The sequence below is a fragment of the Nannospalax galili genome, unplaced genomic scaffold (assembly GCF_000622305.1).
Source record: "Nannospalax galili isolate Female #2095 unplaced genomic scaffold, S.galili_v1.0 scaffold323, whole genome shotgun sequence".
NCBI classification, from domain to species: domain Eukaryota; kingdom Metazoa; phylum Chordata; class Mammalia; order Rodentia; family Spalacidae; genus Nannospalax; species Nannospalax galili.
The window spans coordinates 1,862,244-1,924,818 of record NW_008350329.1 but is presented as its reverse complement, the minus strand read 5'-3'; the positions used below and the strand labels follow the sequence as shown (position 1 = coordinate 1,924,818).

The 62,575-nt window shown below is 42.9% G+C and overlaps 1 protein-coding gene across 1 annotated transcript; it reads left to right on the top strand.

Annotated features, from left to right (window-relative positions):
• Positions 1 to 8,929: 8,929 nt before the first annotated feature.
• Positions 8,930 to 47,089, top strand: LOC103745623 (sulfotransferase 1C1). Its single transcript, XM_008847576.2, has 8 exons — positions 8,930 to 8,973; positions 33,161 to 33,356; positions 35,509 to 35,637; positions 40,157 to 40,254; positions 44,102 to 44,228; positions 45,056 to 45,150; positions 46,341 to 46,521; positions 46,714 to 47,089. Exons 2-8 carry the CDS (start codon positions 33,185 to 33,187, stop codon positions 46,824 to 46,826), a joined length of 915 nt encoding a protein of 304 aa, XP_008845798.1. The 5' UTR covers positions 8,930 to 8,973; positions 33,161 to 33,184; the 3' UTR covers positions 46,827 to 47,089.
• The last annotated feature ends 15,486 nt before the right edge of the window (positions 47,090 to 62,575 follow it).

Here is a 62,575-nt window from a genome sequence, read left to right as displayed (position 1 = left end):
CCATTCTTGTGATTTCTTAAATTTTTCATAATCTTTGCTTGAGTGGTCTAGTTCGTCCACTTTATCTTCCAGTCTTGATACTCTGTTTCCATTTTGTTCATCCTATTGGTGAGGCTTTCTCCTGTCGTTTCTAGTTGGCTTACTGAGTGTTTTGCTTCCTTCTTCATTTCAGCCTGAGTAGTCTTCAATATTTCTAACTCTTTTCTGAATTAATTCGGAAGTTTATTCACTGAATTCTTTTATCATGTCTATAATTGTTCTTTTGAGTTCCGTGTCCTGCATTATCTCTAGGCTGTTCTCGTTGTACTCCTCTAGAGGACTATTGATATTTGGTGGGGATATGTTATTTTGGTTTTTCACGTTATTATTTTTTCTCTGTGATTTTGACATGTGAATTTCTTTTGTAGTTTCGGATTCATGTGTGAGACTCAAGCTTTCAAGTTTAGGTCTGTTTCTTTTTGTGAACTTTATGTGTCTTTGTGGTTTACTTTTTGGGCATGAAAGGCTGGTTCCTCTAAGCTTCCAGTTCTCTCTTTTCATTTTATATTGGAGTGGACAGATTGCTTTTATCTTCAGGAGTTCCCACAGAGGCCCAAGTCAAATGAAGATCAGATACTCTCTGGCTTTCTCCTAAGGTCTGGATCCCTCCAGGATAGATTTTTGGCCTCAGGAATTTGGGGGTTGGACTGGCCTGGGAGCCAGGCCCAGGAACGATGCTGGTCTAGGGTAGCTGGTGGCTGTGCCACCCAGAAATCCAAAGGAAGATGGGTGTGGGAGGCAGCCCCAAGGGCCCCTGGCAACTGCACTGAGGAGCTAGGTTTGTCTTGATGCAAAGGACCAGGAAGAGGAAAGGTCAGCCCAGGCATCCAGGAAAGAGGCTGGTGGGTTGTGCAGGGAGGCAGAGGGAGGTGAGGGCAAGGCCAGGCCCAGAGCACCCCTAGGGACCCAAGAAGGAACTGAGTTTCTCTGGATGCACAGTATCAGGAAGAAGCAGTGATGGTTCCCCAGGTGTCTGGGGCGCCAAGACAAGGAATGGGACAGGACCCAGGCTAGGAGGAGAGACCGTGGGGAGATGGGAGGGTGAGTCTCAATTAATTAAAAAAAAAATAGAACCGCCCTTACATCCTGGTTGCAATACCAGATGTTTGTTATAGCACAGATCTGAGTCCCAGGGGCACCTGCTGAAGTTTCCAGGTTCTTGTGTCCCAAGACAAAGAATTGTACCAGGGAAACATGGTTAGAAATAGAAAAAGAAGTGTAGTCTTGGCTGGCCTTGAAATAGTCATAATTATGCTGCCAGCATGCACTGTATCACATATAACCTATATGAAAGTCAAAAGATGAAATACTAGGGGTAGAAATGTTCAGGAATTTTGAGGATAGGGAAATGATAGTAGGGCAAGGGTTAACCAAAAAAAAATCCAAGGTCCAGAGTCTCTCCTGGGATTCAAGGCAATCTCTTAACTGTAACACTGCAAAGCAAAACCAATATAACACACCAGACCAGGTCTCAGTAGCTCTCTCTAAAACTCCCTCACTCTTGCATCTTTCATGCCTCCAAAGCCAGTACCATGTGGAATACACTGCCAAGTTTGGCTGCCAGCTTGGGATGGAAACTCACCCCCTTGGATCACATTTGTAGCAGCTTTTTTATGTTGTTGAATCCTAGAAGCAAGAAAATCCTTAAGCCTTTCCCTTTCACAAATTTGAAGATCAGCTGGGTGAGGTCTTGCCCTTAGGACACCCTTCCTATTGTCCCACTACAAAGCAGGAAGCCTCTCCTTAATGACACTAGTCTTTAACAATTACAGCCTTTTTCCAGTACGTGTCTTGGGGGCAACATTAAGCTTCATGTTGCTCTTTTCATCTCTAAGCTGTGCATTTTTCATTTCTTTCTGACCCATTTCCTCCTTTTTTAATGTAGACCTGAATAAGAGTAATCAGTAATAATCATTCCACAGACTCAGTGCTATATTGTCTTGAACTTTCCTCCAAAGAAATTCATCCATTACTTTTTAATTCAACATCCTGTAAATTCTCAGGGTCTGGGCAGAAAACAAGTATATTTTTGGGTTTCAAGGGGTTTATGCAGTTGCACTTCTCTGACTCTACCACCTTCAGCACACATAACTTGTCTCCTAGGTTCAGCCCAGCTTCACTCCACACCTGCTGTTGTCCTTGATTGTCAGTCCATGATCCTCACATATCTAATATGCTGGGGGTCTCCACTGCAACTGAGGTTATACCTTCACCAATGGCCTCTCCTGGGTCCTACAGGGACTTCACACTCTGCCACATGGTGCCAAGCCTCAGGTTCTCCCTATGACTCCTTCAATCCTGCATCTTTCACTCTGCCATATCCAGTAACATGGAAGACTCTTACACATTACCACATAATTAGAAGAAGCATTTCATTACAACAGCATTGACATATTCAATAACAATTTCCAGAACAAAGACACATCTTTCAAAGTTGGCTGTAAAGTTTTAGGTTCACCAGTTGAATTAATAGAGTTATACAATATTGTACTCAGTATAAACCCTATAAGACATAAAATTGAATGAGGTTTTAACCTTTAAAAAAGATCTCCATTTCATTTTAAAATATACTGTTTCATACAGAAAAGCTCTTTTTTTTTTTTTTTTTTTTGGTGTTTTTGAGACAAGGTCTCCCTGTAACCCCAGCTGGCTTGGAACTCACAATGTAGAGCAGGCTGGCCTCAACCTCACAGAGATCCACCTGCCTCTGCCTCCCGAGTCCTGGGATTAAAGGCATGTGCCACCATGCCCAGCTTGAAAAGCTCATTTTTAATGCAACTAACTCTTAGATATTTGCACATGCACCTCTAATCTCTATGTATCTGATTATTACCAGTCACAGTCAGTTACTTTCTGAGATCCTTGGTACCTGAGCATGGATATAAAGTCATCAAGTAGATGTCAATGATAATGTTTTTCATATATACTAATTAAAATGAAGCAAATTTTTATGCTTCTTCCTCAAATATAGCTCATTTTTTATTTATTGATTTTTTTGTATTTCATACAGAACATCCCAAACAATCTTATTCATCTTTATACCTGCATCCCAAATGGCACCCTCCCATAGCCTCCCCACTCCAAAGGCCTATTTTTCTAAAACCATATGGCTACCTACTACTATTGAAGCTCTGTAAAAATATATACATATACATGTACATATATAAACAGAGTTTAATTGGAGGTACCTTTTAATGGGTATGCAATCTCCCAAATAGGCACCTCATTCTAGCATATAAAATCCCCAGTAGCAGGAATTGGTTACCTTTCTTGGAGTTGTTATACAATGGGGTCCTAAAAAAAAATTATTACAGGCTATCACCATTGCTCTTGGTTGCCCATCAGAACTTGATGGTAAGACCCTATTGCTGAAGACAACACATACTTAAGTTTTATGAAACAGGGAGAAATCAAGTTGGTACTAACATAAAATCTTCATCTCTATTGGCTAGCTTTCATAGTGCTGGAAGTTACTATGCATACTATCATCATTACCTAGATGTGAACCCCACAAGCTATCATAATGTCCAGCCTGGCAAGACATGCTCACTGGTGCAACAGTAGCATGAACACTATGGGACTAACCAACCAACTCATGATTGTATTTAGGGCCCTCTTCATGAGCTTGAACCCATACCTGAAACCACTATCAGGGCCAAGAACCTGTGGTTAGTTAGAACATAGGCCCTTGGGGAGAACCTATTATTAATTTCTATTAAATGTTCATTATATTAAAATGACTCCTAATGACTTATTACTAAACCTATAGATTTGTTCACCTCTCAACTCTCAGCAGAGAAGGTGCTTCTTCTTTCAGTAGAAGACAATTAACACAGAGACACACAACTCATCAGTATGCAGAGAATACAAGATTACTCAGCCCTAAATGGAACATCTATGTCACACCTTCTCCCCACAAGACTCAGGGATCACTGCAGAAGAGAGGATGGAAAGATTATAAGAGAGGTGGTGAACAACTACAAGGTAACAGTGTTTTTCAGAAAGCAGGGTGGTTGTACATATGGATTCAGCATGCACAAGACCTGCTCAAGCTCAAGCCAGATAAAATTCTAACATGGACAAGAAGAGGTAAAGATTGTCTCATCCCTAGCTGAGGACCTATTGGCATTTGATAGCTGCTGGGAAAAGAAGTTTCAGTCGTCTTAAGGGGTGACACTCCAGGGCAAGTTCCACACCCAAGAATATTTGAGTAACACAGATTGGATTCAATGGTGGGGGGCGGGAATAACACAAAGTTTAGTGAGTAGGGAGATGGGGCGGATGTGGGAAGAATTGGAGGAAGAGGAGAATATGATTGAAATACATTGTATGAAGTTCTCAAAGAATTAATAAAAATATTTCTTTAAAAAACATGTCTGAGGCTTGAGAGATGGCTCGGTAGTTAAGTGCACTGGATGCTCTTGCAGAGGACCCAGGTTCAATTCCCAGCACCCACATGGCAGCTAACAACCATCTGTAACTCTAGTTCCAGGGGATCTGATGCCCTCTTCTGATGTCTGTGGGCACTGCACAACATGGGTGCACTCACATACAGGCAGGTAATACACTTATACACATAAAATAAAAATAAAATATTTTAAATAAAATTTTAAAAATTAAAAACAGGTCTGTTCAAGGTGCCATAAGAAAAATCAAGACTGTGCAGCATAAACAGAAATGTGTTTTCTCACAGTTCTGAATGCTAGAAGTCCAAGATTAAGGTGTTAGCAAGGCTGATTTCTCCTTCACTCTCCTGGTAGATGCTTCCTCCCTGTGTCCACCTGATACATTGGATTAGAACTCACTCTAAAGACTTAACTTATCTCTTAAAGGCCCTACTTCCAAATATAGTCATGTTCCAAGGCGCAAGGTGTTAGGACTTGAACATATAAGTCAAGTCCCAGCAGACCACATTTTCATCATAACAGATCTTAGCTGATTGCAAACTGGAGGATGGTCCAGGCAAAGGAAAACAGCATGTTGGCAAAACTGAACCTGAAGCCACACATTCTCTTGATCTTTGGCAGACATGTCTGAGTTTCCTGCTCAGTATGCTAGGTGAGGTTGAGCGCTGAGAGTAAAACACCTTCACACCACCCCCAACAATAGACATTGCCCATTTCTCTACCTGATCCAGAATGTTAGTGCTTGTCTCAAGCCCTAACTGTAAAATTCCTAGTTTTCATCGTAAGTGTCCAACTGCCCACAGCCAATTGGTTTGAGTCCAAGTCTGGCATTCTGGATCAAGGTACTTTTGCAACATGATCTCACACTCCAGATCCCATGGATCTCTTCTCTCAAACACTGCCCTGTGACACTCCAAAACTATCACAGTTAATGGGCACTGGTAAGACTCAGCTCCTCACCTCAAGAGCTTCAGTCTTCATAGAAAACTCAATTATTAAGTTAGTCAGTAGTCAAGTATCCAATTTCCTAGGGATGGGGCTAGATCTCAAAATGTTTACTTTTTCTCTGGGTAGTTTTTGGACCAGTTTGCTATTTGTTTATTTCCCAATACACACTACAATTATTGTCATACCCCTTTCTGAGAGATTCATTTTACTCAACTGCATTTTCCCTCTTCATTCCATAGAGGAGGGAGTCCATGAGAGGTTCCACCTAAGCCTCTCCCCCCTGCCCATGCATCAGTTCACAGGCTCCAAACCTGCTCTACCTCTTTATGAACTGGTAAACATTTCCTTAATCCTCTTGTGATTGCACACGATTGAGCTTATCTCTACAAATAATGAAATCCTGTAAACCCCCAGGTAACTGAGCAGGAAGCCTGGCTTTCTCTGGAAACATACTTATTGTGAGAGAAACAAGTAATGCCTACAGGTGTGCCAGAAGTAAGCCAATCCATCCCAACAGGTGTTTCTACTGAGAAAGAGTCAACAGGCAAGGCAGCTGTGATTTAGGATTCATTCTTTCCCATAGGCAATGCAATCTGTAATAATGTTAAATAATATTTGCCAGTGTACATGTTCCCAGAGAAATTGCCAAAACAGTAAATGCAGAGTATGTCTCTAAAGTGAATGCCTTCTAGTGTTACTGTGAGGTTGAATAAATGCCAGTAATAATTTGACTGCAAAGAGTTTGAGCTGGTTTCACCATTGCATTTGTCCCTGTGTGTGATTCTGTGTCAGCAGCCAGTGTGCTGTGCACAGCAGAAATCAAACCCTTATTTTAAGCATAGGATCTAAACTTTTCTAAGGGAACTTCTTGATTCAGAATAAAACCCAAACTCTCTCCAAGTTCCAAAGTCTCCCTGACCTGCCTTTCTGAACTTATCCTGAAGCACCAGCCCCTTATGATCACACAGGTTCAGGCCTCCTATGGGTCCAGCAGTAGGTCAAGCACCAGGTTTTAGAACGTGAAGCTCCCTCTCCCTTTGCAACATCTTTCACCAGCCTGGCACCTTAAGGCTGAACTTCACCAGCCTCAGAGTCTCAACTGCCTTTACGTCAAGCACCAGGTTTTAGAACGTGAAGCTCCCTCTCCCTTTGCAACATCTTACACCAGCCTGGCATCTTAAGTCTGAACTTCACCAGCCTCAGAGTCTCAACTGCCTTTATCATCACACCTCTCTCCGTGGGTATCCATCACTAACTCTCCCTATTTTCTTTACCCAGCACAGCACTTTTATTGCTGCCTGTGTCTTTAGGCTTCTCATCATGAAATTCACAAGCTGTGACTAGCACATAGAAAGTACTCTCTTCTGGGAAGGACTTTGCTAAAGATTTTTAAATTACAGGAAGATGGTAAAGCATCAGAAATTGGGCTCAATATAGACCAGCTTTTAGTGAGAATTGGAGGTCCTTGTTTGGCTAATTTCATTGGGAACCACAAGAGTTCCTCAAAAGGCAATTACCATAAAATCAGCAAAATCAACATAGAAAACCTTAAAAATGTATTTTTTTAATTTGATGCAATTTAAACTGAAAGTACAAACATAAAGTAGTATTCAGATAAAAGTAGCTATAGCTTTATGAAATAAAAACAGATGGTGGCTTTAGCAAATGTTCATGTAACTACTGTCCTAGTTACTGTCTATTGCTATAATAAGCACTGTGACCAGAACACAGGTCACAGTTCATCACTGAGGGAAGTCAGGACAAGAACTGAAGGCAAGAATCTGGAGACAGGAGCTGAAGCACAGACAATGGAAGAATACTGCTTACTGGCTTGCTCCTCTGACCTATGCTCAGCCTGCTCTCTTATACAACCAAGGACCACCTGCCCAGGGGTGGCACTACCCATAGTGGGTTGGGTCCTCCCACATCACTCAACAGTCAAGAAACCACTCACAGACATGGCCACAGGCTAATCCAATGGAGGAATTTCCTCAATTGAGGTTCCCTCTACCCAAGTGTGTCAAGTTGATAACTGAAGCTGTTCAGCACAACTACACTGGGTGTTTCCAAGGACAGTGATTACAATTTCTAAGTAACTGCATCTAAGGAAGAACTTCATGGGGTATAAGTATGTATCCCATTAAGATGATTGTTGTGCCTCTTGTCCTCTTAATATGTCTTTGGGTGTATCATGATTTCTGAAGTTGCAGCTGTTTGAGAGGTGTTTTTCCATCCAGCTGATTGACAGCCTTCTTTGGATTATCTCAATGGAAGGGGGCAATAGTGTATCTGTAATTTTATAAAATTGGGGGTAATTTATAATGTCTCAAAGCAAAAACACAACTCTTACCTCAAAGGAGATAAGAGATAGCTTATTCTAGATTCAAATATGAATGACTATGGCCCAGGAACACAAATTTGAGTTTCCCAAAATTTCATGTTCCAATGTGGTAACAGTTTGATGAAGTTGTTATAGTAACAAAACAAAGAAAGTCATAAATCAAGGTACTTTTTAAAAACATTGGTGAAAACCTCATGTAGGCAGGTTACAGCAAAGTGGGGAAATCTCTGTTATATACCTCAGATGCTATCTGAGGGCATTCTTAGCATTTTGGTTGGTGAGAGCTAGGTGTTTTGCTAAGTTAACATATTCCAAAAAGTTTTATCTGTTCATCACAGGATGTTAGGTCAGACACAGAAGTGGGCAAGGGAGCTTATTAGGGGACTAAAAGTAGCCCAAGATAAGCCATAATTAGGCTCTGGTCCTGTAATGTTCCAACCTCTCCACAAATGTTAAAGTTTTAAATAGTTAATAAGCATTGCAGACTGTTCAGAGACAGGTACAGCTTCTTTCCAGTAACTTCAGTTCACAAATGGCATGTCTCCTCTCAGTCACAAGTACAGATCAAATACCATTCTTTTGACAAAAAAAATTTCAGTGCAGATCAAAAGAATTAAAGAAAAATGAAATAAATCCTTAAGGGGTTGGAGAGATGAATCAGCAATTAAAAACAGTTGGTACTCTTCCAGAGGACTAGAATTCAATTGCCATCATCTATGTTGGACGGATCACAACTACCTGAAACTCCAGCTCCAGGGAATCTCATGTCCGCCTCTAATCTCTGCAATCATCTACACATATGCACATGCACACACACATAAATAAAAATAATTTTTTTTAATTTACAAAATAGCTATGCTTTGCCAGGAGGAAATCGCCTCCAAGCCTGCTGATGTCTGATTAGCTGCCTAACAAAGGAGCAGAAAGCTTTGACTCCAATACACGTGGGCATTCATACATGACCAGGCATACGCTGTTCCTTCCTTTACCTCCTTTGATTGCTCCACATTAGTGGCTGTGTAACCTGATCCATGGCCCGCCCTAAGCAGGTTCCTATATCTAGGGAAGAAAGAACAGGATTAGTGCAGAAACTCCCTGCAGACCTCCTCTACAGGTGGTGTGCATCAGGCAGCAGAACTGGAGAGCTAGTCTGGAGGAAGAGTCTAGAAACAGCAAAGTCATCAAGATCAGCAAGCAAAGCTAAGGTCAAGGTGTTGAAAGCCCTTCCCCTGGACTCCTGTGAGTATCACCAACTATCTCTTTGAATTATCCAGCAAGGGTAGAAACAGACAGTAAAGTCAGAAAGAGGGAAAGAAGTGGTCACGGTTACTAGCACAAAAGAAATATTTCTCCAAAGAAAAAGGGGAAAAACTGTTTTGCCTCTAGTCACAAATTTCTCATACTCTCTTTCTCTTGGGCCTCTGTCTCTATTAGATTCAAGGGTATTTACTGAAGGATTAATAGAAATCCCCCTGAGCAAGAACTCCCAGGTACTTCTCTCACTGCAGAAAGGAAGGTTAAATGTGTCTTCCCTAAAACAGGGCCAGGATCTCTGCAGCAGAGGACACAGACTAGGTCCTTTATCATTCTCTGAAAGGTCACCATTGTGCCAGCTTTCACTCCTTGATCATAGGAAGATGTTTTGAAAAGAACCAAAGTATGACCAGACCAACAGTTGGGAAGCCCAGGCAAGCTGACTGGAGAGTCCAGGCCAGGTAAAGGGCAAGGACTGAGCCTCGGCCTCATGTCCCTTCCTCCCCTGTGTAAAAGATTACTTCCTCCTCATTCCAACTCAGAAAGGACTCGGGATCTGAACACTTGGATCTGACAGCCTGGGTTCAGAGGCGAGTCTTGCATAACTGTTTCCCAAGGGTGAGGGCATGCACACAGGGGACCCTCGGTATTCTGAAGCCTTGACCAATTGTCATGATGTTCCGAGGGCAGTACCTGGACCTCAGATTAACCAGGCTCTGGGCACCCCAAAACCTTCACCCTTCACCTCAAAGACAGGTTGACTTACAGAAAGTCCCCCTCGGGTGTTCAAGGCATCAGGGCATGAAGTTGACTCATGGAAACAGGACCTTGTTGCTTGACATGATTGAGTTCATGGGCCTTCTGTGACCTCCTGGCACCCTCTGGACTCTACTGAGGTAGGAACCTCAGATCTGAGCACTGCCCTTCATTGGGCTACGATAGTGAGGATAAAAGGAACGGCCCTTGAACATCCTTGAGATCAACCTGCAGGGCCGCTACAAATACACTTCTACATTCACCTCCCCGGCTTGAAGCTTTACAGAAGAATATGAGATTAGTGAATCTATGAATTAAGAAGCGAGCCACATCTATGACCTCATAGGACACATCACATGCCACCACACAGGTGACTTAGACCCACCCATCTGCAGGGATTCCTTAGCAAGACCTGTGTCATACGTGCCTCCACAGCCTCAGCTGTGGTACAAGTAGATCCAGAGGGTGGGGATGTCTGGAATTTCCATGGAAGTCCAGGATAAAACCCTCACCCTCCCAGGGTATGGGAAAGCTGAGTGTATACCAGTGTCATTTTCCTGTGGGGAATCCACAGGCTGGGCTGTATCTGTAGTAATGATAGATGCAGTTAGGCAGGGATAGGTAGAAAGCAAGCTGAAACTCAGAAAAAAGAAAATATCTTGTTATGTAATGGGTGGACTCCTGAGGTCACTTAACAACAGTAACAGAAATCAGACCCCACTATGTGACATCATTGCACTAGCCATGATAGTGTCAAGCTCTAAGACATGGTTCCAGGCATCAAAAGGCTGAACTAGTTTGGAGAGTTCCACAGCAAAGTTTACTTATGCATCACTGTTTTTCTAAGTCACTGAAATTATTTCTGCTAAACTTAATGTGCTTACATTCAACTGAATAAAGGGCTTTTACTTTAGCCAAAAATAAAAGATTAAGGGACTTTAAGTTCTGAAAACAAAGCAGACGAGGCTCCTTGAAATATCCTCTGACAGCAAACACTAAGAAACTGGATATGTATAGCACACCTCCTGTTAACTGGGGAACTGAGAATGAACGCAAAGGACATTCCAGAGTTCCCAGAAAGGGAGATTCAACTGCCAACACAGAAGTGCTGAGCAGCTGCCGCACAGGGGGCTTGGGTGAAGTGTCAGCTGGGCTTTTAATGTCTACGAAAGTCAGTACAGGAGAGACTACACTCTTGCAGGAAAGGGAGCTGGAAATGAGTGACCTAGTTGAAACATGAATTCTTCAAAGAGCTCTGAAGAACATGGTCCCTTCAGGGGAGAGGTGGAAAGTTTCATTGTATCATCTTCAACTGTAGATGAACAAGTATCTCCTCTGCAATGATAAGCAAGGGCCTGTGCAAGACGGCAAGCCACATGGCTCATCTGACCCAGCAACCTCAAAGGCAGAGTGAATATAAAAGCAAATTGCAAATTAGTAATACCCCTCAGCCACTAAGGTCTTGAGCCTCCCTGAAGAACTGAGCCCTGAACGAAGCTGTAGAATTGGCTCCTGCAGAAAGTGAGCTTAGTATCCAAAATCAAAGCCCCATTCTTCAAGAATTAGCAGAAAAACAAACGGCATAGTAAGACATCCTTTTAGCCTGGGTAGTGAGGCTGGAGAGATGACTAATATAGTCAAGAGCACTCACTGCCCTAGCATCCAACCTGGGTTCAGTTTCCAGCACCCACATGTTGGCTAATACCCTCCTTAACTCCAGCTTCAGGCAATCCAATGCCCTCTCTGGCCTCTGAGGACACTAGGTATGCAGGTGGTGCAGTTACATACATGTAGGCAAAACATGCACACACATAAAATAAAAATAAATAAAATCTTTAAAAAAAGAAAAGGCCTGAGTAGTGGTAAATGCCTATCATCTCAGCACTTGAGAGGCTAAGACAGAGGAATTACAATTTTGGGAATTAAAAAAGCAGTTTAGGCTATACAATGAGTTCAGTCTGACTGGTTAAATGACTTGACACTATCTCAAAACAAAATAATACCAAAAACAAAAGAAAACCTCCTAGAACTTTAGGTAATAGAGTATAGACTGTATCATCACTGATATTTAAAAGTATAAACTGGTCATGACCAGAAACAATCATGAAGTGTATAGAAGAGAAGATGTCCTGTATAAGACAGCTACAGAAGCATGTATTTCTTAAGTTATATGACATGGTTTTAAACCATTTCCTTTGAATCATTGTGGAACTAGCAAGGCTCTAAGGGAAATCAAGGCAGATGAAAAGGAAAAACAAGGTCCCTGGAATTGGGAGGTGGTTCTAATGTGGGGGTACTGGGGCCACAAGACAAAAACCCAGGACCACAGAAAATGGAGAGTCTGATAGTAGAGCAAACCCAGCAAGAGTGGTCTGGATGGGGCAGATCAAGCCCCCTGTAATGATGCAGGATGGTAAGGGAGGAAGAAACGTCTCCCTGCAAGTTTAAAATGGCAAGCTGCCTGTCACACACAGGGAGCTCATGTTCCCATCATACAGTCCATGTGATAGAAAAACAAGACTTTTCTTCTAGTCATATATTTCTTTAGAAAAAAATTTTAAAACCTATGAAAATTTGAAAAAAATTGTACAGAAAATGCAGACCTCTTCTAGGTTCACCAACTGACATTTCACCATGTTGCCCTGCCCCATTTTTCACCCCTCTCCATTTTTGTGCACATGTATGTATTCGTGAATATGTACACGTGCATGTACATGCATGTACACTATCCTAAACCATCAGAATGTGCTGACAATGAGAAAATACTGGGGTGTCTTTGGGAGCAATTCAGTCTTTCCCAGGGAGTAAGGATTCTGGGACTTCAATGGCCCAAAGTCATCCCAAGTCAGTGGCTTTTGGGTTCTTTTCTCTTGAATTCAAAGAATGAAATTCATGGACCACAGAGGATGGGTTTTAAGAAGTATTTTATTATAGGGAGCTTAAGAGAAAGAAGAAAAGGCAGAGCTCCACACAATAGGAGGGGTCCCTGGGAGTGGGATACCTTTGAACTGATAGGCTGGGGCTCTTCAAAGGACTTATGGCAGAAACTGGGTGAAGTATGGGCAGAGGGATGAGCTAGTCAGTCCAGATGGCCCAGCCAGGTGTCCAGATGCCTCCTCTCAGCTTCTGACACACAGACTCGGGTAGCCTTTAGGCAGAGGTGCTCTAGAAGACAAAGAAACGGTAGCCAGAACTCTCTTCTGGCATTCCTGGCTTCCAGCAAGGACGTTCTTGGAACTGATGCTTTGGGGTCCCTGCTCTACTTGACCAGTTTCTGTCTCCTGTTCTCACCAATGTGGTTGACACAGCAGCAGTAAAAGGCCCAATTAAGGAAAACTTCGGGTCAAGAGAATAGAATGAGGCCTGGGTAGAAACCTAGCTTTTCCGTTAGGGCATGTCAGTCACCTAGCCAAGGGACCACCCCTAGTAAGCCAGTTTCACCTTAAGGCATGCCTTAGAGATAGGAGGAAAAATTAGCCCTTTAATGAAACACTGCACTTTTCCTTCCCAGAATTCCTGCCCACTATACAGTCCCTAGTACACAGTCCCTACAAGCCACCATGAGGTTCCCTTGGGTCTGCCCACTTGCCCACCCAGAAAGATGTAACTCTTTCCTCCTCCTCCTCCTCCTCCTGCCCACTTGCCCACCCAGAAAGATGTAACTCTCTCCTCCTCCTCCCCCTCCTCCTCCTAGCCATGCTAAGAGATAAAGGGAATTATGCTTTTAATGAGATAATGTACTTTTCCTTCCGAGAATTCCCACCCCCAGCCCAGTCTCTGCCAGTCACAGAATTATTTCTTTTTTCTTCTTTTTTCCTTCTTTCTTTCAGATGCTGGCCAGAGCCTAAGTATGCTTTTTCTGCTATTTAGGGTTTCCTCAGTCTATCTCTGAACCTCCCCTCCTGTCCTGTGGCTGCTCATCTGCCACGTGGTTGACCTCCAAGCCAGTTTAGCTCAAATAGCGTAGCTTTTATCCTTTTCTTTTCCATTCTCTTCCAGCACCTGCTGAGTTTCATAGCTTAACTGCCCTGGGGATTTTCTTTTAAGTTCAACAAAAGTGCTAAAGTTTGAACAAACTTTTCTTTGCTTGACATTCAAACTTTTCCTGCCTTTTAATTCTTTCATCAGCAGAGAAAAAACAAGCCCATTCCTGTACCACCACGCCCCTGCCCCAGACTTCCAGTAGGAAGGTCACTAAGACACCATAGCACCGGACACTCCAGCTAGAATCTCCTAGTAATGGAGACATTTTCTTCCCTGTCCTAACACTACAAAGCATGCATTCTATGCTCAGCTTCCCTAGTGTCCCATAAAAGCCTTTGGTGCCTGATTCAGAATCCGCTAAATTGGATTCTGCATTCTTTCACTGCATTTGTTCCATGTCTTTAGTCTCTTCTAATCAGCCCAAGCCCTTTTGCTTCCATTTATTGGCTCCTATAATGATGCTTTGGAAGGATCCAAGCCAGTTGTCTCATACAGTATGTCCTATGCTGGATGTATCCAGCTGCGTCTTCATCATGATGTTCAGGTTAAATGTCACTAGAATACTGCTCAGGCTATGGTGTTGATATATGATTGTATCATAGCAGCCATAATGCCAGGGACTCCCATTACCACAGGTGCTAATTCAGAACACCTGGTTAAGGTAGCTGATACCTGTAATCACAGCTCTTGGGAAGCTGAGGCAAAAGAATTGACTTGAATTCGAGGACAACCTGGGCTACATAGTGAGTTCCAAGCTATCCCTAGGCTAAGGAGTAAAACCATGTCACGTAAAAATGAAGGAAGAGGGGCTGGAGATGGCTCAGCAGTTAAGAGCACTGGCTGCTCTTGCAGAGGACCTGGATTTGGTTCCGAGCACCCACATGGTGGCTAACAACTGTCCTAACTCCAGTTCCAGGGGATATGACACCCTCTTCTGACCTCTGTGAGCATTGCATGATATGGGTATACTTACATACATGCAGGCAATACTTACACACATAAAATAAAAATAAAATATTTTTTACAAAATGAAGGAAGGAAGGAAAGGACAAAGGGAGGAAGGGGAATCTTATAATAAAGATGGAGTTTCATAGTGATAAAAGGAAAACTTCACCCGGAAGGTCAGTCTTTGTCAAGCTTATGCTCTTATTAACCAATACAAAATTATTAAAAGCAAAAAATGGGAGAATCGCATGAAGAAACACTAAGCTTTATCATCATTTTGGCTTTTCTATGGTCTTTTTCTAGCAAATCAGGAGTCAGACAGAATGTAGGAAGTTCTAGAAGCCCAAATAACAAATATCAGTAGAAAAATGAACAGATGAGCTGAATTCACACAGGAGGAATCACAGTGAGGGTAAATGATCTCCATCTACACAAGCACGCTCCTGCATCACCACATGCACTGTACCGTCAGGGAGCCTCAGCTCCTCCAATGTAATCTTTCATTGTTGCTTGATTAGTTTTAATTGGAGTCCAATCAAAGCATTTGGTTTCTCTTTTTACCTAGAATAGCCTCCTGTCTTCTTGACTTTTCGCATTATTACCCTTTTAAACAATTCCCTTGTAGAATGTTCCACATTCTGAACTTGTATGACTTTTTTCCCTGTTTATATTCAGATTAAATAATTTTGGGAAAAAATATAGAAGATATTATCTAGATTTTAACCACACTGATAGATTGTAAAAGATAAGTGTTAAATGAAGAGATAAAAGGTTATATGAGGCATTTTCAGGTGTTTCTGTTTCTTAGTTTTGCTTCTTTATTTGTCTTTGTTATTTTTATTTCTTGTACTTGGGCCCCTTGCACATGCTCTACCATAGAGCTTCATCCCCAACCCCGGTGAAAATGTCCTTATAGAAAGCATTATTTATCATTTATTATGAATACAAATATAATTCAAATTATAAAAACATTTCTGAAAATGATACATACCCAATTCTGAACTGTGATATAACGTATTATATTATTATCATTTCCCCTGTAGGGAAAGAGGAAGAGAGGGGAAGAGATTGGCAACAGGGTTTTAGCTATCTGTAACAGTATATGTATTTAAACAAATAAGGAAAAATGTTATCCACTGAGTGTCAGGTTTAATGATGATCTGTATGCTTTGTTTGATGACATATAATTAAAAATACAAAGTGTAAACCAACAAAAATGTCATTAGTTTGTGCAGTAGGGAAAGATGAGTGGAAGCATAGATGGAGCTCAGAAGAAACTTCCTCAGGCATCTCTGGGCAAGAGCCTGTCCCTACTGTACAACTCAGGTCAACAGATGGCTACTGTACTTTGCCTGCCCCTCTGCACCACCACCACAGTAGTTATTATGTGGGACTAGAGTGATCTTTCTCCCCATACTCAGATGCTGTAGCCTTGTTCCCACCAAATCTACCACAAGGTGGCAAACAGCTAGCCAGCTTTTTGCCACTCTGGTCCCCAAAATCTCTCTGTTTTGCTACCATGGATTACCTGACACAAGGAATCACATCTGAAGTCACATTTGTGAAAGTCCATGAAACAATTTTGAGAACAGATGAATCCACACTCTGGGACACACACCACACATTTCCGGGTAAAGCCCTAAGAGTGAGAGTCAGCACTTCTTACAGGCAGGATCTGACATGTTGGGCAGGTCTGTTCTATGTCCAGTCCCTCTGGCCCCTCACAACTTCTATCCCACAGGAACCATTTCTTCTAGGCTAAGGACTTCCAAGGCTCTTTGGGGCTGTTGTGGCTTCACTTTCTCATCCAGTCTTAACAATCCCTGAGCCCAAACAGGAGGCTAATAGGCAAATATACTTTTCTTTATGCCTTCCCTAAAGGATGTGGGGCTGTACCATATCCAAATGGCAAGGGTCATGAACACCATCAGGAGTAAGTGGTGCAGGATGTGAAGACTAGTCACCTCGGGTCTGATTCTACCTACTTAGGGTGTACAGATCAGGCAGTTGTATAATCAAATTATTTGCAAAGAAAAACTTTTTCAGTGCTTCAGCAGTTTCAGAAAAAGTAATGAAGGGATTGTGGCTTGTGTTAGGTGCTTATCCAGTGATTTCACAGAGGACCTTGCCTTATTCCAATGTCCTCTGCAAGTTCCTGGCTCAGCTTATTTCTGGGTGAGCCTCTGGTTTGTGTTTTACTTGCTGCTTAACAAAGTACCACAAATTTGGTGGTTTAAAGCAATACAAGCTTAGTAGCTTACAGGAACAGAGATCACAAGTCGTAAGGTCAGACAGTTTGCAAGGCTGCATTCCTGGAGCTCCTCCAAGGGAGAGGAGAGATTACCTTCTGCATTCTCAGCTTGTATGTGTCTTCCTCTCTCTCACTTTCTCTCTCTCTCTCTCTCTGTCCCTCTCCATCCCCCTCCCCTTCTCTCTCTCTTTCTCGATCTATCCTCTCACCTCCTTCTCTAATGCAGACTTCCTGTCCTCCTCTTCTAAAGATCCTCTTGCTGACATTGTACCCAACTTGAATGAGACAAGATAACCTCTTCATTCCAGGATCCTCAGCTTAATTACATCTGCAAAGGCCTCTTTGCCATGGAAAGTGACATATTTGCAGGCCCCATGAATTGGAGACTATTATTGTCTCCACCACCCCATTCTTTCCAATGCTGTGAGTGTGCAAAGGAAGTCCATGGAATGACCACTTCTTGCTCAGAGGTGAAAGTGAAATGCATTCCTCTGAGCACACAAACTGTGTCCTCACAGTTCCAGGCAGCAGCATTCCACCGAAGTCCTATCCCCTAACATGTCACTGGAGGCATCATGCCTGTATCATAGGCGTTAAAGTGGTCTCCTGGGGGATCAGATAGCTAGAAGTGATAATGCTGGTAACAAAGGCCTTGTCTAGTTCCTTTTATAAAAACAGAAAGGACTGTGACTTGGGTCAAAGGAGATGAACAGGTAGTAAGTGTACACCTTGCTAACTTACCAGATAAACTCCTTAGATACTCCACCCTGTATCCCTGAAACACATCACAGCTACACACATACATGCCCTGAAACAGATCATGTCTTTTGATTTCTTTGGAGATGAATGAATGGCTCAGACCCTCCCCTTAATAACATAGAGTCTACAGTGGAAGTAAAGACATAAGCAGATGGATAACTCTCACATGACATGTCAGAGTCAGAGCTCAGTGACATTGTGGTTTAAGGTGTCTTGAAGATGAGTTGAAAGTAGATACTCAGAGGCTTTTCAAGGTCTAACACTGTTCAGAACATGGAAGAAAATCTGATTCAGGTAAAACACAGGAAATGGGGCAGGAGTAGGGGTGGCAGATGAAAAGGAAAATCTACCAGGGACCAGCATCTCTCTCTTCCTTAAGGCCTTCTTTGAAGACATACTTGCCACAAACTGGAACAGTTTGTCATTTTTCAATATCACAAACTTCTCCCCAAACCTACAATAATTTTTAAAAGAACTCAGAACATACCTTCCATCTGGAAGGAAGCAGTGGTCAGGTGTCATGTGTACGTGTACACAGGTGACACCCACCCAGGTTGGCTGCAGTGCCCTGCTTGAAACTTTGAAGCCACATTTTTAAGATCTATGTCTCCACCACCCTATTAAAGCCACTATGCCGGCAGCTGGTGGCCCACTAATCTTGCCCTTAACCAAGATCATGGGGAGGATTGTGGAAGTGTTTGGAACTTTGGGCTGGAAAAGCCATTGAGTGCTCAGAGTTTGTTGCTGTGGAGCTTAGAACAGTTATGCTGAAAGAGTGGTAGACAATGGAGGCCTGGCTTATGAAGTTTCAAAGGGAAGCAGAGACTATCAGGGCTGATCGTGTGATATTTTGAATTGAGAATCTGTGGGTTCTGGTTGGCTGGAGCTGAAAAATCAGCTGTGATTAAGAAGAGTCCAGAACCTGAAGTAAAACCTTTGCTTTACTGGTACAATTGATGCTGGTTAGCTGGGGCTGAAAAATCAACTGTAAGTACCAAGAGACCAGCATCATTATGGGAGGTATTTCCTCAGGGTCAGCACAGAGGGGATGTGTGCCTCTATCTCAAGCTGGAAACTGGACTTGGTAATGGGTAAGAGTCTCCTGCATGGTTCTGGTGTTGAAAGCATGGAGGGGTCACTGAGAGCAGCTGAAGCTTGGCACTCCAGAACACTTTGGAGCCCAGAAGATTGTGAATGAATCCCAGATGTTCAGCCTTACCACCAAGGACAGCAGTAGGTGTGGAATGGAACTGGCCTGGGTCTGTGAGATGAGCTGTGTGTGCTATGGATAGCAGGGTCAGAGAAATGGAGCTTCCAGAACACTTTGGAGCCCAGAAGATCGTGAATGAATCCCAGATGTTCAGCCTCGAGCTAATTTGCTGGACTTTGGTTTTGCTTCGGTGTGCCTGATTCTTCCTTTTGAAATAAGACAGTACTTGTGTTGGATTTTACAGAAGCCCACACTTAAGACTTTTAAAAGAGACTATGGACTTCTGAGTGGATTTTTTAAGGACTGTGAGGCTTTTAAGCTGCACTGTTTTATGTTGTGCTATTAATGTTAACATCATATCTTGGGGACAAGAATTGGAAAGGCTGTGGTTTAATAGTGATGTATTTGTGTGTCAAGTTGACAAGGGGTCAATTGTGCTGGATAGCTTTAGTGTCAACTTGACACACCTTGGTTGAAGGAGCCTCAATTGGGGAATTTCCTTCATTGGACTGGCCTGTGGCAATGTCCATGGGGCATCTTCTCGACTGTTGAGTGATGTGGGAAGGCCCAGCCCACTGTGGGTGGTGCCACCCCTGGCCAGGTGGGCCTGTGTTGCATAAGAAAGCAGGCTGAGCAGGGGCCAGGGGAACAAGCCAGTAAGCAGCATTCCTCCATGTTCTGTGCTCCAGCTCCTGCCTCCAGGTTCCTCCCCTGAGTTCCTACCTTGGGCTCCCGGATGAACTATGACCTGGCATATGTAAGCTAAATAAACCCTTTCCTCCCCAAGTTGGTATTGATCAGAGTGTTTTGTCACAGCAATGGAGAAACAAACTAGGACAGGGTGACAGATGTAGGGTGATCTATCTTGTATCATGGTGAGATAGTGACTTCTTGGGCCTCTCCATTATTCGTCTTCAAGCCATGGCCATTGATCTAGCTCAGTGGTGTTTCTTCTACTATAAAGACAAATGGAAGGAAGTAGACACATCTAAATGAACATGAATGTAAATACAAATGCCTAAAAGATATCCCAGTAGGTGTACTATATTCATTAAACAGTATACTGTTCCCTGCTAGGGCCTGTAGCCTTTCTTGACACAGGGGTTGGCCTGGTCTACAGCACCAGATGTGTGTTCCACCCCTAGGAGTGGGCTTATCCAATTAGAAATTTGTCAGTTGTATGTATGTAAGTTGAGCCATTATTGCACTTGAAGGCATTGCTTGGCATGTCCATAGTCTGCAGCACGCAGGTTCCATTGTTGAGTAGAAACATAGGGGATCCTTTCTTCCCCGATTATCTGTATAGCACCTTCTGGCAATTATGAACATCATCCATCCAGTGGCATGGAGTTTTTGGCTTAGTCTCAGCTCCATCTCTCCTTTTCCTCCTGTTTTCACATCATGCAGTGTTTTCAGCAACGTGGCCTTATCAACCTTTCTAGTGTACAACCGACACTAGTGGCAGTAATCTTGATGAATTTGAGGACCTCTAGGATCCCTCTTTGACCATCACCTCATAGGGGGACAACGCACCCTCTGGTACTGTAGTTCTTCTTATCAGTTATATAGTTTGGGAGCCTCTGTTTTTTATCTCACCCAACCATAAAACTCCCAAGAATCTTACAGCTATAGGTGGCCTTTGTTTCTTCAGGTATGTTTCAAATGGATTTCACATCTGTAAAACACTCAAAGGTTAACATAATATATTAAATCAATCATAGACAAGACCTAACACAGCATAGAAAGTTTTTATCCATTCGTATTAACTGTTTTCTCCATAGATCATTGTTAGGTGCCATAGCATGGGTAAGAGGCATTAATTTAATTAGTTCTTTACTAACTTTAGTTATCCTTTGGGAGTCATTCTGCGTTCTGGGGATCTTGCATGGAATCTCTTTTTGTTCTTTTATCTTTGATACACTTATAGGTGTTGGCTCCAGTTGCCTGACCCTGCAATGGGCTAAGGAGGTAGGGGGTTTCTCTTGTCCCTGCTGCACATGTTGGTTCCCTGAGTCAGGCAGGCCCTGGGTCTGCCTCCTGACTTGTAGCCATATCTGTAGTCTCTCCATTGACCATACCTGGCTGCTGGGGGAGGCCTCAGTGGGAAAAACTGCCTCCACCCCTAGTATAGCCTTTATCAGGAGAGAAATGCATCTTATTCAATCTTTGGGGATTTTTAGCCACCCCGGGACAGTTTTTATTCTTTGAATGTCTTTTGTAAACTGTTCTTTTGCTTTTAAAGCTTTTCAGAAATTCCTTAATATCAAATTTAGTTTTCTATAATTTTTTCTTTGGGAATTTGAGCTCGACATAAGTCTTACCACATTTGTCTTTGAGTAACCCAAACAGACCATTTCTTCTGTCTGGTTTTTTTAATATCTCTTGTAGGGTATTCTGTTACTCTACAGATATGTTTTACACATGGGTCAGGGTCACTTAGATCTGCTAAAGCCTCTTTCACTTTACAAACATCCTCTCCCATTAAAGGGCTTAGCAAAACCATTAAAGCTCTATACCATTCTTGAGGTCCCAGTTAAATTAGACTTTCCTTTATATCTCTGGTGAACACAGTCTTATCTGGGCAAGTGAACTGGGCATCATATATTGCTTTTCTCATACCTAGTTCTCTCAGTAATGTGTGTCCCTCCTTTATAGTTCTCCAGCCTTTGTTAATTATGGAAGTTTCCCTTGGTGATGACCATGTATCTTTAATGCCTTCCACCAGCCATCCCATTAAGCACTGCTCCCCCGTGAATTGGCCTCGGTTAAACAGCCTATACCACAAGGATTGATGGGTAGTTATATAACTCAGCTGTGAAGCTTCTGAAGGACTTAGATGACGCTATTTGCTCCCATGTGTCACACCCTCATGAATCACATGGCAAGGAGCTCTTTGATTGCTTGCTTGTACATTTTTCCTAGTTTTAACAGTTCCAGTGTGGAGTATTTCCTAGCTACAGTACTGTTAGCTTTTTAAAATGTTTATATCAAAGGTTGAATCTGAGGGGCAGCTTTAGCTACTTTTCTTTTTTAGGTCGTTTCCTTTTTCATGATTGTCTTTTTTCTGGAGTCCTTGGACCTTACACAAGATAAAATGTCCCATGTTTTTTCTCTCTCAAGTTCCACAACTGGATCTGCTAGCACCTCCCTGGCCTTTTCAGCATCCCCTGCCTTGGGCAAATCTTTTATTATGCAAAATGGCCACGCCCCCCCCTCTGGGTTTTCTGCTTGTGTCCAAGGCTTGTAAAAGTTTTTCTACCTTGCCTTTAACTACCTAACCTTTAACAAATCTTCACAAACCCATAACTGTGCTGTTTCCCCATATTTACAACACAGATGTGGCCCATGCTTCTGTGTGGCCTGCACCTTTTTTGTTCCCCTTAAATTATCTAATTTATTCTCCAAAAGTAGTGAATGAATTTATTTCACTAAACACATACAGTAACTACATTAAATTTCCAAATAAATTTGTAATGTTTGTATTTTACATAAATAATTATGCTGATTTCGTTAAATAAAAGCTGAAAAATAGATCCTTAAATGACAGAGACAAGGGGGGAATAGATATAAATATATACACAGGTGGGATTTTGAATTCTTGGAAAAGTTTCTTGTAGAATACATTATTCCCCGCACTTAAATAACATTGGCTTAAGGTCAGATTTAAACTAAAGGCCTTTGTTAGGGTCCGAGACTCTGTGGGTCTTTCCAAGAGAACAAACACACGAACACAGAGATGCAAAAATCAAGCAGAGTTTTATTAAGCCGGCTAGCTGGGGTCAATCGTCCTCCCAAAACAGGCAGGTCTGGTTGGAGCAACCAACCCCGAAGCAACTTCAGGCAGAGATTATATAGGTTTCCACAGCCGTTGCACAAAAGCCCGCACTTACACAACCAATAGTTTCAAAATAACACAGCAAACAACCAATCATATTAAAAGAAGCCAATCATTTCAAAAGAATGTTGCAACCTCCTTGGTGGGGAGGATGGTATGTGTCTGGTGCAACCCTCCCTGTTATCTTGTGCAAGCAGGCCTATGTGACTTGCCACAAGTCATGCTCTGGGGCTGCCTGCCTTTGTCCCTATCTGGGCCAGATTAATTAGCTACAAGTAGTAAACTTACAACATGCCTGGGCATGTTCAGGCTTGTCTGAAACAGCTAGTCAAAATGGGGTCAATACAGTTTGTCCTTTCAGCCAAGCAATCAGTTTACAGAAGCAAAAAAAGAGCAGTTAGTCCTAAAGAGGGGTGGGGGTCTCGGGAGTCTCCCTTACACCTTCCAATTTAAACCTTTCTGATTCCTTGTGATCACTGTTCAATTAGACAATGAAAAACAATTCAGTGGTTACTTAGCTTAATTGGTTTGCTTCTACAATTTGACCTCCAGGGCTCCACTTCCACATTCTATGCAATATGCCATACAATTATCTACCTCTTTTACAACACAGCTGTGGCCCACACTTCTGTATAGCCCGCACCTTTTTAATTACATATTTTATAATCCATTGTAAGATCCATATCAGGCTGCCATTAGCTCCCTAGCTTTTTCCAAACTCCCGTAGTCTGTCATTCCTAGCACTGCCATCCTGCTTGCTGTGCCAATTTGTTGCCTGCTTTCTCTTAGGGTCCCTTACTCCTGGCGCTATTAGACAAACCATATAACACATCTTTATCTGAATTTTCCATAGTTTATATCCTGGGTAGGGGAAATAGAGCAACTTACAAAGGCAAACACCTGGAGCCCCACAAAAGGTGAACAGCCCACGCCCTGTTCTGTTCTGTGGCTCAGCAGCCCACCATTCCCAATCTCTTCTGTGCCCCACCCACAGTCTCCATTAGCTTTCACCTACACCTCTGGGCCTGTGGTCTTGTCCCAGGTCAGTAAATGCCCCCTCTCATGTCCATGTGGGTGAGACACTGGGGCTATTTTTTTCCACACCACCCGTTTCCAAGATGGCACCAACACTCCTCCCTCCATGGATAACTCTCCACAGCTCCTTCTCCATAGCTAACTCTCTGCAGCCAATTCTCTGCAGCAGGCCCTGCCCCTCAGAGGAACAAGTATCCCTCAGGACACAATGGGCCTGAAGCATGGTGTAGTTCTGAATCATCAATTTTACATGCATATTCCAGTGGAAGGCAAATATTTTATATGAAATAGTAATCAAAAAGCTGGAAGCTCATTTATTTCTTTTTAAAATACACTCTATTTTTCAGAGCAGTTTAAGGTTCACAGCAAAATTGAGCAGAAAGTGCAGAGAGCTCCCATGTCTCCCCACCCCCTTCCACATGCACAGCATCCCACTGTCATCATCCCCCACCACAGCAGCATGGTCATTACACTGATCAGCCTCCAATGCCACATTGTCACTCCAAGTCTACAGTTTATATCATTAGCTTCTCTCTCTACCCCCCTCCACCCCCCCCATGTGTCTCATATATCTCAACCTGGTCTCAAACTCATTATGTAGCTAAGGGGAACTTTGAACTACTGATCCTCCTGCTTCCATCTCTGAGTTCTGAGATACAGGCATGCATCACCACACCTGGTTGTTGGGTCACTCTGTTAGGGTTCGATAGTCCCGAATAATTCCCATAGACACAAAAAAAAACTGCATAAAAATTTTATTCAGAAATTTAAAGTATAAGGCAACCAATTTGGCGGCTAGCCAGGCACGGACTCCACAAGCCAAAGATGGTGTCCAGCCCCAAACACTAGCAAGCAGAAGCTTTTATAAGGAAGTTTCATAGAAGCTCACGCACGCCAAGCATCCTTTAAAATGATTAGCTTGCCCTATGTCCTGAGTACAGGGAAGATCCTTATTGGCCAAGGCTGTCTTCAGGGCACTGGAATGTGCTGACTGTTATCTATAGGGCCAGAAGTTTTTGTTTTTACCTTATAAGGCTATGGCTTTGGGGGGGAGGGCTAGCAACTGGAGATTTACAACATGCCTGGGCTTGTCCAGGCTTGTCTGAAACAGCTAGCCAAAATGGAGTCAGTGTATTCTGACTCTTGTGTTTTGACTCTTCATTCCCCCCTAGAGTTATGGCAAGGGTTAAATCTTTAAGCCAAGCAAATTACAGAAGCAGAAAGAAGCTGTTAGATGGCGCATTTAATCTTTAAGCCATAGCAAGCAAGCGATTGTACAGAAGCTAGATGTTATGCTGCTTGCAAGTAGTTGTCTGGGGTAAAGGACCTTCCTGGGCCACAGGACTGTACTGAGTGTGGAGGACCATCAATTGGATGGTCTGTAATCGGGTCCTTATAAACCTGAGGAGGGTGTTTATCAGACATGGCCCACATGTAAGGGCAATCAAGAGTATTATCAGAGGCCCTGGCAGTGCTGTAATAAGCATAGTTAACCCCGGGGACCCTGTGAATAAGTATTCATACCAATTTTGTTGTTGGAGCCTAGCAGCTTCCCGTTCTTTTAGGCATTTGCGGACCTCAGGTAGAGACCACCTGATTACACTGGAGTGGTTAACATAAAAGCAACATTGTTCACCCAAAGCAGCACATAACCCCCCTTTTTCTAGTAGGAGGAGATCCAGGCCCCTCCTGTTTTGTAAGGCAACCTCAGCTAAAGAGGATACAGACTCCTCTAAATGTTCAATTGAGCGTTCTAAACTGCAGAGGTCTGTAGCTATTGTCGTTCAGAGGGCCTGATAATTACGGTCTTGTAAAATCAGAGCCGAGGCCCTGGTATCTACTGCAGCAGAGACTCCTCCTAAAATGGTGGAGAGAACTATAACTCCTGTGGCTATTTCTCTGTGTGGCTTGGCCCATCCAGTGACCTGAGCTTCTAATTCTAAATTTGACCTGTAAAAAAGGTGGGGGACCAGTTGTACTAGCACACAGAAGTCCCCCATTCAATCCAGCACCAAGGAGTGAACACAGGTGGTAATCCCTGAAGTACAAGTCCACCAGGTGTTAGTGGGGGGAACAATGTATGGGTGGGAACTATTTAGTATGAGGCTAGAATTGGAGCTACAGAGATGTTGGTGGGAGGGGGTAATCTTTCCCCCTTCTGAAGTAACACATAAGCCTTGCCCATAGACTAGGGTGAGGTGAGGCCCTTTCTTCCCATAGGAGGGCCTGTCCCACAATGACTCACATCGGAGGTGAAGGAGTAAGTGCCCAGAACAGCTATACCATCATAGTAAGGGGGTCTAGGGTCTAGGCAGAACCAATAACTCTGGGTTAGTTTAGAGTCAGTGAGATTTAAGATGGTAAAAACAGCATCTAGGATGGTCAGGGGTCCCTCTTGCCCAATTGGGGGGTAATAGGGCCTCTGGAAATGGGAGTCTGGGTAGTAGATGTACCCCTGGGGGCCAATGGGGGATGCCTAAAGATTCTTTGGGGGAAGAGGGGCCATTTGGGGTCCCTGTGTCTGGCCTAATGTGTAATCAGATAGAAAACAAGATTCCAGGATCCTCTTGGTTGACATGTAACCTCATCCCCCATGTCATCCCACTTAACCATAATGTCTATTGACCAACCTCTCTCCCTAGAGGAGTAAATTTTACAACTATAGGATTGCATCTGGAATTTAAGCATGGTCCCCTCATTAAATGTCTGGTATTACCAAATCTGATTCCTGGGACTTGGAATAGCCCCAGGGAGCTTATGAGTCCAGGGGAATCAGACCCTGGGGCCATATTTACTTGGATTAGGTCAACTTTAACTGGTGGAACCCAATTAATACTACCCATGGAAACACAGTCCCAAGAGGTGCAGAAATAGTCAGCAACCCCCCACATTTGGCCTTAGCATTGTTTCCTGGGCATACATAAAACTGCTGTTTTGGGGGAGCACTGCAAGGTGTGGGGCAATCACATCCATATGTTGCCATATCCCAGTCCTGTCCAATTAAATCACATAGGTCAAAGTGAAGATCCGGATACCAGGTCCCGATCAGTGCTAGGCTAGACTTGGAAGCCACTGTCTTCCCAGTAGCAGCATTGCTGAGGATCCATGTCAGGTTCTGAACATTGTGGGGAGAGCCAGAGTGTCCTAGGAGACATGTGGGGAAGGAGAAGGAGAGAGAAAGAAGGAAGAAAAGAGTCAGGGGCCCGCTGCAAGTGTCAACTTGAGAGGATTGTCTGGCGCATGAATCACTCTCCATCTCTTGTCTGGGTCATCGGGCTGTCCGTCCGGCACTGGTTTTAGATTATCATGATGAACCCAGGTCTTGATGCCATCTACCTTCACCACTGTTGGTGTAGTCAGGATCACGGTATGGGCTCCTTTCCACTGGGGGCCAAGAGTCTCCTTGTGGTGTCGTTTGACCCAGATGAGGTCTCCTGGTTTAAACTCATGAGGTTGGATAGGGGGCAACTCATACATGTGTCTCAGCAAAGGGAAGATATTATCCTTGGTTGTCTACAGTGCCTGGATGGACTTAAGAAACTGAGATTTAGACAAATCAATCAACACATCTGAGGGCAGTTTAGGAAGTAAAGGGGGTGGTTGGCCATACATAATTTCATAAGGTGTCAGGCCTTGAGTATAGGGGGTATTTCTGACTATATAGGGCAAAAGGCAGGAGGCCTGCCCAGTCATCGCCAGTTTCTAGGGTTAATTTGGTAAAGGTCTCCTTAAGAGTCCGATTCATCCTTTCTACTTGTCCTGAACTCTGGGGGTGATGCACACAATGTAGCTTCCAATCGGTCCCCAATGTCTTAACTAACCCTTGAGTTACCTTAGAGATGAAGGCTGGTCCATTATCTGACCCAATCACAGAAGGGAGTTCATACCTGTGTATCAGTTCATCAATGATCTTTTTGATTACCATTGAGGCGGCTTCCCTCTTGGGGAAGGCTTCGACCCATCCTGAAAATGTATCTACAAAGACTAAGAGATATTTAAAGCCATACCTTCCAGGTTTTATCTCAGTAAAGTCCACCTCCCAATGGACTCCAGGCGCCATGCGCTTCTCCCTTCTGGCTGGAGGCAAGACTTTCCATTTTGGATTAGTAACCTGACAAGGAAGACATTTGGAAAGGCAGCTTTCAATCATTTTGGATAAGTCAAATATATGGTATGGAGCCAGGAGTTCTTGTAACTTTCTTTTTCCTAGGTGAGTCCCTCTGTGGAGTTTATATATTAGGTCTTCTCCCAACTTATGTGGTAAAATAAGCTTCCCATCAAGAGTGTATCTCCATCCATTTTTGGTTTTGGTGTTTTGTAGAGAAGCTAAATCCTGGTCATCCTGAGCTGAGTAGGAGGATTCTTCTGGTAGGAGGGGTTCAGGTAGGACAACCAGCAGGTTAGGGGCCATTAGAACCACTTCTCTAGCCACGAGGTCCACTCTCCTATTTCCCTGTGCCTCTAGAGAATCTCCTTGTTGGTGTCCTGGACAATGGATGATAACCAGTCTATTTGGTAGCCAGATGGCCTGCAGGAGATCTAAGATTTCTTATTTGTTTTTGACAGTCTTTCCCTCTGCTGTCAGGAGGCCCCTTTCCTTGTATATGGCCCCATGGACATGAGCCGTAGCGAAAATGTAATGGCTATCCATGAAAAATGTTAACAGTCTGGTCTTTACTCAGCTTCAGGGCCTGAGTCAGGGCAATTATTTCAGCCTTTTGGGCGGAGGTCCCGAATGGCAGAGAGGAGGCCCAGATTGTTTGTGATGGGCTGACTACCACCGCCCCTGCATACCTGGTTCCTTCTCTGATGAAGCTGCTACCATCCGTGAACAAAATTAAGTCCAGGTGGGACCATGGGATGTCCATCAGGTCTTCCCGAGTCCCAAGCAGGCTGCAGAGTACCTCCAGGCAATTGTGCAAGACCTCAAGGTCCGATTCTGGCAGCAGAGTAGCGGGATTGAGAGTGGTGCTAGAGAGGAACTAGATGCGGGGCGGGGGGGGAGTTAAGGAGCAAGGCCTGATAATGTGTGAGCCGAGCATTTGTCATCCATTGATCAGGGGATTTTTAAGGACACCCTCAATTGAGTGAGGGGTGGTGATCATCAGGGGCTGTCCCAAGGTCAGCTTATTGGCATCCTTAACCAACAAAGCTGTAGCTATGATGATTCTGAGGCAGCCCGGCCATCCTGAGGCTACAGGGTCAAGCTTTTTGGACAGGTAGGCCATAGGCCTCCTCCAAGGTCCAAGTAGCTGGGTCAGGACTCCTTTCACTATTCCAGCCCTCTCATCAACAAAGAGTTGATAGGGCTTGTGGATGTTTGGCAGGGCCAAGGCTGGAGTTTGGAATAAGCCTTTTTTTTTTAATATTTTGAAAGGCCTCTTCTTGAGTTTCAGTCCAGTGGAAAGAGGACTCATTCCCTTGAGTGGCTTCATACAAGGGTTTCGCCAACTCAGCGAACCCAGGTATCCAGAGTTGGCAGAAGCCTACTGACCCCAGGAATTCCTGTAATTGTCTGTGGGTTTTGGGGGTTGGGATCCCCATGATGGTTTTCTTTCTAGCTGGTGACAGCCATCTGGTTTTCTGGAGCCTGTGTTAATGGGAGTGTAGGTCCTGAAAGCCTCAAGGAGGTGCTCCAGGTATAACCCAGGGGACTCATCTCTTTCCTGCACTACCTGACTAACTTTAGACAAATTTGTAGGATGCTTAGTAGCCACCCAGAGACCTCCCATAAGATTCTGGAGACAGACCTTTAGGCGCTCCCTACCTTCTGGAGTGTTATAGTCATGTCCATCTATGGGATGTGTGAGGGGAAAGGCAGCTGCAATCAAGTCTTTCAGTCAGTTGCCCATTGTTCCCAGGGACTGTGCACCTGCATTCCTGAAGGATGTGTTTCCGTTCCTCAGTGGTGAACAGGATATTTAGTAGTTTTGGCAATCATCCCAACTGGGTTGATGGGTAAAAAGAACTGTTTCTAGGAGGGAAACTAGTGCTTGGGGTTTCTCTGTAAAGGAGGGAGTCTGCAATTTCCAATTATACAGATCACTAGTAGAAAAAGGGAAATAGACTACTGGGGCTATACCATCCTCTCCCAATCTCTCTTAGAAGAAGAGCTTGGACCACCCTCCCCTCCCCCTGTGAGCAGGCGTGTAAGGGCTCGGTCATGGGGACCAGGGATGGAGACCTGGAGGAGCCAGAAGAGGAAGAAGCCTGAGACCTATGCTCCCTAGGTCTATCCTGGGCCCCTTTCAGCCCTGGTGGCAGGGGCAGCAGTAAGGGGTGCAGCCAATCGGGGGGTGGGGGTGGCGGCAACCAGATATCACCAACCTAGGATGTAGGGGATCTGGTCAGGGTTCCCTGGCTCCCCAAAGACAACTCCTTGACCCTGTAAATAAGAGACAAGTTAAAAGACCCTTCTGATGGCCATTTGATGCCAAAGGAGGGCCATTTGATGGTGCAGAGGGTCCAGAGATGGGTCGGCTCGACACAGAGTCCAGACATGGTTGAGGCCACCCGTTTATAATCCTGAAAATGACTAAGAATTAGATCAAGGAGAGCTGATGATGATGAGACTTTCTGGCCCATCGTGGGATAAGCTTCAAGAAAAAGGAATATAAGGAGAAGAATGAGAATGAGAAGAAATAGGATGGAAAGTCAATGGACAAGGTGGAGCTCCAAACAAAGGGTGAGAACAGTATGAGATGGCAGCTCCCTAGAGGGGGGAATGAAAATCTCGCAGCATGCAAAGTGAGCCAAGAAAGCTGCCCCTGTCACCTTTTCCAAAAAGATTTGGCCAGCCTGGATTCTACATCAGACTTGACCAAAATCGTGTGTCTGGCCTGGGCCGAGACTATGGGCCAGTCCCGCCTGGATTCCACATCAGGCTGGAGCATGACCCCCTATCAGAGGAGGAGTTGGGGCGTCCCCCATTCTCCTCTGGCTCTGGGATCAATAGCACATCTTCCTGATCTCCATTGAGCCCCAGGATGTCCGGACTACTGAAAAGCAAGAAAGAGAGAAAGAGAAAGAAGGCAAAAGCAGGCAGAACTTACCAAGGCCGACTCTGGTGGCATGCTCCCATGAGTCTGGATGCTCCATTCCCAATCCCAGACAAGCCCCCAAAATGTTAGGGTTTGAGAGTTGGGATAATTCCCACAGACACCAAAAAAAAAAAAAAACTGAATAAAAATTTTATTCAGAAATTTAAAGTATAAGGCAACCAAACTGGCGGCTAGCCAAGGATGGACTCCACAAGCCAAAGATGGCATCCAGCCCTGAACACGAGCAGGCAGAATGCTTTATAGGGAAGTTTCATAGAAGCCCATGTGCGCCAAGCATCCTCTAAAATGATTGGATGTCCTGAGTATGGGGAAGATCCTTATTGGCCGGGGATATCTTCAGAGCACTGGAATGTGCCAACTGTTATCTGTAGGGCCAGAAGTTTTTGTTTTTACCTTACAAGGCTTTTGCATGCCCGGGCTTGCTTAACCTATAGCTTTCCGGGGGGGTGGGCAACTGGAAATTTACAACATGCCTGGGCTTGTCCAGGTTTGCCTGAAACAGCTAGCCAAAATGGAGTCAGTGAATTAGGACTCTTGCATTCTGACTCCTCAACTCTTCACACAGCACATCCTGTGGAGCTTGTAGAATGATGGGCATTCACTACCACAATGTCATATTCAAGTGGAAGGCGAATATTACATTGTATGCCCTAAACTCTTCCATGCTCTCCCTATTCATCCCTCCCTTCCAGTACCTTTTTGAGAAGGTACATAGTTGGAATCATGTGTATGTTGTCTTTTCAGACTACTTTCTTGCACTTAATAATATGCATTGAAGTTTCCCCCATGTCTTTTCATTGCTGATAGATCGTTTTGTTTTAGCACAGATAATATTCTGATGCAACACATTTAGTCTTTGACACAAAAGCAAATTTTTGAAACTCACTGTCTTACCTCAGGCTGCTTTGGGACTCACCTGCAGTTCCCCCAACCCATCTATGCCCTCTTCTGATCTTGGCGACATGAATTCCTGTAAAGTTCAACACAATGTCAGTCAGCATAAACTCTTTTTCACCGCAGAATAGAAGGGGAAAACAGGGTCCTCAAAAGACAGTGGTCACATGTGCTTTATTGATTTCAGAATCCTTTCTAGTCTGGAGGCCACAAACAGAAGGCAGGTGAAAATGAGCCTGCTCTGTTCAAATGAACTTACTGAAGGAGGAAGCACTGGGAAGAACCCACCTCCTGGCCTGGGGCCTGGGCACCAGCCCTCCCACGATCCCAGAACTCCCAGGTGAAGCCTGTTGCATGCAGGGATACCTGGGCTAGCAGATCACTTTGGATTCTGTGAATGGGAGCAGACATTTCAGAGAACACATGTCTCTTATAAATGGAGTGGACTTACACTTAAAAGCAGGAAAAATACTCATACACAGAAAAACATATTTTTTTAATTTAAAGAATAAAAATAAGCACTTACTAAAAATGCAAAAATTATTCTTAAACTTAAAAATAGAAATGCTATGGCTTGACATTCTATACACACGTTATACACAAATGGAAATTTCTCCTCTGTGTATGTGAATTTATGCATGTGAGAGAGAGAGAGAGAGAGAGAGAGAGAGAGAGAGAGAGAAACTCTATAACTCAAGTTGGTCTCAAACTCAAAATTATCCTGCTTTGGCATTCCAAGTGCCAGGACTACAGATATATACTACCACACCCAGCTTGATAATCAATTTAATTTTGGTATTTTAAGAAACTGAAAGTTATGTGTCATGGAAACAGCTACCATATCCCAAGTCATCAGGATTGCTCCCCAGGCAAGATGAGGTGGCCCTGTGGGTGCTGGGGTCTCTTCTGCTAGCTACTGTACCTCCTCTCATTGTAGACTTCCAGACAAATTTCTGTCAGCCACACTGCCATGTTGAAACCTTTTGATGACCACTATCCCATAGAGAAGGACCGTACCAAGAGTGCCGTGAAGTCATTTCTCTAAGCGTTTTATTGATTAGGTCATAAGTAGTTTAGTCAGTCCACCTCCACTAGTGCTGTTCAAACCTCACCATAGGCATGATCTACAGCACAAGCTGAGGTCTCTGCCTTCCTTGGGCCTCAGACAGGCTAGCTCCAAAGAGCCAACACAAAGTGAGAGAGCCTCCAGAGTTATTGTCTATCCTCTCCCCTGGCAATTCTCTCCTTCATAGATGTTTGTTTTTTAGACCAAGCTATTTAAAATTCTCCAAGTGCCCACAGTTTTTATTTCCCTACTAAGTAAACACTGATCATGGGAACAGATTCACACCATGTAGCTCTTCTGACCATTTACAGGAATGACTGTTCAAGGGCATGCCTGTCTAAATGTTGGAAGTAACGGGAGTCCACCTTCTTTTTAGCACCTGTCAAGTCCCCATTCCAAGATGTCTTTGGAGAAAATGAAAGACCTCCATCTGGATGAAAAGCACCTGCAGCCAGAAACCAAAGAAGTGAATGGGATCCTGATGTCCAAAATGATTAGTGATAATTGGGACAAAATCTGGAATTTCCAAGCAAAACCAGACGACCTCCTCATTGCAACCTATGCAAAGGCAGGTGAGTAAGAGGAAGGATGGTAGGCTAAGGCACTTGCACACAGCAGTACTTCCTGGAGTGAGCCTTCTGATTAGAAAGGCGTGTAGGGCTTCAGCAGGACAGATTCCAGGAGTAAGCAAGTCCAGCTCATGAGCATCACTGCCCCAGCCTTCAGGATCTCCTTTAATTGCCTGGTAGAAAGAGAAAGATGGCCCAACCATCACAAACCCCAAAGGACTAAGTGAAATTACAGTGTTCTAAAAGCACAAACTCAGAAATAGGATGGAAATCTTTGGGGCAAATCCTGCCAGCTAGGCTCGCCTATTCTATTAACCTTTTTAGGCAGTGGTTCCTAGTTCTAAAATGCTCTTCCTAGTAGCCCAGAGTAGCACAGGCCTGAGTGCTTGCCGCCAAGAAGCAGTGCTCAGCCAGTTCCCACCCCCATGGAGGGAGAGATGGAGAAAACGATGCTGGTTACTACAATCCTAGGAAATGAAGAGGAGTCTTTAGGAAAAGACTCATAAAGACAAAGGGTAGCACAGGTTTGTGCAGGGTGGAGAACTAATGAGCATCCCCATCAGAAGACAGTGATGAATGAGTGCTGGTGTCTCCCATCTCCCATCTGTTTTCAGCATGCACGTGGTGTGATGGAGCTGGGTAAAGAAATGTAACCAGCCAAGAGTTTGGCCATTTGACTCAACAAGAGGGACATTCAACATCAAGATCTGCCAAGATTTCAGGCCAAGGGTTTTGGAACAGTTTCTGTCCCAGGGCACTGACCTTCACATTGATTGGCATCTCTGCCTCTGTTGCTCAGTGTTCACTGGACCAACAAATAGCTTAGGAGTTTCCAAGGGCAGCTTCTAGTTCCAATAGATAGTACATTTCCAGTCTGGTTTGCATTGGATGTACAGTTTGCCCAGGTCTGAACATAAACCTACACTTTGCCTTAGAGCAGAAATTTTGTTCCTGCCAGGCCCCTTGGAAATCACGCAGTCAATGCACAGCCCTCCATGCAACGGTCCCCAACCCCCTCTCTGAATTTATTGCCCTACCTCTCTCGGTACCTCTCACCCTCCCATAAGGCCTACCAATATTCCCTGGCACGGAACGCACCTGCCCTGGCCCCCTCCAGCCAAGCCTGCCTCCTTAATGGATGTGCCATGCTATTCTTACCTCCGCTCTTCATGCCAAAGCTGTAGTGACTCTGTCTACTCAACTGAGCCTCTTTGACCTCTCAAAAGTAAACTGATCACACTTCCTATATTGGTTACTTTTCTGTTGTTGTGATAAAACACCATGACCAAGCCAATTTATAGAAGAAAGAGTTTATTTGGCTTAGGATTCCAAAGGGATAAGAGTCCATCATGGCAGGAAGGTATGGCCACAAAAGTTGCCAGAGCATAAAGCTGAGTGCTCACATCTTCAAGCAGGAAACTAGAAATCCAGCAAGGCTTAAGAACTCTCAAAGCCTGCCCCAGTGATGTGCTTCTTCCAGCATGGTCACACCTCCTAAAGGTTCCATGACCCTCTCCAGAAGGGTCATGAACTATAGATCAAGTGTTCAAATACTTGCAGCCTATGGGGGATACTCATTCAAACCATCACACTCCCCCAGCACCTCATCACCACCTCAGTCTTTGGGCTGTGAATAACCTCATGTATGAGTTTGCATCAGGTTTATCTGCAATGCAGAGATGCACCAAAAGTAACATCTGCATCTGGTATAAGAAAGACTAAAAAATGTAGTTTTTGGCACAAGTAGCTAATTTCCCAACTAAAATTTGAGGATCTCCTCATTTGAAAGAACGAATGGTAGCTAGGCAAGGAGAGGTTTCTTTTGTGTATCCTCCAGAAGGACCGTCAGCTCGTAGGAGCAGGTGCATTGACTAGCTCATCTTTGTATCTACCCATATTAACCTGACTCAACATTTATTCAGTCTGTCTCCATCTGTGAGGGGCAAAGTACTTTGCTGCATGCTAGGGAGAAAGAAGATAGAGGTACCACAAGGAAACATACACTTTAAGCAGATGGTAACAACAAACACAGAAAGTGAGCTGGTCCTACCCCAAACCCAGTAAATATGAATGTAGCCAAGTATATGCAGGATCAAAGAAACAGAGCAGAATTGTGCCATGAGTGCATGGATATGACAACCACTGTTGCTTCTAGGCACCACCTGGACACAAGAGATTGTGGACATGATCCAACATGATGGGGATGTGCAAAAATGCCAGCGTGCCAACACCTTTGACCGGCACCCTTTCATCGAATGGACTTTGCCTCCACCCCTCAACTCAGGTAAGTTTCTCCAACTGGGATTCAAGGGGCTGTGACTTCTGTGCAGGGTCAGTTTTCACCCTAGAAGAAAATCATTTCCACAATCTACCTTCTAGAAAACACTTCTGAATGGAACCACAAAGGAGTTAAAAAGCAACGTAACATAGTTCCTTTCCCAAAATACATGACTTGGTAGCCTAAGACACACAGTCCGTGGTGTGTGAGCAGTTGAGTGACCACACATGCATAATAACTCAGTGAAAGCATGGACTATACTCTGGACCATAAGTGCCCCTAAATCTGCCCAGTAAACACCTGATTCCCAGGGAGGTGCTAGGGAGCAGCAGTGGACCTTTAAGTGGTGGGGCCTAAGGGAGATGCATTGAGGTCACTGAGGATCTTGTTTTATAGGGGATAGAACCTCAGCCTCTGGCTGTTTTGTGTACCACCATGAGGGGAATGGTTTTGCTCTACCACACACTGTGCCTTAACGTACTGCCTCACCACAGGCCCAAAGCAACAAGGCCATTAACTGTGAACTGTAAGCTCCAAAGCTCTTAGCCAAAATTGACCTTTTCTTTCTGTATATTGAGGTATTTGTTAGAGGGACAGAAAGGTGATTAAGCAGGAGTAGAAGGCATAGCAGATAGTGATCAAGGACCATGGGTTTTTTACATGAGGAAATATTACTTCACCGCAAAAAGAGGGAATTCTGCATTTATAGCATCATGGACAGAACTGAAGGATGTTGTGTTGAGATAAATCAGGCACAGAAAGACAAATATTGCACATTCTTGCTCATATGTGGAAGCTAAAATCTTACTTTTGCAGAAATAGAGCAGAATAGGAATCACACAAAGCTAGGAAAGGCTGGATACCAAGTACCAAAATCTAGCTAGATAGGAAGGTGGAGTTCTAGTGTCATGAAGCACAGCAGGTGGTGGGAGCACACAGTGGTTTCTTTACGTGCCTTACAATGAACGAAAGGAAAGATGTACAAAGCTCCTAACACAGATAAACTATCAGTGTTTAAGAAAATTAAGATTCTCATGGTCCTGTACCCCTGTGGAATTATCACACTGCACCACATAAACATGCACAATTGTGTGTCAACTAAAAATAAGAATAATTTTAATATTAAAATGTCACGCAGTGTGAGCTATTCCCCATCAGTGCTTCTGATGGTTTCTACTGCTTTGTTCTGTGGGTTTGTTTCCATCTAGCCAATTGATCGGGAAGAACCCATTTGTGTTCCATTTTCTGAGTTTCTGCACATTTCAAACCTTTCTATAGCCTTGATACCTGGAATATAGTTTCCCTATGTACAATATCACTCACTAACACCCCATTCTTTTCCAAAAACTTCTTTAAAGTTTTATTCCACTTTTTCCTTGCCCTTTATGCCACTTTTTAAAACATTTTATTTATGATTTTTATTTTATATGATTAATGTATTGCTTGCATGTGTGTAGGTACATTCATGTCATGATGCCCACGGAGGTCAGAAGAGAATATTGTATCCCCCTGGAACTCAAATTGTGGATGGTTGTTAGCCACCATGTGGGTACTGGAATTTGAACCCAGGTTTCTGTGACAGGAGTCAGTGCTTTCAACAGCTGAGCCATCTCTTTAGGCCCCACCACTTTTTTAAAAAAGAAATTTGATGGCCCTTTTATCCTCTTGGCTTTATGGATTAATTCTTTCATTTTTGTCAGGAATCCCTGAGGACTTTATCTTAAAATATGTTTGCTATGCTTCAGAATTAATCATTACAAATCGACTTTTCCTGGTGGCCCATAGTTAAGGTGTCATTTTTTGCAGTTTGTCAGATCATAGCCTGACATATCAGTGCTAGGCCACCTTCCTGACATTTTCAGGGTCGTGGTTTGCACCTCCTCACCACTCCTCGGTCAGCTGTTTCCTTCTCCCTTCACACCATCATCACCATCGTGGTTTTCCTGCTTTCCTCCTGTGACTTCATTGCATTTCCATGGAAACCTGTTCCCCTGCCCATCTCATAATTTAATCTTTATTCCTTAAGTTTTTTTTCTTCTCTTCCTTGAATTCAGTCAAAATCTTTTTATTTCTTAGGGTTTTTTCCACTTCTACTCTTTGTTTTTGTATTCCTGATTTATGCCTTTTTTTGAATTCCCAGATGTTTAATTCAGAATATAGAATTATTTGAAGTGCTATGCTCTAGGTCTTCAGCTTTGTATTTGGCTAGGGGAGATTGAAAGGTTTGATTTGCTTTTTCTGACTTTCATAGCAGTTTGGTTCTAATGAGGTGGGCTCTTTTTCTATGTGTTTATTTCATGGTGTTGTGCTTAGTTTGAAAGAACCCTTCTGCCACTGCTGCCCTCCTACATAGCTAGCTGAGGGACGGCAGTGGTGATGAGGGAGGAGGACTTGACTTGCTTCGATCTTCCTTCATTTATGAAGGATTTTAACTTGTCTCCAAACTCTTCCCCATTCCTTTCACTGCTGTGTCTCTGAAGAGAAACTTCCATGTCATAAGCACACAATTTTAGAGACAAAGACATTTCCATAATGTCAGGATATATTGAATAATAATAAATTCACAAGCTACATCCAATTGACTGCAATTGACCAAGTAATCTCAATTGCCCTTGATAGCTGCCACTGGCAATCATAGGTTCTTTGGTTCCAATATTAATTACTAACATCAATTCTCAGATCACACTTTATACAGTGTATGTGTATAATAGCACATGTATGTATACATAGGATATAAACACACACACATATACATGTGTGTGTGTATGAGAGAGAGAGAGAGAGAGAGAGAGAGAGAGAGAGAGAGAGAGAGAATGGCTACAAGAAGCCTTCAGAGTTCAAAGAGGCCTTACCAGAGGCAGAGACAGAGAACTGGTAAAGATACAAGGAGAATCGCCACAGGCGCTTTGATACCATATTAACAACCTCAGGGAGAGTTGGTGGAGGCACACAGAGCAAGCTGCAGGACTGAGCTGCAGAGGCTGGATCTTTACACTTGCATAAATAAGCTATTTACCAGCCTATGGCACATGGTTGGTGCTGAAGAAGTGATGGAACTGTTAGAGTCAGAGCCTAGACTGGAGTTGTTAAGAGTCAAAGCCTGGACTCTGCCAGACTAGACAACTAGGCTTAGCTACCCATTCTCAATAAACCCATTAAAGAGACAGGTAATTCTGAAAAACTGAGAAAGGAGATTTATTCAATGTGGATACATTAGGAAGAAGAATAAATAAACGGATCCAGTGTCTACCCTCCTCCCCAATCACAGGCCATCTTCAGAATCGTGACATGGGATAGAGGTTTAAGTAGAGGGTAAAAGGTATGCATATCGGATCAGTCCTGGTCAAGATGTGATCCAACAAACACTGACCCATCCTTGTCTGCGCTCCAGTCTCCCAGGCAAAGTGGTCTGACAACTTTGTCAGAACTGTGTGAATCTCTTCCTAGGAAACAGTCCTCCTCTAGCTGGCACCCAGAGCCTCAGTCCTTTCTTTTCCTCAGCAATAAACTCCTGGGGGAAATTTCAATTCCTTAGGGTATACTGTTTTAATAATCTAATAGCCAAATAGTCTGATATCCAAGTGTCTTTCTTTTTTAAAAAGACACTTGTCTTTTTATTTGCTATTTTTATTTTATGTGTATGCGTGTAATCCCTGCATGTAGGTAAGTGCACCCGTGTCATGCAATGCCCACAGAGGTCAGAAGAGGGTGTTGGATCCCCTGGAACTGGAGTTACAGACACTTGTTAGCCGCCATGTGGATTCTGGGATTCGAACCCGGATCCTCTGTAAGAGCAGCCAATGCTCTTAACTAACTGCTGAGCCATCTCTCCAGCCCTACAAGTATTTTTCTTCAGAATGTCTTCATTGCTCCTGCCAGAACAGTTACAAGGTCTGCAAACAAGGTGCAGAGTCATTCTGCCTCTGAACGTTGCTCGTGAAATGGAGTCACCCAGGGCAGGGAACATCCTGAAGGTCACTGTTTTACTCAACTTAAAGCAAGGCAGTAACTTACAGCAGGGCACAGCCTAATCTCCACCCTTTTTCTCCATGCATCTGAGTCTCTATCAGAAACTTTGTTCAAGATTGTCACTTTGACCTCACTTGCAAGCCCTTCTGTGAGGGACTTGTCTGTGCCTTACCTCAATCCTCCCTACCTTGTTTCTCTCTACAGTGTTTCACAGAACTTACCATTTAAGTCTCTCCATACCCACAGACTGACTGATTTCCAGTTCTGATTCTCACATTAACTTAATTGGAAAAGTGATTTATTCACTAAAGAATCAGTTTTTCAGCTAAAAATCTATCACAGTAGAAAGCAGTGTTGCCACGTAGTTCACAGCAGCTGTTAAATCTTTCCTCTAGAGTGAACAGAACAGCTCCATCAGGAGGGAGACATAGTCCTGTAACACCTTTTTTGCAGGCATGGAGTCAATCATTAGCCAATACAGTTCTCAGTGTTTGACACAACGCTGGATATAGGTAGCTGAGGAGAAACCTGGCTGAACCTCTGGCCTTATTTCCAGGTCTGGATCTGGCCAACAAAATGCCTTCACCTAGAACCCTGAAGACTCATCTGCCTGTTCAGATGTTGCCACCTTCCTTCTGGAAAGAAAACTCGAAGGTAAGTCCAGCCCATCTTCAAGCCCAGTTTCAACCATTAAAACAGAAATAGCCAATGGAAACCACGGAGCAATTACGGCATCACCTCAAAGCCTACCCACTCTGTTCTGCACTCAGCTTTGCTCCACAATATTGTTGCTGGGTTCTATCGGAAGTTTTCAGACAAAGTATTCTGATTGTCTGCCCACTCACCCGTGTTCAACGAGAACAATCCATGAAACAAAGCAGGAATTTCCTGAGGAAGGTTGGAGTCCTAATTTAGGTACTCTATGAGGCAGGGCCAAGAAAGGGTTTAGACACAAAAACAATCTGTCTGGGGGAACTGCAAAAGGGAAAGTAGAATAAATCAGGGAATATGGGAACAGGGGGCTGAGGCCATGACATAGGCCTGACCCTGTGAGGAAGAGGCCAGGAAGGCTCTGGAAGCACAGGCTACAGTGTAGAGTTCTGATAAAGCAAACATTCAGAGAATGCTACCTGCCTCAGTGTCCCTGCTGTGCCCACTCAGCCAAGAGTAGCCTTTGGACATGTGGCCTTGTCCAGAGCTGGTAGTGTGGTAGTAGACATACATTACAGCAGCTGAGACCATCTGGCAATGCATCCCCCACAGTCAGGGATCAAATGGCCCATTCTCATGGCCACCAACAACACTATGTCCACCTTGTGTGCAAAACCTGGTCCTCTTCCACTCAGGATGAGAAATCTAATTTGCTGGTGTATAGACAATTGACCTACCTTATAGAGAGCAATCCTCATGAAGCTAGATTCCAGGTATGGTATTTCTCTATTTCTTCTATTTAACTTGTTTTGACACTTCCTAATTCAGATAATATAAAAGTGTAGACACAGTTCTCATTGAACTTAAACCTCCCATGGCATCTTTATCTGTCCACATGAGTACACAGCAATAAGCACATGAGAGAAGAGTTGCACCTGTTGACATCTGATTCATTAACAAGTCTTGAAGTCAGTGAAATTAATGCAGAAATATGGAATATAGACAAAATATCAGTTGAAAGCTGCAACAAAAAGTATAACTGTCCAGCAGAATCAAATGCTCCCATCAGCTGGACCAACACATCTCTACGGGCCAGACATTTTAGAAACGAAGTTATGTGAAGGTTGCTAAGAGAGTTGATATTGAAGTGTCTCAAAGTTAAGGCTGCTGTATACTTATTCATATTCTGGGCTGAATTTGCCAAGGAAATTCTAACTGACAAGAATATTTGACCAAGGGACTGGAGAGATGATTCAGTGGTTAAGAGCACTGGCTGCTCTTGCAGAGGACCTAGGTTTGATTTCCAGCACCCATATGGCAGATAACAACTGTCTGTAATGCCAATTCCAGGGGAATCCTATACCCTCTTCTGACCTTGGTGGGCAATGTACAAGATGGGTACACTCACACACATGTAGGCAATACACTCAGACACATAAAATAAAAATAATAGCCGGGCATGGTGGCGCACACCTTTAATCCCAGCACTTAGGAGGCAGAGGCAGACAGATGTCTGTGAGTTCAAGGCCAGCCTGGTCTACATAGTACATTCCAGGCCAGCTGGGGCTACAGCAAGACCCTGTCTCCAAAAAAAAAAGGCTGATGTTTGGCCAAGACACCCTCTCCTTAAGCACCCTCTCCTTAGTGAAGTGCTTGGAAACCAAATATTATCGATGTTCTTATCTCTTTTGGGGGATGGTTTTCATGATTCACCAATCCTTTATCTTACCCATCTTCTCTGTTCAAAGTACAATACAACTAAATAGCTGTCCAGGTATCAAAACACTGCCTCATTCGTGCCTGTTTCCCTAAGAGTACACCCAAGACACCTTGACTTTGAAGACTCCTTGGTTCATTGCTGAAAGACCATGGGTCTGGGATTCAAGGGGAACACTGAGATGGATGGTCCTTTGGTATAAAAAGTTTATTAGAAGAGTCATTAACACCCTGGACAGACAGACAGTATGGTGGGGGCCCTCATGTGGCAGAGTGAGGATTCCTTCTTACAGATCTCAGAGATTTCGTGTAGGCAGCTGTCTCTGATTCCTGAGCAGCAGGGGGAGGGGGGATAATTTGAGGTGAAGGAATGTGGAACTCCAAGGATACTGGAGAAGAAGGGCACATTAAGGTAAGGTGTGCCCATTGTACGGGTGGGGATGTGTTGCCACTGATAGCTCTCTGATGTCCTGGAGTCTGGCAGTCTGAGCCTGTAAAGTTTCCTTAGGGGAAGGGGTGGTGTCTGCCATTCTCCTGGAATTTAAGCAGCTTCAGAGTCTGTTAGGGAGTTAGAGATTCAGAGACAGCCTCTTGGTAGGGGCTTGCCTACAGCAGCTATAAGAGGCCGATGATGGGTATGGCTTGAGCAGCAGTTTGGTCTGGATTCTAACAATTCAGATACCTTCATTCATTGTAAGTTACTTTTGCTGCTGGAGAGCCAATATTGTTAGCAAAAATTTGAGGGAATCCCTTCTTGGTTACCATATGATACCAGGGAAATTGGCATGTCTCCACCCAGAGGTAGATCCATTCTTTTGGCTAGGAGGCAACAGCTTTCCCTTAAGGGACCTTCAATGCTACTGTAACAATATTATTTCCAAAGCCTTGTAGACTTAATGCAGAAGATATACTTACACCTGGTTAATTATTTTGCTAACATCTTTTTATAAAAGCAGTCTTTTAATACTGTAGGCTTCCTCTGTGACAGCCCCTCCCTTTATACACTTAGACCTATGGATTATTTGAGTAGTAAATGACTTTACTGACCTTGGTTCAAGCTTTTCCTTTCATGACGGTGGCACCACCCTGGGGATCAAGTCTTTATATCTGACCCTTTAGAAAACGCTACCCACATCAAACTCTAGCAGAATCTTCCTCCTCCAACCCTGCTCAGAAAGTAAACAGCCACACAAATAGAATGGGAGCCAGGTGGTAGGGGGCTGAAGACAACAAAACATGAAGCCAAAAGGTTAATTCTCCTTTACCAGACCATACCATTGTCTTCATTACAGGAAGACACCCACGCCCCTCTGAGGGAGGACTTAACACTGCCCCCAGAGGATGAAAAGCAGAGGAGACAATTCATCTGTGAGGCTGGCACTTATCTTACAGAGAAGAGACTGGCTCACTCACAGTCTTTGACCCTCCCATCCTGTATCCCATTTAGACTCCTTGTTTAACATAAGCTAGGGAGGACTTTCATGTGCTGAAAATCATCATGCCCCACAGTCTGAATGTTCTGTCCTTCAAATTCATGCATTGAAATTTTAACTCCCAAGGTGATGGGATTAGGGGGTGGGTCTTTGGTAGTCATCGTGTTATGTGGGTGGGATCTCATAAATGGGATTGGGATCCTTATCAAAGATGGTCCTTATCTGTGAGGAAGCAGGCCTTCCCCCATACACTGAATCTGCTGGTTCCTTCACCTTGTAGTCCCTGGCCTCTTTAACTGTGAGAAATTATTTTCTGTTGTATATAAGGCTCTCAATCTACAGCATTTTATTAGAACAGTGCAAACAAACTAAGCTACCATGGGTAGCCTCTTTATTTACACAAGTTAATTTAGAGTAAAAGCAACATTTATGATACAAACTAGAATGCAGAATATCTTTAAGACAGAAAAGGGATACACTTAGTAATAATGCTAAGACTACAGCTATAAGTCAGAATAGTTGTGGGCAATTAGAAGAAGTGGTCACCTTGATTGGAGAAAGCACATGAACACTCAGTTTCTCCAATGGGCTAGTCCATGATTATATAAAAGGCTTTGTATAAACATGAGTCTCTGTACCAAATAACATTTTTCTGTCTTGTTTTCTCTCTGCCTCTCACACCCTTTGCTGGAAAAATCTAGATTATCTACGTGGCTAGAAATGCCAAGGACTGTCTGGTGTCCTACTACCATTTCTCAAGAATGAATAAGATGCTGCCTGACCCTGGCACAATGGAAGAATACATTGAAACATTCAAAGCTGGAAAAGGTGAGTAAAAGAAAACTGTGGGTTCCTATTTCCTAACTCATGTACTGACATCGAAAAAGGTTTTCAGTGGACAATTATATCCCTCAAGGCCTTTCAAGGAAGTAGATGGTATACTTTGAAGACTTTGACAAAGAGACTATTGACAACTACAAGCAGAGTTTGGGGGAAGCCAGTGAGGATTAATGGAGGTTGCTGGGACACACTAGCCCCTAGAGCTAGCAGAAGACCCCATACTGAACAGATGGCTTTGATGGTGGCAGCAGTTAAACACAGTGATACCATAGGAAGTATACCAGGGAGACAGCTGCACTATCCTTCAAAAGCGTTCCAGTGCCTCTTGGAGCGAAGTCCAGCCATAAGCCTGGGATCCACTCACTGAGTAGGGTTGGGAAAGCCAACAAGTGACCAGCACACATCTTCCCACTTTCCATCACAGAAAACAAAGGTGCCCAAATCCCTGGTACTTAGAGATTTTCCCAAGTGAAAGTCTTTTCAAAATCAAACTGTTAGGAAATAATGTCTATGCTTAACATTAATCTATGTTCCATGCAGTGCTGCAAGAAAAATAAACATTTTGAATCCCAGCCATAGTACAGTCCTTCACAACAGCAAAGAATGAATGATGGAGATGTAAAAGCAAGGAAACCAGACTATAGTTTATCATCTCCCTAAATCCTCTTTTTAAAAAAACTGTCTTCTGCAAATAAGAATTCAGTTCAGGGTCTTTATGTTTGGGTCTTATTTATTAAACGTCTTTTATTTGAGACAGCCATTCTCATTTGATAAGAATTAAGGTGACACTGGTGTCCCATCTCTCTCTTCCTCAGTGCTCTGGGGCTCCTGGTATGACCATGTAAAGGGATGGTGGGACATGAAAGATCAGCACCGCATTCTCTACCTTTTCTATGAAGACATGAAGGAGGTGAGAGCCTGTGTGATCTCCACCATGTCCTCCCACACCTTCAGATCAAAGATCCCAGTGATGCCCTGAAATGTGAGCTTTCCTGTAGAAGAAATTTGAGGGCATGCCCTATCTCTGTAACACTCTTTGAAACTCAGATTTTTCTTAGCAGTTCTAAATGCCTGTTTGGTCTTCTAGGTTTTATTTCTTTTAGCTCCTAGTTTCCAGAAGATCCTTCCTCCTCAGAAAACAGAATGACTTTTATAGTTGAATCAACTTATTAGATTCTGATACTCGTGGGCTGGAGAGCTGGTGTAACCATCAAAGGCTCAGGCTCACAACAACAAAAAGACAAGATTCTGACACTCATGAGCCATGTTTCTTTCTTTACCTACAATAATGTTTGGTGTCTATCTCATAAGATTAGTGTAAAGATTTAAGCAATTATGTTTGTAAACTATGCAGCATTGTATTCTAAAAGTTTAACTTTCTTCTCCCTCTTCCATTCCCCCAGCCTCCTTCATTAACTGAAATCTAGTCCATCTGAACATCGACAAGATTAGATATATACATTGGGGTATTACACTGACCTCACCATTTCATTGTGAATGAGTAGACCACAGATCACAACCCTGTAGTTCATTTCCAAATCTACCTCCTATACCAAGGTCAAGAAGTCCAATGTGAGCCAACCAGAAACTACAGCTCCTTCTCTTTTTGTATCTCTTTTATCAGAACAAAGCAGGGTGCAAGGATTTGCATTTCTGGGGCAACTTGAGATCCTTTTTGGTCATGCTTTTATTAGCCTTCAGTTAATTCACAGTCCCTTTTTTCTGGCACTTACAGCCCACAAACCGGAGTTAGTCATACAAACCAATATAGCCTCTGCTTCATATGACCTTAATACAACCTTCTCTGACTCCAACCCACACCTAGGATATGCCATAGCTCTCCACCTGGGCTCCATTCTCTCTCTCTCTCTCTCTCTCTCTCTCTCTCTCTCTCTCTCTCTCTCTCTGAAAGCATTTGATTCCCCTCCTACAAGGCAATCTTCTTGAGGGCAGGTAGCACCTACACTAATATCATTTGACAACTATTTGTTGGATATATTTTAACTGATCTCTTAACACATCCCTCTCTAAACATTGTTCATGCAGAACAGCATCCCAAAGACAAAAATTATTTATTTTGTATAACTGTTCCACATACAGGACCCAAAGAGGGAAATAGAGAAGATAGTGAAATTCCTGGAAAAAGACATAACAGAAGTAGTTCTAAACAAAATCGTCTATCACACCTCTTTTGATGTAATGAAGCAAAACCCAATGGCCAACTATACCACTCTCCCCACCAGCATTATGGACCACTCCATCTCCCCTTTCATGAGAAAAGGTAGGTCTCGGGAGTCCCATAGTCTGCTTGTATCTTCCACTGACATCCTATGTAGCCTGGTTTATTTCGCCAGCAGTACATCTGAACAGGTTCGGAGAGAGGCTTGTGTAGGTGCCCATTTTGTGCTGGTTTTAGGATGCATGCTCCTCTCTCTGTGCCTGAAGCAATCCCTGAGATTTTACCTTGCCTTAGGGATGCCTGGGGACTGGAAGAACTATTTTACTGTGGCCCAAAGTGAAGATTTTGACAAGGACTACGAGAAGAAGATGGCAGGGAGCACCATGACTTTCCGCACAGAGATCTGAGAGCAAAGCTGGGGGGCTGCTACAGAATTTCTGACTAAATGTTTTTATCCATTTGAACCTCATGTTAAAGAATATTTAATGCCTTTCTTCTAGTCCTGAGCTGGTGAACACTTCCTGTAGGTCCTGTGCTATCTCATCAAAATGCAATCAAACTTTGAACAGAACGTTTTCATTTTCACCGTGTGATTATTCTTGTAGAAACCCATGAAATAATCACATATTCACCTGCACTTAGGCAAAATAAATGGAGATCCACCACTGGCCTACAGTTGTCTGGTCTCTCAGAGGCAAAGCTCATGAAAAGAGAGCCATAAATGAGAAGAGCATTTCAACACAAGTGAATAAATAAAAAGTGAATAATAAAAGCAAACAGAATGAGATGAACACTGGACAAATGGTGAAAGAAAACTGGCTTATTCTCAACAGTTGTCTTGGTCTGTTTTATTCTACTCTAACAGAACACTTGGATAGTTTATAAAGAATCAAATATATTTCTTAAGATCTGAAGGCTAGGCAATCCAAAGTCAGAGGGCCCACACTGGCAAGGGCTTTCTTACTGCATTCTCCCATGATGGAATGCCAAAGGGCAGAGGTGGGGAACGGGTCAAATGTGCTTTCATCACATTTGAGAGGGTGAGGCAGAAAGATGTCAAGTTCAAGGCCAGCTAAGCTGCATATTGAGACACTTCCTCCAAAAATCAAAGATTAGGGAGGTAATTCAGTGATAGAACATTTGCTAGCATGCGCAAGGTCCCAGGTTCCATCCTAGGACCACCAGGAAAAAAAAAAATTGTACTTCTTTTTTAAAAAGACCTCTTAGCAAAATTGTCAGCCTTACAAATTAGTCGGGTACACATACAATTGTGGTTCTTTTCCTCTTTTTGTTTTTTGCGTTTAGTTATTTGTTGGGGGACACACCCCACAGTGTGAATGAGAAAGAGAACACTTGCAGCAGTTGATTTTCTCCTTCCATGGTGGGGATCCCAGGGGTCAAAGTCAGGTCATCAGACTTGGCCTCAACAGGCTAGCTGAGCCATCACACCAGTCTTTTTCTTCTTTTTATGAAAACCTGTCTCAAGAACAACGGTCATCATTTACGCAAGTTATAAAAAATCAGTGTATTTTAAAAGAATATCAGGCTGGAGAGATGGCTCAGTGGTTAAGAGCACCAGCTTCTCTTGCATAGGACCCAAGTTCAATTCCAAGCATCCATATGATAGTTAACAACCCATCCTAATCCAGGGGATCCAACACCCTATTCTGACCTCCTCGGGCATTCCACGACACAGTGTACTTACATACATGCAGGCAATGCAGTCATACACATAAAATAAAATTTAAAAATAAAATATTTTTAAAAAGAATATCAAGATAATACACATTGTGAGAGGGCTGATTTCCCAAACCATTGTTTTGCACAATACAGAAAAGTATTTCCTATAACTAGGAGCAAAATAAGTCTTATTTGTTTTCCTTAATCTTTCCACTTTCTGAGGAAAGCATGCCAATCATTAACCGTGTGTCAAATAACCTAGTAGTGTAGCATTTACAGAGTTTGAACTGGCACTGTGCAGATAACCCAGCAGTGTGGCATCTCTGCTGTGTACACTGGTACAGTGAGGTTACATAGTAATTTTTTCTCCATTTAACACCCATCAAATACCTTTGGTTAATTTCCCAGGAGCTACCTAAAAATTTAGTCATCAGGCATATAACAACTCCCTTTTCTAAACACAATATAATCTGGGCATGTATGCAACATTAATAAGACTGTAGACAATGTGCCTGCAGTTTTCACTGGGCAAAGCTTGCCTTTCTTCTTTTATAACAGTAAAACTCTTTTTACTTGAATTATAAAAGTGAATTCCCTTTATAGTCTCCAAAAATCAAGTATTTCTAATCTCCCTCAAAAAGTCATGCTATGTTCTTTTTTAAATGTTTGAAAGACTATAAGGTAATTCATGGTTTGATTCAATTTTTAAATGTCTGTGGTCCAAGATCTAAAAACTAAGGATGATGGAGACAGTGACCATTCATGATCCCAGCTAATCTGACATTTGCAGTGGTCACTGATCCATTGATCATGCCTAAGTGTATCATAATTATGAAAAATCAAATTTTACATGCTCATGGATGATTTCATAACCATTCATTTAGGAGATAAATAGCAACAATGGGGGAGTTGGAATCATAAGCTTTTGCAATCAAAATGAGATGAATCAGAAAGATCATGCTACACAATCATCTAACTTTTGGGTGAGCACACAAAGAACCAGCAACAGAGTGGTATCCCCCACAGACAGTTGCACTGGGTAGACCCTGCCTGTTCGCCATCCTCTACACAGCACTAAAATGCACCCTCTGTGGACTGCCCCCTGTCCCCTCTGCAAACTACCCCTCTACTTCTTTGAGTCCTCTTAGCACTTACTACCATAAGCTATATTCCACGGATCATTTCTGATAACCCAATCCAAAACTTTTCAAATAAGCTGACCCCACCCATAATCAGCTCCTGGACTCCAGTGGCCCCCTTTGAAACCAGGATGCCAGGCCCTAGGGTGAGGTAAGCCTAAAACTTTTAAGTCCAGGCTTCATTCTCTGCTAAAAGGATGGGCACTGAAAACGGTGGCTCTGATAGTCCCCGTCTTGCAGAACACTGCCAGACTGGCAGGAGAAAGCAGCCTAGTCAAAAGTGCAGGCTCCCTGCTCTGTGGGAAAGCATCTTGGTCAACAACCCTTAGCTCATCTCCTTGTCCTGAACAAATAACTCAGCTATCCTTGGCTAAGAGATTAGGCCAAGTTAAAAGTTTACTTCTTAGCTAAAAGCTAAAAGTTCACCATGCTTTTAACTCTAAGAAAGAAATGTGGCCAATAAATTACCAGATGGGCATTGATAACCTTGAGTAAAAGTTTAAGAATCCTTCTGGTGCCAATTAACAGACTAAATGTCCTGTTTCTTTGTACCCTAAATATTTGTATGTGACTGCCATATCCCATGTGACTGCTAGTTCCTTGGGCTGTATAAAAAGCATCTGGATTAAGTAATAAATGGCTTGTTGAAAAGACACAGGTCCCAGGATCCAAGACTCTGTCACTGATCAAGTCTCTCTGCCCCAAAGCCAGTAGGTCCCCCGCTAAGCAAAGCAAACCCAAGTCCCAACAGCCTCCAAATATACCTTGACCTCCACTAATTCTAAAGTCTTCATGAGAACCATCAAGTTTTGCTTGGTATAGCTTCACCAAAAGAGCAAGGTAGAAATAGATCCTCCATATGATCCATCTATACCATTCTTGAGCTTATACCCAAATGACTCTGTATCCTACTACAGAAATATTTGCTCATCCATGGTCATTGCTACTCTATTTACAATAGCCAGGAAATGGAAGCAACCTAGATGTCCATCAAGTGATGAATGGATGATGAAATCAGGGCATTTACACAATGGAATATTATTCAGCTGTTAAGAAAAATGAAACTATAAAAATTGAAGGTAAATGGATGGGGATGGAAGCAATCATCCTAAGTGAGGTAACCCAGAAATGGAAAGACAAGCACTGAATGTTCTTTCTAAGATCTGGCAGTAGCTTTGAATCTTTAGATATGTGTGTTTCAGATGGAAAATCCATAGAAGTCAGGAAACTATTTAGGAGCTATGGGGTGGGACTTCCTGGAAGGAATGATAGAACACATTGATACAAAGAGGGAAAGGGGAATAATGGAATAAGAAGGGCTAAATGGGGTGGAGAATGGGAGGAAAAGGTAGAGGACAGAGTAAGGAAAGGAATAACACTATAAGCTTTTTGAAAAAGTTATATGGAAGCCAACTACTATAGAAACTTCTTAAAATATATACATATACAAATATAAAAAGAGTTCAAATGTAGTTACCCTATGTTCTAGTTTGCTTTCAATTGCTATGGCAAAACACTCTGACCAAAACCAACTTGGGGAGAAAAAGGTTTATTTGGCTTACATTTCCCGGGTCACAGTTCATCACTGAGGGAGCCCACAGTGGGAACTCAGGGCAGGAACCTGGAGACAAGAGCTGAAGCACAGGCCGTGAAGGAATGCTGCTTACTGGCTTGCTCTCCCAGCTTGTGCTCAGCCTGCTTTCTTATACAATACAAGACTACCAGCCCAGGGGTGGCATTGCCCACCATTGGCTGGGCCCTCCCATATCACTCAACAATCAAGAAAATATCTCACAGACATTGCCACAGGCCAGTCCAATGGAGGAAATTCCCAATCGAGGCTCCCTCAATCCAGATGTGTCAAGTTGACAACTAAAGCTATCCAACACACCCTATAATGGGGCACGTGGGGAACAGTGCCCCAATTGGGCAACACTTGGAGCGAGCAAGTAAAAAGCCCAGTTCCAGAAATGATCTCCCTCTTTTAAAGTTGTTAACCAGGAAGTGCCCTTCCATAGATTCTCAAGCAATATTAGCTATTGCCATTTCCCTTTGTTACCCTCCAGAACTTGATAGTATATCAGATCACACTATATCATGAGTCATAGAACAAACATGGAGAAACCAAACAGGTACCGACCCAGAAGTTTTGTTACTGGCTAGTTTCATCATGCTGAAAGATGCTATGCATGCTACCAGAAGAGAAAAGTAATCATCAACTTTACCCAGCTGTGACCCCCTACAAGTTATTACAACTGTCCTGGCAAGGTATGTGTTGGAGCAATGGTGTCATGAATGTTATGGGAGTAACCAACCACTTTCTGATGGATTTAAGGCCCACTTCACAAGATGGAGCTCATACCTGGCAATGTTATTGATGCCAAGAACCTGTGGCTAGACAGGTCACAAGCTATAAGGGGAGAACCTACTACTATTATTCTACTAAATGGACATAGTATTAGACCAACTCCTAATGACATTGTTATATCCATAGATTAGTATATCTCTCAACTGTCACCAGAGAAGCTTCATTTTGCAGCAGATGGCAATTAATACAGAAAAAAATGGTCAACATTCAGCAAATAAAGGACTTGGAGTGCTTGGCCCTAAATGGGACACCTGTATCACTGTTGGGGAACCCTGCTGTTAAGGTCAGCTCCTTTCTCAGCAGGGGCTTCCTGCCTGACTTACCTGGAGAAGTGCCTCCAAGCATGGATGCCTGACCTTATTCAGAACATGACCTTTGGCATAGTTACCTGCAATATTTTTCTATATGATAATTAGGCATTGCCCTATAGTCAGATGATAGGATCCCCCACCACATGTAAATAAAGCATACTATGAGCACCTATCAGCTGAAGCTTTGGCTGCTGCCTCCACACTACATTTTCCCTAACCCCCACTGAATAAAGGGAGCTGTATCACTGAATCTGCCTCCCCTGAAGGGCTTTCTTCCGTCATGCTCACTGGCCGTCCTGACCCCGTTCGTCACTTCTGCTCCCTTTGTTCTTGTGGACCGGTGGCCAATGACCCATGAGGGGAGGGAGAGACCCCACATATCACACTTTCTCCTCTCAAAGTTCAGGGACTATTGTGAAAGAAAGGGAATAAAGATTGTAAGAGCCAGGAGTAGTGGATGAATACAAGGAAACTTCCAGACACAACAGGGCAGTTGTACATATAACCCATAGCACTTGTGAGAGCACACACAAGACCTGTGCAAGCCCAAGCCAGATAAATAAAATCCTAATATGAGATGAGGAAGAGCTGATCTTCCTAAAACAAGGATCTCTAGACAGGCTGACTAGATTCAGAGGATGGATAAGCACTGGGGAATGGTTGGGGGTGCCAATAACACAGTGGACAGTAACAGGGATAACTGAGTATATGGGCTCCAGCAGGAAGGGGAGAGGATATGGGAAGGTGTCACTTGGGGTGTGGATATATAGATGAATAAGATTGTTGGGGATGTTCTGGATGAAATACACAAAAAAATTAATAAATTTTAAAAATGAGGTATATTTGAGGAAGAAGCATAAAAATTTGCTTCATGTTAATTAGTGAATTAGATAAACATTACCGTTGAAATCTACCTGATGACTTTATATCCATGCTCAGGTGCCAAGGATCTCAGAAAGTAACTGACGGTGACTAGTAATAATCAGATATATAGAGATTACACTGTTTCATACAGAAAAAGATCAAAGATCTCAGATAGTAACCGACTGCGACTAGTAATAATCAGATATGTAGAGATTAGAGACACATGTGCAAACATCTAGTGGTAGTTGCATTAAAAATGAGTTTTTCTGTATGAAACAGTACATTTTAAAATGAAATGGAGATCTTTTTGAAACGCTAAAACCTCATTCTGTTTTATGTCTTATAGGGTTTATACTGAGTACAATACTATATAACTGTATTAATTCAACTGTAAACCTAAAAATTTACAGCCAATTTTGAAAGAGATGCATCTTAGCTCTGGAAATTGTTATTGAATATGTCAGTGCTATTGTAATGAAATACTTCTTCTAACAATGTGGTTATTAATAAATAATTTCTTTTAAAGAAAGGCAACCGAGAAGCTAAAAAAAAAAAAAATCCTAGCATGGATGTAGGTAAGATGCCCCATCCCCAGCTGAGGAACTACTGCCAAAAGATAGCTGTTAGAAGCAGAAGGGACATTGTTTTTAAGGGTGTGAAGCCAGGTAGGTTGACAAGGTTCCAGGGGATGGACCCACACCCAAGAGCATTTGGGGAACACAAATTAGACTCAGTATGCCATAAAAATGTAGTGAAGTGAGGGAGCCATAGGCAGTGGGGGTGAACCAAAGAGGTGATGAGAGAGTCTAAATGTTATCCAAGTACATTACATAAAATTTTCAAAGAATCCATAAAAATACTATTTTAAAAACTGAGAAATCCATAAAATACAAGAATATGCACTACTAATTCCATCTGTCATCAAAATAATGTTATCATGTGACACAGGTGGTGAAAGACTCCATCATACAGGGTCTTAGAGTCTACCAGGATTTCCAGGGTGTAATTTGGGAATTGCTGCCCAACCTTAAAGTCAAGCAAAACTTGTCTCCATAGCCCAAATAGACCTCACCCTTTCCAGTCTCCTACCCTTTATTCAATCTGCTTTCCCTCTCTGGGTCTTTTCTGCCTAATTCACAGATTCCATGTCATAAGATCTCTCCCTACAAGAAACTTGAATTTCATTTCCTTTGTGCATCTTTTCATGATAGATCACAACTCTCTGTCTCTCCCCTCTCTCCTCCTGTCTTTGTCTCTGTCTCTCTCTTCCTCTCTCTCATAGAGGTGTGAGTCCTTCCTCAGAATCTTCAAAGCGTTATCATATTTACACATTCCTTTCCCACTATTGCAATCTGTGCATTTATCCTATTCTTTTCTTGTGTTTATATGTTCTGGGTTTTTTTTTTTTCCTTTCCAAAACCCAATTTACCTTTCTACTATCTTTGACTTTCCTTTGAGGAAATGTCACTCCCTAAATGTACACAATTTTATGTGACTATCAATCAAAGGGATCCCACCCTTCCCTGGTCATAGGGTAGATACATGATCCAAGCTAATTAGGTCAGATGCTCTGCTCTGGAATTTTAGTTATTAGCAGACTAAATATATTTGCTGCCAGCTCACCTTAAGAGACGTGCTCTGGAGAGAGATGGTCCCTTAGTACACCTAGTGTTCCCAGAGCTTCTTTGCTTCCTGCCCTGATTCTTCCTCCTGTTTTGTGAGCAACCCTATACCCTTCTAATGGAGTCCTTTTTCCCTGCTTTACCATGATTGGTTGCTGCTGTTCTGTGGGCTGCAACAGAAGTTGATGAGCAGAGGCAGGAATTGAATCTTGTAACTATACTTTACTCGGAGAGCCAGCAATCCGGGAAGCCAGCGGACTGTCATCCCTAAATCTGCCTTCCTCAGGTCATCTCCAGGTAGCATATGTTTTACAGTATCAGAACAAAGGCAGGAAATCATTCCAAAAGTTAATCTGTCCCTCTGGTCAGGTGGTCAGCCTGGACTCTGAGATTCATGGTATTGGTGCTTCTCTCCTATGGCCTCTTGCACTGTTCATTATCCCCTCTCTTTATGCAGTAAGGGTTCACATACACCTAAGGCCCCCTGAGTCTTGCATTCCCGCTGGGTCCCCATCTATGTTACATCTAGGTTAAAGGTTAACTTAGAACAAACTGTTAACAGTGTGATGTGCTGGGCCACTTACAATATGTGTGTGCAAATTCTTTTCTACAAGATGAAGTACAAATGTGCTCTTACAACATGGAACATAAAGTGCCCCTAACTATACTCATCAATGCTAATTGTAATCAAGGATCTCTAATAAACAAACTGTTAACAATGTGATGTGCTGGGCCACCTACAATATGTATGTGTAAATTCTTTTCTACAAGATGAAGTACAAATGTGCTCTTACAACACGGAGCGTAAAGTGCTCCTAACTATACTCATCACTGCTAATTATAATCAACCATCTGCCTCCATGCACCTATATAACACATCTACAAAACCACATAAATGCAATCTCCACGAGAGCATGGGCAAATACAATCTTATTAATCTTTACAGACCAGTCAACATCATATATATGTGCATGTACACATATGTATGTATACATATAGATAGATGATGATGATAGATAGATAGATAGATAGATGATAGTGGATGTATAGAACATAGGTCATAGAGGTGATAAATAGAAAGTTTGATCGATGTCAGATGCCTACATGATACATAAATGGATGACTGATGATATAGATGATAGAGAGATGGTAGATAGATACAAAGATATATACATAGAGATAGATATATTAGATAGATATAGACAGACAGATAGAAGATGGATGGATGGATGGACAGATGGATGAGATGGATGGACAGACACATAGGCAGATGAAGAGACAGACAGATAGATAGACAGAGACAGAGATAGATGATAGATTAGATAGATAGATAGATAGATAGATAGATAGATAGATAGATAGATAGATGGCCACACAAAGAAAAAGCCAATACTAACTTGAAAAAGTGATGTTCCTTAAAATGCTTTATCATCATCATAATCTAACTTGATGACATCATCTCACTGCTTGCCATGGCTTTTGAAAATTAATCAGAAAGCAAGTAGAGGTACTGAGGGCCCATAACTGATCAAAATCCTTACACCCATGCAGCCACAGGAAGTGATCAGTACCCACTCTGAAATGGGCTGGGTGACTTTTGGGCCTGTGTCCTTGAAGTGAAGAAGAGTCAGGGGAGCCTCATAAAACAGAGACATATTACAGGGGAGAGGTAAGGACAGGCTTTCAAAACCAGAAGTTTCATGAATGTTAGCAAGAGTACAAACAATTTTTTAAGAAGTCAAAAATAGATAGCGATTCTACAAATTTTTAAATCTTATGCTTCAAAGGCTTTATCCAAAAACTGAAATAGGGGCTGGAGAGATGGCTCAGTGATTAAGAGCACTAGCTGGTCTTGCACAGGACCCACGTTTGGTTCCCAACATCCACATGACAGCTCACAACCATCTGTAACTCCACTTCCAGTGAATCTGACACGCTCTTCAGGCCTCTGTGAGCACTTATGACATAGGTGCACTTACATACAAGCAGGGAATACACATACACATAAAACAAAAATAACTAAATATTAAAATTATTAAGTGAAATAAAAGTGAAGAGAACCAGCAACAGAAAATATTTGCAAAATCATCTATTTGACAAAGGCTTTGTGTCCAGATTACATAAAGAAGCCTTGAACTCAATAGCAAAAAGAAAAATAGCCCAGTTTAAAAATAGCCAAACATACTAATTCTTCATAATTATTTTATTTATGAGAAGAAAAATTTTTGGATAAAATAGAAAAAGGAAGGGACTGGAGAGATGGCTCAGCGGTTAAGCACACTGGTTGTTCTTGAAGAAGACCAGGGTTTGAATCCCAGCACCCACATGGCAGCTAACAACTGTCTGTAACTCCAGTTCCAGGGGATCCAATGGCCTCTTCTGTTCCTCCACGGGCATTGCACGACACGGGTGCACTTACTTACATACAGGCAATGCACACATACACATAAAATAAAAATAGTAAATAAAAAATATTTAAAAAAGGAAAACAGATCTACCTGATCTGCATGAGCCAGATAAAGGACCAAAGGAAGCATGTGACAGGAGCGAGGGCAGCAGAAGCTGTCCAGTGTCCAGAGCAGGCAGAGATGCTGTTTCCCTTGTCCACACATCAAAGCAAGTCCTCAGGTGCCTATAAATCAGATCAATGGGTTGTCTCCACTTTCTACCTTGCCACGTAGTCTGATGAATGAGACTCTGAGTAGGGGTGAATGAAAAATCCTAGACCACCTGAGTCACCTCCACCTCCACCAATGCATGGAACAGGAAATGCGAAGTCCATGCCCACCTATATCTATTCCACTACAGGACTGACATCAAGTCATTCTTGATCACTAACTATAGGCAGAACGCCTGTGTTTGTGAGCCCCACCCCCACAATTCACATAGTACCTCCTCCATTTGCCTTGTCAGCATCTTTGCTAAGGGTCAATAACTTCAATTTCTGCCCCACAAACCTTCCATCTACACTCCATCTCCAACTACTGCTTTGCAAACTCCAGCAGTACCACCCTCCCCAAGTCCTCTTCTCATTGCTCTGGAGTGCTCCACCAGTTCTTCCTCCAACTGTACCTTCTAGCACAACCCTGTTCACCAGTACATACCATTGCCCAGTAGCTGAGAGGGCATGCTTCATTCATTCCCACAAGGTAAAATTCATCCCCACTCTCTCTCCACTGTAGTGATCAAGAATGATTTTATGTCAATCCTGTAGCAAAACTGATGCAGGTGGGCATGGGCTTTGCACTGGTTCCATGCATTGGCGAAGGTGGATGTGGCTCATGCAATCTAATCCGTTTCACTAGCCCTTACTCAGTCTCATTCAGCTGACTAAATGGCAAGGCAGAAAGGGAAGACAGTTAGTTCACTGATCTGATTCACATGCATCTGAGGACTTGTTTCGGTGTGCTGACAAGAGACAGCATCTCTGCCTGCTCTGGACATTGGGCAGCTTCCGCCTCTCGAGTCTGTCATGAATTTCCCTTGTCACTTTTCTGGCTCGTGAAGATCACACAGTAATCAACCACCAGGACTTCCCAAAGTTGTGATTTGTTCAGTCTCCCTCTGGAAACTTCATTTTTTTTTGCTGCCCCAGACCCTTAAGTTCCATAATGCCTTATTCTCTTCAAACTCAGGTTACACCTGTCATTGAGTAAACATGTCATCCATCAATGCCATTGCAATCAGGGGCACTGGGAGTGGACTTCTGGAAGCAATCTGAAAAGGTATTCAGTTACACAAAGCAGAAAACCAGGGCAAACAAGAAGCTAACTTTGAACATACTGATAAAGGTGCTGCTCCACCCTGTGCTGTGGAATGCAGTGCTTCCGAGGTTGATGGATAGTAGTGGTTGGAGTAAGAAAAATGCATAATTATAAAACTGAGTGCAAGTGCATTTACAGTCTGTGTTCTATAAGAATATGCCAATATATGCTACAGTACTGATGAGCCTTGGAAAAGATTATGGAATTAAAATTGGAAGTTTGAGATTCTGAAAAAAGCCGGTCACAAAGGCCACATAATAAGTGATCACATTTATAGGAAATGTGTAGAACTGGAAAATCTACTTATAGATGTAAAGTAGGTTTATGGTTGTCTTGAGCCACGTGGGGGATGGAAGGACTGAGGGTGGTTTCTGTAGAACAGGGGAGTTCTTTGGGGAGTGATGAAAATGTTTTAATATTGATTGTGGCACAATGCTATGAACATTCTGAAAACCCCTGGGTTGCACATTTTACGTGCATGAACTACATGTGTCCAAACTATACTTAAATGAAATTTTTACAAAAAGAAAAAGAGAGAGAGAGAAATCCAAATGTGATGGGACATGCCTGTAATTCTAGCTTTGGGAAAGTGGAAGTGGGAAGATAAGTTCAAGGCCAGCCTGGGTTACATAGCCTGGGCTACATAAACTTGTCTGAAAAAAAAACTAAAGAAAAATGGGGAAGAGGGACAGCAGTACCAGGCCTTGTAGATGAAAGCCTGTAGGTGATAAAACAAAGGAGCGCAATGGCAGAGACACCAAGATGTAGGTAAGGAAATGTTTACTGAAAGTGCAAGAGTTTCCTCTTCAGTCTGTGTTCCAGACTACAAACTACAGTTCACCACCTGTTTTCGTAAATAGTTTTCTTGGAGCACAGCCACACACATCTAGGGTACTATGACTGCTTTCATGGGCAATGGAGATTTCCATAGTTCCAAACTGACCATATGATCACTAAATCTTAGCATATTTACCATTTGGACTTGTACAAAGATTTCTTTATTCCCATTGCTGTTTTAATTTACCCCCCAAAATTCATGTGCTGGAAACAATCCCCCACATTCATATGTAAATGATATTTGGAGGTGGGGCCTTGGGAAGTAAATGGGATTAAATAAGTTCATGAGGATGGGGCCACAGGACTGCATTAGTGGCTTTATAAGTTGAAAGACAATTTGCCATCTCACCATGGGATCCCACTGCCATGTTACTGACACAGCACCAGGCCCTCACCAGATACTAGCACCTCGCTCCTAGATTTTTCATTGAGCCGAATATGCTTCTATTCTTGATAAATTACCCAGTCTGGTCTATGTTGTTACAGGAAAAGAAAACAAGCTGACTCCTGTTTTTTATTGGAGGGGCATGTAGAGGGTAACACCATTGAAGACTTCCAGGAAGATGAGCATGGTTGCCAGTTAGAGCAAAGGAAGTACATGTGCCCTGTGCCCTGTTCTTCCACTTCCCAGTCCCCGGACCCCATTTATCTTCTTTCTCTCAGAGACCCTATCCCCTGCTGGAGCCTCCCACTTTTCTCTCTACTATACATATTCCAGTACGAGGTTACAGGCCTTTCTCAGTAAGACTTTGAGGAGAGTAGCCAAATACACAGGTGCCAAGGTTCCAAAAGTCATGTAGAAGATTGTATACAGCCCTTATTTCTTTGCATACTCAATATCTAATACAGCTCCTAGTGATCAACTGATGTTGAAGGAATGAATGAATGAATGACAGTGATCACCAGTCTACTAGAGCAATCTCAGTATCCTTTTCTTTTCTTTTTGTCTTTATTTCTGAGGGAAAGTCCTGTGAGCCTGTCTCTGCATTTTTATAGAATTCACATTGGCCCTAACCTGCTTTCAGCATTTTTCAGCTTTCTTTAACTGGAACATGACATCCCACCTGAACATCTCAGCTAGCAACCACTCCCACTGGGTTCCCTTAAACCTCACAGATGTGCAGCATCGCCCTGTCCTCCACATAGCCTGGTTTCCATGAGGTTCACTTCAGTCATTTTCTCCCACATTGAGAATGAATTGTCTGTGCACTTGCATTCAGAGGATAGAAATCCAACCCTGATCCCAAACCTAGGTGTGGCCAATGATATCAAAAGTAAGCTCATTAATCCAAGCCCGATATGGCAATGCTGGAAAGTTCCTAAAGAAACCATGGCAGCCATAGCCAGCTGCTAAGTCAGAATGTGGCCCCATGCCAGGGTGGGGCCAGTGTGGGTGGACTCCTGTGCTGACAGTTAACCTTGGTCCTAGGCACTCACTAGTCTGAAGGAGGATCCAGGTAAGAAACGCACTCAAAAAGACCAGGCCCTGCACCCGTCTGCCTCACCGAATCATACTACTTGCCTTTGAACACCAACTGTAAGTAACAAGAGAGTCTGTAGCCCTGCTTTTAGATCATCCTTTAAGTGAAATTAATTTAAACACTGAAAGAAAATATGCTATTAATTTTGAAAGATGAGTGGGATTGTTGACTTAAAAGACAGGAACAAATTTCAAATGACCTTTACTAACAAGAAAAATGGATTTTGTGTTTGTTGGTTTGGTGGTGGTGGTGGTGGTATTTTCTTTGTTTTTTTTTTTTGTTTTGTTTTTTTCTTTTCTTTTCTTTTCTTTTCACTGGCTTTTAAAATCAGTTTTTAAGGATTTTTAATACTTCTTGAGAATTTCAGAATGTATTTTGACCATATTCATCCTCGCTCCCCCATCTTTTTCCAGATCTACCCCCATCTTTCTACCCACCCAACTACGTATCCTTCTTTAAAAAGAAAATATAGACTATTTTTACTTCCATTTCCATTTGGAGAGAGGTTGAGACATGGTCTCTTTGTAGCCCTAGCTGGTCTGAAGCTTGCTATGTAGACCAAGCTGGCCTTGACCTCACAGAGTTCTACCTGCCTCTGCCTCCTGAGTACTGGGATTAAAGGTGTGTGCCACCACGTCCAGCCATTTCCATTTTATTTTATTATTCAATTACTTTATCCTTGTCTACCATTAAGGTTTTTTGGATTTTTTTTTTTCTTCAAGAAGATTACAAATTTTTCCTTTCTTCTTTTTCATACAATGTATTTTGATCATATTTAGATCCCCTCCCCCTATCTGGACCCCCCCATTATGCTCTACCCAATTTCCTGTTCTCTAATAAGTCCATCAAGTCCCTTTTGTTGCCTAAATATTCCTGGATGTGGGGCGATCCCCTGGAGCGTGGTGAACCTACCAGGGTCACACCACGAAAGAAAACAGACTCTCCCTGTCCTAGCAGCTATCAATTGCCCATAGCTCTTCAGCTAGGTCTTTTGTACCCACGTCCCCTTTCCATGCTGGGTTTTTGTCTGGCTTGAACTTGAGCAAGTCTTGTGCATGCTGTCAGAACCATTGTGAGTTCATATATGCAACTGCCCTGTTGTATCTGGAAAACACTCTTTTGTTGTAATCATCCACACCCCATTGGCTCTTATGATCTTTCTGCCCCCTCTTCAGTGAAAATCCCTGAGCCCTGGGGGAAACAGTATGATATAGATGTCCCATTTGGGACTGAGCACTCCTCAGTGTCTTCTTTTTGCATGTTGACCAGTGGGTCTCTATTTTAACCACCATTTCTACAAGAAGACATTTCTCTGATGAAGGCTGAGAGAGACACTAATCTATGGGTATAGACACACTCATTAGGAGTCAGTTAAACACTATGTCCATTTAGCAGAATAATAGCAGTAAGTTGTCCCCTAGGGCCTATGACCTATCTAGCCACAGATTCTTGGCCTTGATAACAGTTGTCAGGTGTGTGTTCCATCTTGTGGAACAGGCCTTAAATCCAATCAAACAGCAGTTGGTTACTCTCATAACATTCATGCCACTGTTAGGCATCTCTTCCTAAGTCAGACATTATTATAGCTGGCAGGGTTCACATCTGGGTATGACTGATGATTAATTTTCTCTAGCAATGTGCATAGTGTCTTCCAGCATTATACAAGCTAACCAGTAGGGATGAAGCTACCAGGTCAGTACCAGCTTGATCTCTTCATGTCCTATGACTCAAGTATGTGGTAACTTCAGCAATAGGGTCTTACTATCAATTTCTAGAGGATAACCAAGAGCAATGGCAATAACCAGTAATATTTGGGGGTCTATGTGACCCCACTGGCCAACAACTCCAAAAGAGGTAACCCATCCTGGAACTGGGTTTTTTATTTGATAGCCTGTGGTGTTTAGTTGGGGCAGTGTCCCCCATTATAGGATAACCCCATTTAAACTCATTTTATATATGTACTCCATTTAAATTCTTCTTCTATACTTATATATGCTGTATATATTATAGGAAACATCTACAGAAGTAGGTTTCCATATGACTTTTTCAAAACTCCTTTAGTGTGAGTTATCCTTCCCCATATTCCCTCC

Coding starts and splice junctions, on each gene's coding strand:
- LOC103745623 (XM_008847576.2), top strand. CDS start 33,185: ATGTCTTTGGAGAAAATGAAAGACCTCCATCTGGATGAAAAGCACCTG. Junction 35,638..40,156: donor GCCTCCACCCCTCAACTCAG/GTAAGTTTCTCC, acceptor CCTTATTTCCAG/GTCTGGATCTGGCCAACAAA. Junction 44,229..45,055: donor AACATTCAAAGCTGGAAAAG/GTGAGTAAAAGA, acceptor TCTCTTCCTCAG/TGCTCTGGGGCTCCTGGTAT.